This window comes from Capsicum annuum, unplaced genomic scaffold, assembly GCF_002878395.1.
Source record: "Capsicum annuum cultivar UCD-10X-F1 unplaced genomic scaffold, UCD10Xv1.1 ctg997, whole genome shotgun sequence".
Classification (NCBI taxonomy): domain Eukaryota; kingdom Viridiplantae; phylum Streptophyta; class Magnoliopsida; order Solanales; family Solanaceae; genus Capsicum; species Capsicum annuum.
In genome coordinates, this window is record NW_025896065.1 from 1 (window position 1) to 72,089 (window position 72,089).

The 72,089-nt window shown below is 34.5% G+C and overlaps 1 protein-coding gene and 1 pseudogene across 1 annotated transcript; one reads left to right on the top strand and one right to left on the bottom strand.

Annotated features, from left to right (window-relative positions):
* Positions 1 to 10,794: 10,794 nt before the first annotated feature.
* Positions 10,795 to 19,977, top strand: LOC124895793 (annotated as a pseudogene).
* A 21,045-nt stretch (positions 19,978 to 41,022) lies between these two features.
* LOC124895794 lies at positions 41,023 to 41,526 on the bottom strand. The gene is made up of 2 exons (XM_047406216.1): positions 41,348 to 41,526; positions 41,023 to 41,293 (listed from the first exon to the last, which is right to left on the bottom strand). The coding sequence occupies exons 1-2, from the start codon at positions 41,524 to 41,526 to the stop codon at positions 41,023 to 41,025; spliced, it is 450 nt and encodes a 149-aa protein (XP_047262172.1).
* Positions 41,527 to 72,089: the final 30,563 nt, after the last annotated feature.

The following is a 72,089-nucleotide window of genomic DNA, read 5'->3' on the forward strand; positions in this document are numbered from 1 at the left end:
TATTTTATTTTTTTAGCTACGACTCCTTTTTTAAAAAAAAAAAAAAAACTGAACCAATTTAAGCTACATCAAGACTACTTGTTGTCCTATTGTTTTATATTTTACCATGATAGTTTGACTCTTATTAACACATTTATTCTTTATTTTTTCTTTTTTTGTGGTGCAGTTATAGAAATCTTTTACATAAGGTAAAGTTCTTATTAATTTAGGAGTAATAAATCTAAAGATAATAATTAAATGATAAATATTTTAGAAAAATAGTATATGACTATTTTGTGATTTTAGAAGCTTTTATTGAAGGATAAAATTAACAGAAAAATTGTTAGAAATCAGCAATCCATGATATATTAAATTTTATATCATTTAGATGATATAACGTACGTGTAACAAAACCAAAAAAAGAAAATCATTAAAGCATATTGTTTATAATAATAATAATGATATACCAGAGCTCATCATTTATTCACAATTGAAACAATTACATATAATTAAATTTTAGAAGAGAATTCATATAAAAATAGAATGACTAACCATTTTCTCGTGATGGAATGTAACAATTTAAAGAATCTGATAAAAATTATAAATAAGTCAATGTTAAATCATTAATTATTTATGTCATTATTATAAATAAAAAGCATAACAAAAAAATTTCTCAATTAGCAATTATCTATCAAGAATACATGATAACTTATTATTTTCAACATTCAGAACATACTAAAATCATAAAAGAAAAATTTTCAATTACCAGTTGTTTATCAAAGTACAAGATAATTTATTCTTGTAAATATAAAAAACATATTAAAATCTAAAAAAACGTACCTTAAAGAACAAACAAATTTATCTCTTCAATGGACAATACTATCAATATTTCATAAACACACAAAAAGTTTTTTAATTAGCAATTGTCTATCAAGAATACGTTATAATTTATTTATTGTAAACTTCAAGAACATATTAAAATTCTAGAAAACTTACTCCAAATTAATGACCATCAAATTTATCTATTTAATCATAGATACTATCAAGATTTTAAACATCAAGAACATATTAAAATTTTAGAAAATTTACCTCAAATCACAAGTAATTTATCTCTTCAATTATAAGATACATCAAAAATTCAAACAAAAAATGCTTCTCAATGCGCAATTGTCTATCAATAATACATGATAATTTATTTTACATATTTTAAGAACATATTAAATTTTAGAAAACTTTCCTCAAATCACAAGTAAATTTATCTCTTTAATCGAATTTACTGTCAAAATTATAAGTATAAAAACATGTTAAAGCATTAGAAAACTCACCTCACATCACAAGTGAATTTGTCCCTTCGATCATAAGATAAATCGAGATTCCACACACGAAAAAACTTTCAATGAGCAACTATTTATCAAGAATACAAGATAATTTATTTATTATAAATTTCAAAAGTATACTAAAATTTAAAAACTTACCTCAAATCACGTTAAAATTTATATACATTAATAAGAAAAATCTATATCTAAACCCATTTTTTCTCTATATGTGATAACTTTGGAGAAAAATATCGAAAGCTAAATAAAGAAAGATAACTATTATTAATTAATTAATTAATTAAGGAATCCTAATGTTAAAGTGATTCAAAAGCTAAACAAAATTCCCTTAAAATTATGCATTTTAAGGATTTTTTCTTTTTTTTTTTTCTTTTGTTTTTTGGCCAACTTTCAAGTTTTAGTAGATTTAGTTGTTTTTTTTTTTGGGGTTTTTCTTTTTTTTGTTTTTGTTTTTTTTCTTTGGCCAACTTTCAAGTTTAGTAGATTTAGTTTTTTTTTTTTTTCCTTTTATCTAGAATTTTTTTTTTACTTTTTTTTTACTGTACAATCATACATTTTATATGCATGTTTTCCCCTTCTATATTTTAGAACTTCTTTTTCAAGTACACAAGAAATTTTTTTTTTTTTCATATTTTTCTTACCACATATTGTAGGATTCATTTTAAATATTTAAATATAATAATACAATAATTAGAAAAATAAGTGAAAAGATAATTTTATCTACTACAAAATTTTTTAATGAAGGGTAAAAAGTTCAGATCACTTTTTTTAGGGTCTTCACACTTTTAATATATCATATTTTATAGATTATAGATTATAGATATAGATAAGCTATCGGTTCTCTAAAAGATAACGGTGAGGGCATTGAAAATTTAAATTACACATTTCTTCATTTCCTTTATTTTTCTAACATTGCATTAAGCAAATTCAGTAAATTTTATTTTTAAATAAAAATATCAACTTCGACAAAAAAATTTATTATTTTACCTTATTTTATATTTATTTAATTTTGCATTTGTTATTTTTTTCTATATATAATTATATGTATATGTATTAATATTGGAGAAACTTTCAGAAATAGCTTAACTTTCAGCAAATTGGGAGCAGATAGCCTAACTTTTAAGATTATAATTTGTAACCAATGCATCAACAGTATGCAATTGACTGTATTCGATAAAAAATATAAATACAAATATACAATGAGTAATTACATGAATCGACCTTTTTTTCTCTCTTTTTTTCTTTTTCATTTTTCTTACTTTTTTTTCTATTTTATTTTTTTCTTTTCATTTTTTTTCTCTTCTATCTCTAACTTCTATTTCTCTTTTTTTTTTCCTTCTAGTCTTTTTGTCCTTTTCTCCCCCCATCCAAACCCTACACCACCCCTTTTTTCATTTTTTATTTTTTTCTGTTTTTTTCTCTCTCTTTTATCTCTAGCTTTTTTTTTTTTTGTATCTTTTTCTTATTGTTTTTGTTCTATTTTATTATTTTGTGCACTTTAAGAAAATATGGCTACGTCGGATGATAATGAAAGTATCATAATTTGTTATTGTATTTGTATGTGCATCATCATTTATATTTGTGTATGCGTTAATGCAATTTTATTTATATTTTATTGCTCGCAATATATTTGTATTGATTTAGTGATTTATATTTTTATATTTGTTGATATAATTGTATTTGTATTTGTATTTTATAGTTCACACTTATATTTGTATTTTATAGTTCGCACCATCATTTATATTTAATACAATTCACACTTGTATTTTTAAGAATTATTTTGTATTTGTATTTTATAGTTGACTACATATTGTATTTTTTATTTTGTGATTTTATTTTGTTTGTATTTGTATTCTATTTTTATTGATGCACTTGTATTTTTAAATAATTAGTTTGTATTTGTATTTCTAAGTTGATCGCATATTTATTTGTATCTATAATTTCATTTGTTTCATTTTTGTATCTGAATTTATAACTGACTGTATTATTTGTATTTTTAAAAAATCAAAAAATAATTATTACTTTTCTTTCTATGAACACTTGTTCTTATATTCATTTATATAAATTATATTTTATTGATACAAATTGTATAATAGAATGATAAATTAAACAAATACAAATGCTAAATTATGCAACTACAAATGTTACATTTGTATCAAATGGTACATGTTTATACAACTTGAATAATACACATATAAATGATACTTGTTTATACACAAATACAGATGGTAGATTGACATACAAATACACACACTTCTATTTCTCTTCCAAACTTGTTTCCAGAGCTGTTTGCGAAGAGACCACTATTATTCATGGCTTCGACAGTTGGAAAATTCACTGTCATCGATAAAATCACGCAAACTAACTCAAGACCGAGTACAACAAAGGTGAGGGTGATTCTTGATTTAATGGACATATTGCCGAGTAGGTTGAGGCTTCAATTTATGGACAAAAAGACTAGTAAAGTTTAGAGAATTTCAAGAGTTTATCTATGATAACTTACCATCATATTGTAGCCATTGCAAACATCAAGGACACAATGATAGTAAGTGTCGCTTGCTACAAGAAAATGTTGAGATTATTAGAACAAGTTTGAACAAGTGAAACTAGTTAATAGTAGCAGTTAATAGTTTTTTATTGTTTCATTGCCTTAGTTACTGTTACATTGCTTACTTGTACAACCGGTTAGTTAGTTAGTTTGTAACAACTTTTCAGTTAAGAGAGTGATAGTTAGGAAGCTTCTAGATGATTCTAGAGATTTGATACAATTCTATAAATAGTCCCTAAGTCATTTAGAAGTTAGTAATTGTAATTGTTTCTTCTCAGTTCATATCAATGAAATCCTCTACTTTCTTTCCACTTCATTCTCTTCCTTTATCTATTCTATTTTAGTTATGAGATGGTGTATGTATGTTGTTAGTGTAAGTTTTGCCAGAGATGTTGTATTTCAAAGAACTTGTATTTCCATTTGCTACCAAGCAAAGTGATGACAATGCATCAAATTTAGTGCAACTATATGAAGATGGCACCAGTGAGACAGGCTCAGATATGCCTGAAGATCAAGGTATAGAGGAGTTGACTCAAGATAATTCAAAACCTAAACATTTGGCTAAAGTATTACCATAAGTGCAGTCAGACATTTTCATGCCAGCCATCACAAAAACTGGTGGTGCTCAGCCTTCACCTAGAAGAACTCCAAGAATAAATAAGGAACCTATCTAGTTGAAATATTACACTACAGAAGGAAGGAAGAAAGGCACCAGATCCCATTGCTAATTATCTATATTATGGTAATACTTCACTAACATATCAATGCTATGTGAACAAATTTTCTACTTTAGTGTAGCCATAAAAATTAGTGAAGCTATTGCAGATGAGAAATGGTTTCAAGTCATGAAGTTGGAGGTTCAAGCTCTTGAGGAAAATAATACCTGGGAGGCGGTTGACTTATGGACAGAAAAGAATGTCATAGAATCAAAATAGGTATATAAAATCAATTACAAAGAAAATGGTGATATTGAAAGGTTCAAAGCAAGACAAGTAACAAAGAGCTATAGTCAGCAAGAAGGTTTAGACTATCATGACACTTTTTCACCTGTTGCTATGATGGTAACTGTCAGGTGTGTCATTGCTCTAGCAGTTTCAAGAGAATAAAGTTTGTACCAGATGGATGTGTATAATACTTTTTTTCAAGGTGATCTAGATGACGAAATATATATATGCAAATGCCTGAAGGTTTTCAGCAAAAGGGTCAACATAACGTCTGCATGTTACTAAAGGAGCTTAAAAATCCCTCAAGACAATGGAATATTAAACTCACTTAATCTTTGTTGAAGGTTGATTTTACTCTGAGTACATATGACTACTCTCTGCTCACATTGAAGAAGACAGGAGGAATGATGATTATATTGGTATATGCAAATGACTTTCTCATTACTAGAGACAATGAGTCTATGATTATAAAAGCTAAGAAAGCACTGCATTAACAATTCAAGATCAAGGACTTGGGTGAGCTTAAATACTTTCTAAGTATTGAGATATTAAGATCAAAACAAGGGATCATTTTAAATCAGAGAAAGTGCTTGCTTGAATTGATCTCAGAGACTGGTCTTACTGGTGTAAAGCTTGCACTTACACCTGTGGAGTCCAATATTAAACTGGCCTCTGTAGAGTTTGATGAAGCTACATGTATAACCAATGATGTGGTTTTGAAGGATGCCTCTCTTTATCAAATACTTAGTTGGAAAAACTTATGTATGTCACAATTACTAGACCTGATATTAGCTATGCAATACATATTAGGGTTTTTGTCCTAATTTTCTTACCAAATTTAAGTTTTATTTTTCTTAGAAGTAAAATCAAAGTAATACCATAAATACTTTACCTTTTTTTGAAAAAAAATATAAAACTTTTCCATATTTGACAAACCTATTTTTTGGAAGAAAGGTTTTGAAACTCTATAAATAGAAGATCCCTCTTCTCATACTATAACACAATAACATCCACAATGTATTTGTTATGAGTCCTGTTTAGGAGGAGATTTTCTCCAAATAGTATTTTTTTTATGTTTTTTGATATTAGTTTTCAATAGGTAGGTCACTTGACCAAATCCTATCTATAATATGTTTTTTAGTATATTTTTTTTGTCGTCTGAATTATCACCACAATGATTTGTAACTAATAGCTTCTGCAGGACGCCATCTCAATTTCGAACCCAACAAGTGGTATCAGAGCATACGGTTCAAAGATCCAGTAGTGTGGTGAGACAAGATTAAACTAGTTCAAAGCAATTTCAAAATCAAGCTACAACTAGTTTGGTAATAATGACGATTTTGTTTAGCTACATGTGGAGAAGAAGTTTTAAGCATATTTCAACAGTACTGTTGCTGCATCTTTAAAAATAAAAATAAAATATTTATTTTTAACCCATTTTTAACCATAATATTTTAAATCTTATTTTTAACCATGACAAGTAACAGTGATGAAGATTATGCGAAGAACAAAATCATGCATGCGAAGAAGGTGTATCAAATTATGTCAAGAAAATCAAGCCAAAAGAGGTTTTTGTCCAAATTTTCTTACCAAATTTAAGTTTTATTTTTCTTAAAAGAAAAATAAAAATAATACCATATTCACTTTTACTTTTCTTGAAAGGAAAATATAAAACTTTTCCATATTTGGCAAACCTCTTTCTTAGAAGAAAAGTTTTGGAACTCTATAAATAGAAGACCTCTCTTCTCATAACATAACACAATAACATCCACAATGTAGTCGTTATGAGTCTTGTTTAGGAGGAGATTTTCTCCAAATAGTATTTTTTTTTTATATGTTTTTTGATATTAGTTTTCAATATGTAGTTCGCTTGACCAAATCCTATCTATAATATGTTTTTAGTATTTTTTTTTTGTCATCTAAATTATCACCACGATGGTTTGCAACTAATAGCTTCCGCATGACGCCCTCTCGATTTCGAACCCAACAGTTCAGACTTTAAGCCAGTTTATGAAGATGCCTAAAAGATCACATTTTCAGGCTGCACATAATGTGGTTAAATATTTGAAAGGGTCAGTAGGACAAGGCATTTGGATGAAGACTCAAGGCACTACAAATATAACTTGCTGGCGTGACTTTGATTGGGTAGCCTGTCCTAATACTAGAAGGTCTGTCACTGGTTATGTGATACAATTTGGTGGATCATTGGTGTCATGAAAATCTAAGAGTAACATATACTTTATAGGACCTCAGTTGAAGTTGGATATACAAACATGGCTTCAACATTGGCTGATTTAACCTAGTTGGAGGGTTTAATCTCAAATTAAGGTGTTTCTATTCACAAACCTATCACAGTATTGAGTGATAGAAAATCAGTTATTCAACGGGCAGCCATTCCTATATTTCATGAAAGAACAAAACATATAGAGATTGATTGTCACTTCATTAGAGATAAGATCAAGATTGAGTTAGTCAAGACTATGTATGTTCCCACACAACATCAGGTGAAAGAAATATTGACCAAAAGCTTGAGTCATGAGCAGCATTCTCATCTCCTTAGCAAGCTTGGTGTGGTTAACATCTTGCATCCTTCAGCTTGAGGGGAGCGTTGAGATTATTAGAACAAGTGAAAGTAGTTAATAGTAGTTAATAGTGTTTACTGTTTCATTGCCTTAGTTACTGTTGCATTGCTTACTTGTACATCTGGTTAGTTAGTTGGTTTGTAACAACTTGGTAGCTAAGAGAGTGATAGTTAGGAAGCTTCTAGATGATATTAGAGACTTTGTACAATTCTATAAATAGCTCCTAAGTTATTTAAAAGATAGTAGTTGTAACTATTTTTTTCTCGGTTCATATCAATGAACTCCTGTGCTTTCTTTATGCTTCCTTCTCTTCCTTCATCTGTTCTATTTCAGCTATGAGATGATGTATGTACGTTGTTAGTGTAAATTTTGACAGGAAAGAAAGTGAATAGGATTCAAGACGATCCAAAAGCAGTTGATGGAGTCTCGGTTGAAAAAATTCAAGGTGATGCAAGAGATTATTTGAATGCTAGGTAGTAGCTTATAAAAGACAATGATAAGGTGTAACATAAAGCAGTGACTAAAGATTCAATTCCTCAACCTCTTGGTACAAGAAGTGAGCAACTGAATTAGGGTGTCAACTCAAAAATTCATCACAAAGCGGGACAACCTGATAGAGTACAACTGATCATGAATTAACAGCAACTTGATAATTTCCATATAATACTAATAGGAAAAACGAGGTTGTGGATGATGAACATGGAAAAGATGGCCAACAATTTAAAGAGATGGATGCCACAACGGAAGTTGATTTGGGAGTAGTCATACATGATTTTGAGGTTTCCATGTGAGCCAAGGAGTTAAGCAAAGGTAAAGATACGACTAATGATGAGAATTGGACCAATTGTGACATGAAAGCAAGACATGGGCACCGTAGTTAACACCTTGATTCGTGACAATGAGCCGAGCATTGTGACAAAGAAAGGTGTTCGATCAAATTCCTCAAAGGACATTATTTGTCCCAACTCTTGATGCTTTTTCGATTAGAGAGGAACAACATCCTAGTACGAGTAGTCCTATATTTCATGATGAACATTAGGAACTGGCTAACATGTTGCTTGTTTGGTTTTATCCATCCCCATTTTGAAGCCCTTAATGGATACTTTGAACAATTCAAAGTAATATTAAGTGCCAGCACAATCCGTGGAGCCATTTGAAGAGCTACAATATGGCTCTAGACAACAACTAATATCCATACGGAGTGACCAAAATATGGATACAATGGTGGTATCTACTCCAGTGCACTCAACCAGTAACATTAAAGCTAAGAGTGACCAAAGTGGGGGATGAGCGCGAAGAGTTGGGCAGACATGATGGAGAAGGAGCTGCAGCTTACATATCTTACGATACGCGACAAGTTGAGCCCAATAGCTCGTGTTTGTGTCTAGTTGTACCATGATAGTTCCACCACTAGCAGCAGAACAACTTATGGTTCATCAGACAAGTGCTCCAAATAGTGAAATTAGGAATGAAGATCTTCTATAAGATGCAGATTTTTTTGATGAAAGCCATGAGGATGAAAGGTTGGATATCTGATTTGCAAATGATGCTAGGGATGCTGACATCTCTCCTAGGTAACAAAGAAGTGAAAAACACAAAGGTAAAAGCAAAAGTCATGGTAGACATCATATTTAGAATGATAAAGTGTCGGGGGAATTGTCCCAAGCAACTATCAATGATAGTGACAAAGCAAAAGAAACAATGTTCAACTACATCAAGATGGTTCGACAAACGCAAGAAGAATTAACGTATTTTCAAGAACTCTTGAACAAGGTTCAGGAAGGAGATAAGGAGAAGAATCAAATTGATATAGGGCTACAATTTTTTGAATTTGTCACAAGTACAAAGATGAAGGGGCCAAAAAACAAATGGGGACAGTATTTTTGAGCCAAAAAATAAATAGACTACGTTTGCTCCATTTCAAATAATTCAGGAGCCCTTTTCCGTGGAAACAATAGCTTTAAAGTTTTCCTTTTACCCTTAATTAAGTGATATACAACCACATAAATATCTAAAGATTATTTTAGGCCACAAATTTTAAAAATCGTTCTTTTTCCTCAAATAACGTGTCAATTCAAATGGTGTCACATAAATGTTATGGAAGGAGTAAGACGATTAACAACTTTTAGCTAAAAAGCTAAATAAAGCAGACTTAAATTAAGAATAAAGATGCAATTTTTTTCTAAAAGGAGTGTAAGGCCTCATAAAAATTTTGACTCTAGGCCACAAATGCTATCAACTTAAACATGTTAATCAACTTGAGAAAAAATTTCATATAGATTCTATATAAAAAAAATGATTTTTATGGTTGGGTTTGACGTGCAAAATTGTGCTTATAATGATGTGGCATTTGGGACTAACTCAACTTCAAAATTTAGCTCAAGATGGGAGGATTGCCCAAGTCCATATAAGAAGACCACAAGGCCATTCTCCGAACACTATTAAAGTAGGACTCTAACCCATTTTAATAGTGTTGAAAATAAAATAACTATCTCCGGTATGCATTCGTTTTTATCGATTTTGTATTAAAACATCTGTCTAGTTAATATACTTCGTCAGTGCACTAAGTAGCTAACTAGTTTGTGGACAAATCAGTAGAAATTCTTTATTGACATGCTTGCTTTATGTGTTTGTCAATAGCTACCTGTTGTAAGTTAGAAAAATTATCATGGGCAATTTGAAACAACAGTTCGTTTTTTGGGCAGGTTTCATCTGTTGTGCTTAGTGAGGACATTGCCAATCTTCTAGATTTTATAGAGAGGTTAAATGATGGACGTGTGCAAAGTTCAGTTCTTAATATGGATCAAATTGAAGAGCTGACAATTTAGTCTGCATTTTTTCATCAATATTACTATTTGTTTTCGGAAAGTTGTAATGGCCAAATCATGTCTTGCATATCAAAAGAGATTCATGATCTGGTCCAGTCACTTTTTCATCAGAGTGGAGAAGACACACTGGTTAAATTAAAGGATCATGACGTTCCTCGCCTCCTGGAAAATATCAAAAGTTGTATTAGCTCACATAGCTATGCTGAATCAAGTCATGTGACCATGATCGAGGGTCATTTGATTGAACTTTTGGATGCCATCCTCATGTATCTCCACTATCTACCCCAATGTTTTTCTGAGTTGATTTTACCATCAATGACTCAATAGTCAATATGAGCTTCTTCAGAAAGTATTTGGCAATTTAAGAGATTTCCATGGGTTGAAAGTAAATGGTTGCTTTGATTATGAGATAATCGAATATGTCTTACCTCAGATTCAACTTATGACTCAGAAAGTAGTAAAATTTTTTCTACTCTTTTGGATTACCGACTTGATGTATCAGACAAATCAGATGCCTCTTGATTTAATTTGAAGATAGCTACTCTACTTATGGAGGTTATTCCTGTTGAACTGCATGTTATGCACATATGTTCTACGTTCTTGAAAGCTTCAATGTCGGCAGAAGTTGTACGCTTCATCAAGCAACTCTTAGAAGAATCTCTAGACATTCTTAGAGAATCACTGATTCGTATACAACAGCACATCACTAATGATATTACTCCGAGCCCTTCAGCGTACAACTTTCATGTCTTGATAGAGTTCCTATTGATTATTCTTTCTGATGTGCTCCTTCATGAAAAATAGTTTGTTCTCTTAGCACATGTTGGAGCACTTACCAAGGATGTATTCATTCTTGTTCGAAATTTAGAAAAGAACGCACAAAGTGAAGAGAATATGAACGGAACAAGTGGTGCAAGTCTAAACTTGCTGGAAAATATTGAATTTCTGAATGAAGATCTGAAGAGTGTTTTCTTGAAAGCCCCTGCAGAGTCACCTCAGCTCCACTTCCCCTTAAGTGATGGACCACTCTTCATGACTCTTCTACTCAGAAACTTAAATGACTTGCTCAATTCTAATGTTTATTCAGTTGCTTTGATAAAAGAAGAAATCGGTCAGCTGAAAGAAGACCTAGAGCTCATAAATTCGTTCTTTGGGAAAGTTGAGCAAGAATGGAATAGAGATCTTTGGGCTCGTAAATGTGGCATATGCAGTGGAACATGCTATCAACTCAATTATTGTCAGGATAATGGTCTCTTGCAGCTTATCTTCGTATTTCCTGATACCATAGGAAAAATCAAGCTTGTATAAAAAGAGGTACAAGAAAAGATCTCCAAGAACACAAGTACAATTTTTGTGAACTCTCCCAACAAGAAAGTTGAAAACAAGTCATCAATAGTTGGTAAAATAATTATAGGTTTTGAGGAGGAGACTGAGTGGATAATTAGGAAGCTCACCAGCGGACCAATGGAGATAGATGTAATTTCCATAGTCGGCATGCCACGACTTGGAAAAACTACTTTGGCTTACAAAGTATATAATGATAAATCTGTTGTTGATCATTTCGATGTTCGTGCTTGGTGCGCAGTCAACCAGGAAAGTAATGAGAAAAAGTTGTTGCAAAAAATTCTCAATCAAATACATGGTTTGGAAGAAAGTGACAGTGAGTATGAAATAGATGATGACGTTGCTAATAAGCTGTAGAAACGACAGTTTGGAAAGAGGTACCTTATTTTCTTGGATGACTTGTGGGATGCTACAAGGGGTGGGCATGGTACGGTATTTTAAACTTCGGTATGGTAACTTCAGTTTTTGGTATCTAAAAGAACAATACCATTACCATACCAAATTAGTTCAGTATGGTTCGGTATTTTTAAATTTGGTATTTTACGATTTGGACTATGTTATGTCATCTGCTGCTGTGCTGTACTATGTGTTTGTGTGATATCTCGTGACTTGAGCCGGGGGTCTTTCGGAAACAGCCTTTCTACTTCATCAGAGGTAGAGGTATGGACTGCGTACATCTTACCCCCCCAGACCCCACTAAGTGGGAATACACTGGGTTTGTTGTTGTTGTTGTTGTTGTTGGTATTTTACGATTTGGTAATTCGGTAACCATACTTTATTTGATTTCTAATTACATATATTCATATGGAAAAACTACAACTTTAAATTTAAAAAATGTCTCAATCATGTTAGGGTAACAACTATCTTTATTTCTCAATTACACAAAATTAACATTTCAATCACGATTGAATAGCCCGAGATACAAACTCTGAAAAACATTACCTAAACTTAAGCATAGTGCTCCTAAATAATAAGCTTCCCAAAAAATTTATTTCTGAATAAAAGTTACTTCTGTGTTCAATTGACTAATCAATGATATATAAATATATTTAATAATCTTAAATATAATATATATATATATATGGGTTTTATATGTTATTAAAAACTTCGGTGCGGTATACGGTATTTTGGTATTTATTGCATAAATATCAAATACCGTACCAAATACCAAAATAATTTAAAATTCCTACCAAATACCATAACATCAATACCGCGGTATAAATTTTTTTAATTTCGATCTGGTATTCGGTATATACCATACCATGCCCACCCCTAGATGCTGCAACATGGGATGAGCTAACAAGGCCTTTTCCAACTGAATTTCAGAAAGGAAGCAGAGTTATTTTAACAAGTCAGAAAAAGAAAGTGGCTTTGCATGGAATATCCCACAGTGATCCTCTTGATCTTCGATTGGTAAGACTAGAAGAAAGTTGGGAGTTATTAGAGAAAAAGGTATTCGTAGAAGAATGTTGCCCTGATGAACTAAAAGATGTTGGTGAAAAAATATCCCAAAAGTGTGATAGGCTTTCTTTGGTACTTGATTTGATCGGTGGTATTAGAGTTGCCTCGAATTTTTTGACTCTCTGCTGATTATGCCTCAACATGCCTCCATGTTCCAGCTTGAGTCTTGGCACTTGCCCAGTTTTAGGAAATTGAGTAGATCATGATGCAGTTACTGGTCATCAGTTATTTTTTCTAAAAGTGCAGCCTATTTCTCAGGGGCATTTTCTATATATTTTTGGTGATATATATAGTTTTCTTTGTAACTGCTTGAGGCAGTGTCTTTGTTGTACTGAAGATCAAAATCTTCTTTATCCTCATACCTTCATATTTTGAATTCTTGAGGATTTGATTGTACTCTACCTTCTATATAGTGAATAGCTTATCGTTGCCCGTGGTTTTTTCCCAACTTAGGTTTCCACGTTAAATTTATGTGTCATCTATTTTATTTCCAGATTTTTTTCTTGATTTTATATGTGTATTGTTCCTTGATGTAAGTGAGTTTCTAACAAGTAGTATCAGAGCCAGGTTCATTCCCGTTTCGGGCTCCCGGTCCATGCGCCAGTGCCAATTAGGCCTGGGCGTGAGTGGGGGTATTAGAGTGGGTAAAAGTCCCACATTAGTTGGGGAATGGACTAGTGGTTTGCTTATATAAACTTGGGAAATCCTCCCCTTATGAGCTAGCTTTTGAGGTTGAGTTAGGCCCAAGGTGCATTTCTTGACATGCTATCAGAGCCAGGTTCAATGATATCTACTGTAACCAAGTTTGATATCGAGAAATTTGATGGAAAAATTAGCTTTAGTATCTTGAAGGTCTAGATGAAGGCTGTTCTCACACACAACGATTTGAAGAAGGCTTTAGATGGCAAGTCTAAGAAGCCTGATTCTATGAACGACGAACAATGGGAGGAGTTGGATGAAAAGGCACTCTCTGCAATTCAACTTAGTCTTTCCAAAGAGGTTTTGTGGGAGGTTATTCATGAGACTACTGCTGCAAGTCTCTGGTTGAAACTTGAGTCTCTTTATATGACCAAAAGCCTTTCCAATAAGCTCCGTCTCAAAGAGCGTTTATACACGCTTCGTATGTCTGAAGGTTCTTTGATCCAATCTCATCTTGATGCATATTATTCAATTATAATAGATCTGAAAAATTTAGAAGTTAAAATTGAGGATGAAGACAAGGCTGTCTTATTAATTGTCTCTCTGCCATCTACCTATAAACACTTCAAGGAGATTATGTTATATGGAAATCATGAAACTTTATCTTATGAAGATGTTCAATCAAATTTGTTGTCCAAAGAAAAATTTGATCTTGAAGTTCATTTAGAAGATAAAACAGAGGGCTTGTTTATTAGAGGTAGATCATAGAACAAAGGGTGTTATTCCGGCAAGACATTTCATTACTGCAAGAAACCTGGGCATGTTATTTCTGAATGCAAAAAACTGAAGAATAAAAAGAAGAGAGAAGAAAATAACAAAATATTGTAGAAAACTACTGAAGCCGGAGTTGCTGAATATGATTCCGAAGGTGATGTTTTGTTAGCTGTCTCTACTGATAAGAAGAACTCTTCTGAATGGGTTTTTGATACTGGATGTACGTATCATATGTGTCCTCGTAAGGATTGCTTTTCAACATATGAAAAAGCTGAATTAGGTGTTGTCCTAATGGGGAATGATGCCCTTGGGATTGGTAATGTACAAATAAGGACCCATGATGGCGTTATCAGAACCTTGACCAATGTTCGTCATATTCCTGGCTTGAAATACAACCTGATTTCTTTGGGTACTCTTGAATCTCTTGGATGTAAATATTCAGCAGAAGGTGGAATTCTCAAGGTTTCAAAAACTGATCTCGTCTTGATGAAAGGAATAAGACGTGGGACTCTCTATTACTTGCAAGGTTCAATTGTGACAGGATCTGCAGCAATTTCCACATCATTATTTGATGATGATCTCACTCGTTTATGGCATATGCGCTTGGGTCATATGAGTGAGAAAGGTATGTCTCTTCTTATCAAAAGAGGTCTTCTCGATAATTAAGTTACTGGGAAATTGGTTTTCTGTGAACATTGCATATTTGGAAAACAAAAGAGAGTGAGTTTTTCAGCAGTTATACATCACACATATGGTCTTCTTGATTATATTCATTCTGATTTATGGGGGCCTTCAAAGGTTACATCTCTCGGAGGAAAATGCTACATGATGACCCTTATAGATGATTTCTCTCGCAAAGTCTGGGTTTATTTCTTGAGACATAAAAATAAAAATTTTCTTAAGTTCAAGAACTTTAAGGCTCTTGTTGAGAATCAAACTTCAAAGAAGATTAAAAAACTTTGGACTGATAATGGCTTGGAGTTTTGTGAGTCAGATTTTAATAAGTTTTGCACGAGTCATGGTATTGCTAGACACAAAACTCTTATTGGGAAGCCCCAACAAATAGAGTTGTGGAACGTATTAATAGAACTCTTCTTGAAAGATCTCGTTGTATGCTTTCTAATGCGGGACTATGGCATCATCGTGATTTTTGGGCCGAGGCAATTCTACAGCTTGTTATCTTGTCAATCGATCTCCTCACTCATCCATTAACTTCAAAATTCCAGAAGAAGTTTGGTCAGGTAATCCGGTGGATTTCTCTAATTTAAAAGTATTTGGATGCCCTACTTTTGCCCAAGTTAATGATGGAAAGTTAGCTCCTTGGGTTGTGAAATGCTTATTTCTTGGCTATGCTTCTGAGTCTAAAGGGTATCGTTTATGGTGTCCTAATTTTTGAAAAATAATTTTGAGTAGAGACATCACTTTTAATGAAAATAATCTATTGTGGTTTGGAAAAGAGTCTTCTGTATTATCTCCTAGTATAGGTGATCCACAAGATACTAGTGAGAAGGTGGAGTTAGACGTGAGAACTACATCTCAGAAGGTTGACCCTAACTTTTCTACAGACCCACAATGTAGCAATGATATTCATGTTGATGAACAAGATTCTAGTACCACCCATCCCGTTGAGCCACAATTGATGGATGATTCTTCTATTGCTCATAATAGACCAAGGAGAGTTATTAGAAAGCCCAACTGATACAGTGATAATGATGGTCTAATTGCCTATGCACTTACAGTTGCACAAGAGATTTCTGAAGGAGTTAAACCTACTTCATATTCGGAGGCAATCAACAGTTGTAATTCATCCCAGTGCTGATAGTAATGCAAAAATAAATTAAAAGTTTGCATAAGAACGGGACATGGGAGTTATATGAACTTCCTAAAGGCCGTCGTGAATTAAGCTGCAAATGGATTTTCAAATGGAAAAAAGGAATTCCTGGTGTTGAAGATGCTAGATGGAAAACTCATTTAGTTGTTCGAGGCTTTGATCAAAAGGAAGGCATTGATTTTAATGAAATTTTCTCTCCCATTGTTCGTCATTCTTCCATTAGAGTGCTTCTTGCCTTCATCGCATTATTAGACTTGGAATTGGAGCAATTAGATGTTAAAACGACTTTTCTACACGGAGAATTGGAGCGAGAAATTTATATGAAGCAACCTCAGGGCTTTGTTATTCCTAGCAATGAACAATGTGTTTTCCATTTGAAAAGGTCCTTGTATGGACTTAAACAAGCACCTAGGCAGTGGTACAAGCGATTTCATGCTTTTATGGTTAGTCAAGGCTACACACGAAGTCAATATGATAATTGTGTGTATTTTCAAAAGTCTTCAAATGGTTCCTTTATTTACTTGTTATCATATGTGGATGACATGTTGATTGCTTCAAAAGACATGTCTTTGACCAATAAGCTTAAGTCTCAACTAAGTAATGAGTTTGAAATGAAGGACCTTGGTGCAGCAAAGAAGATTTTGGGAATGGAGATTTATAGAGAATGACAAGCTGGAAAGCTATACTTGTCTCTGAAAAAATACGTTCATAAAATCCTTGACAAGGTCAATATGAGTAAGAGCAAGTCTGTCTCAACTCCTCTAGCATCTCACTTTAAGATATCTTCTGAATTCTATCCTAAAACAGAGGAAAAGATTGAAATAATGTCCAATATTCCCTACTCCAGTGTAGTTGGCGGTCTCATGTATGCCATGGTATGTACTAGACCCGATCTTGCATACACAGTGAGTATGGTAAGTCAGTATATGCACAATCCTGGAAAGTATCATTGGGATATGGTGAAGTGAATTTTTCGATACTTGAAAGGTACGATTAATCTTGGCTTGGTCTTTGATAGGAACAAGGTGACATCTAATGATGTTGTTAGGTTTGTTGATTCTGATTATGGTGGTGATATTGATAGGCGCAGATCTCTGTCTGGGTACAAATTCACTTTATGTTCTGGTTCTATTAGTTGGAAAGCATCTTTGCAATCTATTACAGCTTTATCCACTACAGAAGTGGAGTACGTTACAACTACTAAAGGTGTGAAAGAGGCTACATGGTTACGTGGTCTTATTCTTGAGCTTGGTGTTTCACAAGATACTACTGTTGTGTTCTTAGATAGTCAGAGTGTAATATATCTAACAAAAAATGATGCTTATCATTCCAAGACTAAGCATATTATTGTGAAATATCATTATATCAGAGATACAATGACTGCCGGAGAGATTATAGTTAAGAAAGTGTACACTTCGGAGAATCCGGCAAATATTCTTACTAAGCTACTTCCCATTGCTAAGTTCAAACATTTTTTGAATTTAGCTAGTGTTTACAAAACTTGATTGCCCTTCAGGGCTTTTATGGTAATGACGAGAATCTACTAAATGTGAGTCAAGGTGGAGATTGTTAGAGTTGCCTCCAATTTTTTGACTCTCTGCTGATTATGCCTCAATATGCCTCCATGTTCCAGCTTGGTTCTTGGCACTTGCCCAGTTTTAGGAAGTTGAGCAGATCATGATGCAGTTATTGGTCGCCAGTTGTTTTTTCTGAAAGTACAGCCTATTTCTCAGGGGTATTTTCTGTATGTTTTGGTGATATATATAGTTTTCTATGTAACTGCTTGAGGTAGTGTCTTTCTTGTACTGAAGATCAAAATCTTCTTTATCCTCATTCCTTCATATTTTGAATTCTTGAGGATTTGATTGTACTATACCTTCCATATAGTGAATAACTTGTCGTTGCCCATGGTTTTTTCCCAACTTGGGTTTCCACGTTAAATTTATGTATCATCTATTTTATTTCCAGATTTTTTTCTTGATTTTATATGTGTATTGTTCCTTGATGTAAGTGAGTTTCTAACTGGTGGAGTCATTTCAAGGAAGGAAAAGAAAGAATTTTTGTGGCTTGAAGCTCTCAATAATTTGAGTTCCTTTATTTTTAAGGATACAAAGAAAGTGGTAAAGGTTATACAATTAAGTTATGACCATTTGTCAGATTACCTAAAGCCTTGATTTCCTCACCTTGCAAGTTATCCGAAGGACAAATATATGGTAATATCCGAGTTGAAAGACTTACGGAGTGCTCAAGGACTTGTGGAACTAACTGATTTGAAAAGTGCGGAAGAAGTAATGAAGGTTTATGTGGATGAGTTAGTTTCTAGTAGCTTGGTAATAGTGAGAGGTGGTAGCAAAAAGAGATGCCAAATTCATGATCTGGTGCATGACTTCTGTTCGATTAAAGCTAGAGAGGAAAAGGTTTTTGACATCACAAGTTCAAGTGCTTTGTCTTCCTCCTCCTCCTCCTCCTCCTCTTCTTCTTCTTCTTCAGATCCAATGCTACGTGGGATGACCATTCATTATGATGACATCTTCATTCGAATGAAATTCCATTCCTGTTCAATACAGATGAGAAAAATCCTTCTATTAAACACCTTTTCTCTTTGAAGATACACGTGAATCGTGAGTATCTGTATAACAATGTCCTTCAATACAACTTTCACTTAAGACACCTGAGGCTTCTTAAAATGATGGACCTGACGGATGTAAATTTCACAGATTTTTTGATGAATGAAATAGGCATGCTTGCTTATTTGAGGTGCTTAATCATCCGGACAGAGGCAAAAGCTCTCCCTCTATCATTTTCAAACCTACGGAATCTAGAAACTCTGGTAGTGAGGAATGGTGGAACAGACATGGTATTATCGCCTAGTATCTGGTGTCTTGTAAAGCTACAATGTGCGTCCATCTATAATTGTTCTTTCTTTGATTCAGATATTGACGAACCAACAAAGTTAGAGAATCTGACAACAATAGATCTTCTCAACTTTTCCTGTTCGGGAGGCTCAGAGGATATTTTCACAAGGTTTCCCAATCTTCGAACCCTTGGATTCTGCATTAGTAAATCAATGGATTGTTCAGTAGAGCATATTTACTTTCCAAGATTTGATGTTCTTAATAAACTTTAAAAAGTTTCAGCATATTTTGTGTGCAGTGGGTTCGATCTGACAGTAGATGCACTGTCAAGAATTGGGAGATCACTACCCAACCTTCAAAGGCTTGGACTAGTAAGGGCAAGCATCCATGGTGGTGAAGAATGGAACATGGCAGAAGTCACCTTTGAGAATCTCAAATCTCTAAAATTCGATAATATGTCTTTTTCTGAATGGCACGTTGCAGATCAATCCTTTCCCATGCTCTCGAGGAATTACTTAAATACTATTGCACTAAGCTAAAATATATCCAAGAAAGTTTTGGGGATATTGCTTCATTTAAGTTTATTTCAGTGTGGGGAAGCCCTCAACTTATAGAGTTGGTGCTCAAGATTAAGGTGTTGCAGAAACGATGGGAGAAGACAATCTTGAGGTACACTACAAAGGTATGCTATTTTAGAATATGTGATTATATAAAAATTCATTAACTTGTTTCCTACATTAAATTCCCTCTCACAATATGTTTTCCAATATTGCTTTTAACATTTATAATCCTCTTTCTTTTAACATTTATAATCTTCTTTGCAGTGAGAGACAGGTTGACCAGAATATTAATATGTAGAGACCTCATATGATGGATTGATCCTCAAGACATTTATACCTTGTTTCTATCCATTTAGTTAATTCATAACGTTGGGGTTAGTAACTGATGTACCAAGACTTGATTCATTTCAGTTCATGTCCAATACTTAGTATTTTCTTGAATGGACTTTGGAAGTGATCAATTTTAGTAATGGTCTGAAATACTTGTTTTCTTTATTGGAATGGATGAGATCTGATGCATTATATACTGTCGCAGTTGTAATCGTCATCCAGAACAAATCATGAAACTAGCAAGTTTCAATGTCCAACTTGGAATTGGTCAACATTTTCTCTTAATGGTCTTTTTTCATATAATTAACTTTGTATGATCTTTTCCATGATTTTGCTTGTATGATTAGGTAAAATTATAAAGTATAATACTATTACTGGAATAAAAGGAATGATGTTTTTCATTGATTGTAGATTGAGTATAAATAGATTCTATACCGCAATGTGATAAACTAAGAAAAGGTTAATACTTATCTACATATAACCCAAATACAAAAGAGACCTAAAGGGAAGGAACTACTAAATTGAAATTTAAAAATAGAAGTTGATTTTATCCTTTATTACATCCCCGCAAGTTGGTAGTGTCAACAACACCCAACTTGGATAATTGTTGTACAAAAGAGGCTTTTGGAAGTGGTTTTGTGATTATGTCAGCCACTTGATCAACTGAGTGAAGGTGATGTACTTCAATATCTTTATTCTGGACCTGTTCACGAATAAAGTGGAAATTAATGGCAACATGCTTCGTCCTACTATGAAAAATTGGATTGTAACAAATGTTAGTGGTGTTTATATTATCACAAAAAACCTGCGGAACCCTTTTAAGTGAAAGATGAAGTTCACGAAGAACATTTGTGAGCCAGTTGGTTTCTACAACAGCAACAACCACACCTCTATACTCAGCTTCTGTAGAGAATCAAGATATTGAGTATTGTTTCTTTGAGGACCAGGAAATTGGTGTGCAACCTATGAAAATAACATAACCAGATGTAGAGGTGCGATGTTCTAGATCACCAGCCCAATCCAAATTAGAATAAACAACCAAACGAGAATCTGGAGCTTTTGTAATCCTTATACCATATTGGCAGGTATGGCGAAGATCACGAAGTAACCGCTTGACTTCTTTCCAGTGAAATTGACGTGGGATTTGCATAAATTGAGAAACCTTGATAACTGTGAAGGCAACATTAGGACGTGTAAAGGATAAGTAGTGAAACTTCTTTATTACCCATCGATAAGTACCATCAGTTGGAGGATCATTCACTGAAGCTGTCAAAATGGTAGTTGAAGTCATAGCTGTAAGTGCTCCTTTACAGCCTATCATGTCAACATCATCTAAAAGATCCATAATATACTTGTGTTGGGACAAAACAAGACCATCAGCAAAAGAGATAACCTTAACACCCAAAAAATAATGGAGCTGTCCAAGGTCTTTCAAAGAGAAGCGATTGGAAAGACCTTCTATTATATGACGAACCCCATGAATTTGATTTCCAATGATGATTATATCATCTGTATCGCTAAGAGCATAGACAATGAACCCAAGATTATGCAAAATAATAAAGAAGAATCAGATTGAGACTTAGTAAACCCAACAGTTAACAAATAATTTTTGAGCTCAGTGTACCATGCTTGGGGAGCTTTTTTCAAGCCATAAATCACTTTGTTCATCTTGTAGACATGGGTGGAGAGGCTTCGATCTTCAATGCCTGGTGGCTTCCTCATATAAAATTCTTTCTCAATACATCCTTGTAACAAGGAATTATTGACATCGATGGATAGGCCAGTTATATAGCGTCGCAATGGTAAGCACCAAACGAATAGTTACTGGTTTGACTACCGGGCTAAAGGTTGAATGGTAGTCTAATCTTGGATGCTGGGTAAATCCCTTTGCAACAAGCCGAGCTTTGTACCTATCCATGGAACCATCAAATTTATGTTTTATACAAAACAACCACTTGCACTCAACCACATTCATTAAAGGAGAAACTAGAACCAAATCTCGATTCCTAACAAGGGCATCAAATTCAGCTTTCATGGCTTTTCTCCAGTGAGGGTGAGAACATGCTTGTTTATATGTACAAGGAACAAATGGCAAGGAGAGTTGGACACTTACACTAAAGTGCTTGGGTTTGAGATTATTTCATTTAGAGTGTGTGGCCATAGGATGAGTTAAAGTGGTCACCACAGGTGAAGGAATGGGTGGAGTCAAAGTAAGTGTGCTCTGGGAAGGGTTGTAATTAGGTGATTGAGAAGGTAAGCTATAAGGAAGTGGCATCAATGAGGTGTTTGGATGTGGACAATTTTTATATTAATAGGTGATTAATGGTTTGAATGATGGTGGTGGTTGAGTATTATTGGGTAGGGGTGGAATTGCAGGTGGCAACAAAGGAGAATATAAGTTTATACTTGATCCAATGGAGATACCTTTTGATGTGGAAGACATTGAGCTGGGCAGTGGAGACTACACGGGTAGAGCATTTGGGAGTGGATGACAAGAACTGAACTTGATGGTTTATGATTCATAGGTTGAACATCAGAACAAATCTCCCAAGCAATATTATCTCTCTATTTGAGTTTTAAATTGGAAGACATTTGAAAAGGATAGGTATCTTCTAGAAATAGAACATCCTTGATAAGTACAATTTATTTTTAATGAGATCAAGACATTGGTGGTAATAATGTTTATTAGAAAAATCCTAAAATACACAACTGGGATTAGATCTTCGCTCTAATTTATTTTTGTCGTATGGTTTGATCCATGGGTACCATAAATAACCAAAAAATCTAAGGGATTCATACTTTGGAGACTCGTGATATAGAATTTCATATATATTTATTTTGTAAATTTGGAGTTGTTAGACGGTTTATAAGGTAGACTGCTTGGTGACAGACAAAACTCCTAAACATTGGGGGCAAGGAGGCTTGGTACTATAAGGTTTTGGCCGTCTCAATAACATGCCTGTGACGACGTTCAACTGGTGCCATTCTTTGGGTATGTAGGAAGGTGTCACTAAATGTTCAATATCATGAATTTTGAGATATGAGGATAAACCTTGAAACACACCATCACTATCGGTGTAGAGAGACAAAATTTTAGTTTGAAATCGTCACTCAAGTAAGGGATGTAAAGCTTGAAAGACATCAACAACTTCCTTTTTTGATTTTATAGTGAACAACCACATGTATTTTGAGTACTGGTCAACAAATAAGACATAATATCTCTTGATATCAATTGATAAAATAGGAGAAGACCCACATAAATCCCTATAAATAATTTTCAATGATCGTTGACTTTGCAATGAATTTTTAGATAAAGGTAACTTGTGCATTTTATTAGAATAACATGAATTAGAAAATAAATTGGCTCTAGAATGTGAAAGTAGAAGAGAAAACTGATGCAAAATTCTATTTAACTTATGATGACTTGGATGACCTAAATGCCGATGCCACAGGTATAGAGGAATGACAATATTGCATTGTGGTGAATGACGCCCACTGCCTGACGGACACATACAACCTATCTCTATTCTGCCCCCGAAATAGAGGCGCCCCCATACTCAGATCCTTCACAAGATAAGAAAAAAAGGAAAAATTCAATGGAGGTGTGGTTATCACAGGAAAATTTAGAAAAAGAAATACAGTTATTTTTTTTATAGAATAAGAGCATAAGGTATTGAGAAGCTTAAATTGCTTATTTGATTCATTTATGTTAGTGTTACTGATTTAAGATATTGGAATACTGCTACCATCTCCCATTGCTATCTCCTTTGGAACGTGGTAGTTGTGCACATCACTAAAGTTTTGATCATCTGAGTCCATATGATGAGTGGTGCCAGTATCAACAATACAAGGAGCCTCTTGAGTTGAAAGCCAAGGAACATAGTTTGCTGGGGCTTGTAGGTGATTGTGTGATTAGGACATGCAGAGTCACACAACTGGATATTTAGAGTGTTATTATATCATTGTTGTTGGTTATTTTGATGGAAAGAGTGGTAGGTCTTATCAAAAGAATTATACTCATGAGGGTTAATTGTCTCTGGATACCAAATGAAGTAAATACTGTTACTGGAATAAAAGGAACGATGGTTTTCATTGATTGTAGACTGAGTATATATAGATTCTATACAACAAAGAGATTAACTAAGAGGTTAATAATTATCTATATATAACCTAAATATAACAGAGCCCTAAAGGGAAGGAACTACTAGATTTGAAATTTAAAAATATAAGTTGATTTTATCCTTTATTATAAATAACTTGAAATCTCAAGCTCAAATAATTCATTGTATGTTTAGTTTCTGTTTCTCATTTAGCAATAAATAATTGACTAACCACTTTATTATATGACTAATTCTCAATCTCAACTACAACATTATGTAACACCAACCTTGGCTACAGTGGACCGGCCTTTGTACACCAGCAAAGGGTATATAAGACTCTTGAATTTTAAATTGTGTACTGATTATGTACTTTTTTTCTATCTATATTGGTATAATTAAAGTCCTAAAAAGGATGTGTAGTCTTTTTTCTTCTATAATTTCTCCGCCTAAATAGTTATCACCATTTTTGTTTGCACTCCTTTTTAAAAAACATTAACTACATGCTAAATTGACTACATTGCCCTTATTTATTAATTTTTTCTATTTAATACTTCTCTTTTGCACACTATGTTGATATCTCTCCATATTTATGATTAAGAGTGAAGGTGAAAAACAACAAGTAATTATGTCTTGGTTTTGTGAAATGACAAGTATTAAGGAATATCTGTTTTTAGTAAGGTCGACAACTAATTTGGAACAAGGGAGAATTTAGTTTTTTGGAGTCAAGGATATGTATGATTATTTGTGACTTTGTTGGAAGTTTGGTAACAACTATCCAAAGTTCAAAAGTTATTGGTGATTGCTTAACAGGAATTGCAATCAAAACACGCCCGCCATTGATGTTTCTTGTCACAAGATTTATTTGTAATTGTTGTATTTTATTACTCCTTACACACATTTTCATATAATTTTAATCATCCTAACATATCTATAAAATCACATGACTAGAAGTAGTATTTTAGTCAAAAACAAAGGGAACGTAAAGAGCAAAGCTACAAGGACAAAAATATAGGGAAATTGTAGCTGTAAATTGCTACAAAAGAGACTGTAGGGAAGGGGAAAGCTAAAACTTTTGAGTGATTTCTATTTTTATGGATGGTTACAAATGCACAATGTGCCTCCTAATTATACTAGTCCATGGATGATTCTAAATATCCTTCTAGATACATCTACAAGAAAAATCTAGTCATCCTTATTCTCTACTATTCTAAAATATCTAGATAATTCTACCATATATTTATTCAAGATACTACACTAGGATATTTTAGAAGAACCTATTCCAAAAAATATCTAATATCTAGGATTTTCTACAACAAAAATATCTACTAACTAGGAGTTTCTAGACAAATCTTAATTTCCTAAAACTCCTCCTTAAGATCTTTCAATGAAACTCCTGCAACGACATTTGAAACTCAAACTTGTTTATAGGAAGAGCCTTGGTTAGAATATCAGCTTGTTGTTCTTCACTTCTGTAGCTATAAAACCTTTAGGTTGTTCAACTTAAATATCTTCTTCAAGAAATCCATTTAGAAATGCAGATTTGACATCTAAATGGTAGATTTTCCACTTGTATTGTGCTGCAAGAGCAACTAGAAATCTTACTGTTTCATGCTTTCCAAAAGAAGCAAAAGTATCTCCAAAGTCTACTCCAGGCTGCTGGGAATAGCCTTTAACTATGAGTCTGGCTTTATGTTTGAAGATGGAGCTATCTGGATTGAATTTCGTTCTATAGACCCATTTGACACCAAGGATGTTCTTTTGTTCGGGCCTATCAACCAGCTCCCAAGTATTATTTTTATTAATCATGGCAAGCTCCTCCCCTATTTCAGAAATCTAAGCTTTATAATCCACTGCTTCTTTAAAGAAAGATGGTTCGACAAGAGCAAATTGCATTGCTCATAAACTTCAGCTAGCGATCTGGTCTTCAAAACTGGAGAATCAGTTGTCAATTCAAAATTTGAAAAGTGTCTTGCTCCAGTAATAGGACTGGAAGAAATATCACTCATCTACAAATTTTGAGCTGCAACTGAAGTACTCCCATCTTAGTTATTTATAACAATACCTCGATCCCAATCATAATGGCTAGACTAGTCCACCGTAAGATCTCTACTGATAAGCACCTTCTTCAAATAAACATTAAACACTTTGTACCCTTTTGTAGTTATGCTATAGCCCAACAAAATATAGAGTTCTGCCTTGTTATCCAATTTGCCTCTTTTAACATCTGTAACATGTGCATAGCAGACTGAACCAAAAACTTTCAAGTATCTCGCAGACGACTTTATATCCCACCATGCTTCGAATTTCATCATGTATTGAAGTGCTCTAGTTGGTAATATGTTTAGAAAATAGATGACACTATTGATTGCCGTAGCTTAAAAATATTTAGGCATGTTCTTTTCTGCGAACATGCATCTCGCAATCTCTATCACTATTCTATTCTTTGATTCAGAAACCCCATTATATTTTGGAGTGTAGCTAACAGTAAATTGTTGTTGAATACCCATATCTTTACAATATTTTCTGAACTGGTGTGAAGTGACTGGATATACTTTAATTGGCAGCCACTCTCCCTTTCTACCATAGCCTTGAATTCTTTGAAAATAGAGAACACCTGAACTTTGGTACTTAGAAAATAGACCCATGTCATTCGAGTTAGATCATCTATAAAGAGAATAAAATGTTTATTCCCACTCAAAAAAGCCATCCTCATTGATCCACATATATTTGTATGAACCAACTCTAGCTTTTCTTTCACCCTCCAAGACTTCCTTTAGGAAAGGATCATCTATGCAATTTATCAAATTGACATGACTCACAAACATCTCGATACATGTGAATTTTGGGTACATCAAGCACCATACCCTTGGATTGCATATACACCAATGAACTAAGGTTGTAATGAATGAATCTTTTATGCCAAAGCCAAGTATCACTCATTTCAATATTGAAAGAGCAACTTTAAGCAGAATAACATGAAATTGGAAAAGAATTACCAATCATCCTAATTTTATCTACTTCATAACCTTTAGTATCATAAATGACACATTTTTTTATCCTTATAAGTAAGTGAATAATTATTGTGAAGCAACTGAGCAACACTAAACAACTTTTGAGTCAAGCTTGGCACATAAAGAACATTATTTATAATTTTCATACCTTTGTTTGTAGGGAATTTCACCGATCCTCTTCCTTGAGCTTGCAGCAGTGCACTATCTCCAAGCTTCACTTTGGTCCTATCAGACCTTTCCAAGCTAACAAACAGATTTTGCTCAATCACCATATACTATGTGCACGCACTATCGACATACCAATTATATCAATCATCATGTGATGTGTGCGAAGCCATGACTACCTCCTCCTGTGTTTTTTCAACTTGGTAATTTTTTGCAAAAGTTACTCGTTGGAAAGACTGACCACTTTGAGTTTGCTTTTGCCTGAAATACTTCTCAATATGCCCATACTTCTTTTAGTATCTGTATTGAATAAGAGACCTCTTGGACTTCTGCCAACAATTCTACTCCAAGTGGTTTATCTTCTTACCAATGCCACAAGGTAGAATTTTTTCTCTTCTCGACGATATCTCCAGAGTGGTCTAAAGAGACTTTTTGCCTTCTTTTTGTTTCTTGAATTTATGCCTTACTTGACAGGAATCTTCGATTGTCCCTTCGCTTCTCATGGTTACCCGTTGCTCTTGGATTTGCAATTTAGGGATCAACTCAGCTATTGAAAGAGTAGTCAAGTCACAAGACTCTTCAATAGATGAGATTTTTAATTCAAACTTATCCGAAAGGATGACCATGATATTCTCTAAAACCTTCTAATCCAAAAAGTTTTCACCAAGTATCCTTATTTGGTTCACAATATCCATCTGCTTGAAAGAGTATTCTTTCACACTATTCAAATCCTTCATCTTCAAGAGTTCAAACTCCCTCTTCAAAGCTAAGACCTTAACAGACTTAACTCTGTTGCTGCCTTTAAACTCCTCCTTTAGCTTATCCCAGGATTCTTTGGCTATCACATAAGCCATAATCCTTGTAAACATCACTTCCGTATGGCTTGAATGTATGCAAGTGAGAGCGCTTTGAGATCTAGTCACCAACTCATCATACTTTTTGATATCATTGAGAGTTGGGTTGTCTCTCAATGGCTGGACAACAGGTACTCCTCTCTTAAAGATATCCCACAAGTTGAGAACCTTCAAATAAGCCTTCATTTCAATGGCCCAAATATGGTAATTGTCCCCCGAGAAAATTGGAGGACCCATTGTTGGTTGATTTTCTGGTTCCATGTCTTTTTAGTAAATAGATCCAAGAAAAGGATCTAAAAATAAGATGAGCCAATCAACAAAAATAACTTCAGATCCCGTAAGAAATAGGCTCTGATACCATATCAAAATAAAGGGAACGTAAAGAATAAAGCTACAAGGACAAAAATATAGGGAAATTACAACTGTAAATTACTACAAAAGAGACTGTAGGGAAGGGGAAAGTTGAAACTTTTGAGTGATTTCTATTTTTCTGGATGGTTACAAATGCACAATGTGTCTCCTATTTATACTAGTCCATGGATGATTCTAAATATCCTTCTATATATATCTACACGAAAAATCTAGTCATCCTTATCTTCTACTACTCTAGAATATCTAGATAATTCTACAAGATATTTATTCAAGATACTACACTAGGATATTCTAGAGGAATCCACTCCAAAAAATATCTAATATCTAGGAGTTTCTACTACGAAAATATCTACTAACTAGGAGTTTCTAGATAAATCTTAATTTCCTAACACTCTTTCTTATGATTTTTCAATGAAACTCCGTGCAACGACCTTTGAAAGTCAAACATGTTTATGGGAAGAGCCTTGGTTAGAATATAGGCTTGTTGTTCTTCACTTCTGCTACTATAAAAACTTCAGGTTGTTCAAAATAAATATCTTTTTTAAGAAATCTATTTAGAAATGCAGATTTAACGTCTAAATGATAGATTTTTCACTTGTATTGTGCTGCAAGAGCGACTAGAAATCTTACTGTTTCATGCCTCGCGACAAGAGCAAATGCATCTCGAAAGTCTACTACAGGCTGCTGGGAATAACCATAAACTACGAGTCTGGCTTTACGTTTAAAGATAGAGCCATCTAGATTGAACTTTGTTCTATAGACCCATTTGACACCTGTAACACCCCGTGGTTTTCCTGACTCGGTATCACTTCATGGTATGCTTAGAGGGGTGCTCATCTAAAATGTTTTCTAAATATAGAAAGGGACTTAGTCTAATTTTGAGCTCCAAATCTTTGAAGAATTATTTCACGACCTTCCCGACCTTTAATAGTTAACATTTTAGCTAAATCATGATTAGGGAGGTCAATAGGTGTTCCCGAACAGGTTTTAGATTTTTTGGGCTGTGTTTAGACCTTGTTTGGTGTCCCCAAATAGTGGACCAATGCAATCTTAGCACACCGCGTAACCCATCACGTTGGTCAATTTTTGTGTAGGAACTGCCAGGCAAAAGTATTGAGGCTTGGCGCAATTAGGGCGCGGCGTGTTAGGTATAACATCGCCAATCGCGTCGATGCTCAGTTGTTTCAGATTTTTTTAAAATCCGTGTCCAAGGAGGGGCAATTTAGTCATTTTCCCCACCCTTTTTCAGCTTTAACATGGGATTTAATCCCCAAATCACCAAAATACATGATATTTTCTCACAAATCACTCAAGAACACTTTCTATTGTTTCAACCCAAAAGTCCAAGAGAACTCAAAATTTAACTGTCACTTTTCAAAATTTCTTCATGAATCGGAATCCCTAGAACAAGAGCTTTAAGAATCACCCATCAATAGTTCGAATAGCATCCCTAAAGCAAGACTTCATCCAAAAGTCATAATTTAAGGTACATGGGGTTTATGCTAAAACTACATGGGCTTGTTGAATCTCTTGAATATGATTTAAAGATATCAAGCATGAGTTTATAAAGGGGTTTTGGATCCTATGTTATAAGTTAAGCATTAGAATCATTTTTAATGGTAGAATTGTTTTGCCCTTTTGGTCTTTTACCTTAAATTGATTTATACCTATATGTATATGTATGAAATTAAAGATTTTATTAGAGCATTATATTTAAAATCCCTCTCTTTTATTGAATTAGAGTTTATAAACTTATTGGGAATGATTTGAAGTACACGGTTTATGATTTGAAAGTTGTCTTTTCAATATCTAAGTATTTGACATAATTTAGAGATGATGAGAGGGAGTTTTTTCTTATACCTATATGCTTGTTTAAAAGAGAGAATTGCATGTTATTGAGTAAATTGACATGATCACCTTATGTTATTGAAATTTTGACAAAGAGAAAGTTCCTTGCATGTGTTCACATGAATTTAAAGAAATAGTTTTTTGAACTGATTTATTGATATGGTAGTCCCACACTTATGTTTTGAAAAGAGAGATTTTAATATGCTAATAATGGCTAAGAGATGTGACTTGCAAGTCAATGGTAAGGCGATACCATATAAATGTAAACCATAATAGAGCTAGACTTTTTAGAGTTTGATTTCAGATAATACATATTTTAAAGAGTTAAAAATGGGCTTAAAGAGGGTTAGGTGGTTGCCTGAAGAAGTCTTGATTTCATGTAACTCATATCCCAAAATCAAGTTTTGCCGATACGGGTTCATTATTTTCCCCAAGTGGGATTATATGTTGGCCTAGTGCCCTATGGCGTACAGAGAGACAAAGACTCCAGCTCTTGTGGCAAACTTGGGTTGGGGGCTTGGCTGCCGAGTTAAGAGCAGATTCCATATAGCCCATAGAATTTTTGAGTTGTAGGGTATACCATCTAGCACAAAAGTAAAATAAAGAGTTAGTCATAGTGTTTTCAGATGATTGTTCAGAGCTTTTTAAATATGCCGATGTATTTTCTCATCATATGTTATGTTTATGAACTGTTTTCAAATTGCTCTTACTTATGTTAAACAAAAACATTGTTATTTTAGATTTGCTCTGCATACCAGTACAATTGTATTAACCCCTACCTTTCAGGGTCTGAGGCTCAGTCTAGAGGTCTTGCTAAGCCGTAGATTTTCCAGATTGAAGTGAAGTGTGCAGTTGGTAAGCCTCCTTTATTTCGAAAGGCCTATGTCTTTCAGACTTTTGTTATTTATGTTGGTATTGGTCCACTTGGGGCCTTGTCCTAGTTTTCAGACAGCTTTGTTTTATATGTAGTAGAGATTTTGCAGACTGAGTTAGATACTATCTAGATGTTGTTGAATTTTAGTCTTCATTATTATTTTAAACTCAGAGTATGACCATGGTTCTATATTGATTTACGTTCTCCATATCTTTTTTTTGTTGTATGAATATTGTACGTGATTACCAGATAGAGAAGGGCATCCGGGCCTTCATGGTTCAGGATATTCATCAAAGCTAAGGTCCCAGCTCTGGTCGTGACAAACTTGGTATCAGAGGGCAGTTTATAGTCCCAGGGTTTCTAAGAAATCACTTTGGGTAGAGTCTTGCTTATGAGTGTGTAGTGTGACACACTTATAGGCAGGAGGATACTAGGAATTTAGGAATGTTTCCCTTCTTTATGGTTTAGTTCATGCTTTAGAATCTGAACTGTCCTTTAATCAATGATCTCTTGTATTTCAGGAAAGCAGCCATTCCTCCTCGTTGCTCTAATGATTAGAACTCCTAGACTTATGATGTCCGTCCCACTCATGGGATATGGACATGTAACAGGGCTCATACCACTAAATTTACTACTTCTTCAGGAGTATCTCCTGTCTAGACCAACCCACCCAGGGCACCTAGAGACCCCTAATTGGAACTAACCATACCCAACCTCTCGAGAGGGAGATATCAAATGCTAAGTTCAAGCAGTTGATGCACATGCTTGCACAGTTGGTGGCTTCACAGACCCAGTGGTCAGAGAATGTTGGGTATGCACCTAGAGCATCTGAGACTTCACGAGTAAGTTAGTTTATGAGGTTAAACCTGCCTAATTTTATGAGCATAAAGGTGGAGGAGGATCCATAAGAGTTTGTAGATGAGATGGCAAAAATCTTTTGAGTGATGCATGTATATGAGGTAGAAGGGGTTGAATTAACGGATTATCAACTGAAGGAGGTAGCGAATCAGTGGTACAATGAGTGGGAAGATTTAAGGGGTGAGAATACTGAGCCCTATATGTGGGGAAATTTATGGAAGTCTTTCTGGATCGATTCTTTCCTCTGGAGTTGAGAGAGTCCAAAGCTGAAGAATTCATAAACTTGAAACAGGGAAAGATGAGCGTTAAGGAGTACACTTTGAGATTTAATCAACTATCCCTTTATGCTTCGGAGATGGCAGGAAACATGAGGGCCCGTATAGGGAAGTTTGCATTCAGTCTTTCGGAAGATTTAGTGTTAGAAGGCAAAGGGGTGATATTGAACAGGGATATTGACTTCTCCAGGCTGTCTATTCACATGCAACAGGTGGAGGAGTAGAAGAAAAAAGTTGCTGAAGTAAGGGAGAAAGACAGAAAGGCCAAAAGGTCTAGGACAGTAGATTAGACCTATAGTCAACACTAGGATAGCAATTGAGGTAGCAGTTGGCCAAAGAAGAAGAATTGAAATAATGCTCAGTCTGAAGTCAATGCTCCAGTGCCCAGACCTCCAGCTGATTGGTGTTTTTAGAACTTCCAGTCTGTCCAGGGACCGAGAGTATAGGGTACACAGTTCGCAAGGAAGTGTGGCACAACCTGCTAGATCATATCGTCGATGTAACACGTATGGAAGGCACCACCGAGAGAGATGTCAATTTGGCACCATGGTATGTTATTTGTGTGTCCAATAGGTCATATCCAAAGGTAATGCCCAACAGTGAGAGGTAATGTTGGGGGAGCTAAGTCACAAGAAAATTCTTTTGTGCCACCGCCGCCTCAAAAGGGTGCCACTTCAGCTGCTGGGAGCGGTCGCAATCGGTTGTACGCTTTATCCAATCACCAGGAGATAGAGGCCTCACCAGATATAGTCACGAGTATGTTTCAAATCTTCTCCCATAATATGTATGTGTTACTTGATCCTAGGTCTACCCTATCTTATGTGACCCCATATGTGGTAGTCGATTTTGGGTTTGAGCCCAATGTTATTGCAGAACCATTTTCTAGTTCCACTCTTGTAGGTGATTCTGTTGTGGCTAGGAGGGTATATAAAAATTGTGTTATGTTCATTTATATTTGTGATATCGTGGCAGACCTTATAGAGCTTGATATGGTTAATTTTGATGCTATACTGGGAATGGACAGGCTCCATTCGTGTTATGCCATATTAAATTGTAGGACTCAAAAGGTTACCTTCTCTTTTCCAATGAACCAATGATAGAGTGGGAGGGGCATTCTGTAGCTTATAGGGAGAAATTCATATCTTACCTCAGATCCCATAAACTTATTTCCAAGGGTTGCTTGTATCATCTTATTCAGGTTAAAGATTCAAATATCAAAAGTCCTTCTCTTCAGTTAGTCCCCGTGGTTAATGAGTTTTTAGAAGTTTTTCTCGATGATCTCCCAAGAATATCACCTGATAGGGAGATAGAGTTTGTTATTGATTTATTATCGGACACTCATCCCATCTCTATTCCGTCATTAGAATGGCTCTTGTGGAACTAAAAGAGTTGAAAGAACAGCTGACATATCTTCTTGGCTGAGGTTTTATCCGTCCTAGTGTTTCCCCCTGGGGTGTACCTGTGCTCTTTGTACATAAGAAAGATAGTTCTCTCCATATGTGTATAGATTATCTTAAGCTGAATAAGATCACTGTTAAAAATAAATATCCTCTTTCTAGGATTGATGATCTCTTTGACCAACTTCAGGGTGCTAAACGTTTTTCAAAGATAGACCTTCATTTGGGATACCATTACTTGAAGGTTAGAGAGTAAGATATTCCCAAAACAGCTTTCCTAACCTGAGACAGTTACTATGAATTCTTAGTCATGTCCTTCGGGTTAACTAATGCCCCTGCAGCTTTCATGGACCTAATAAATAGGGTATTCCGTCAGTTTCTAGATCTGTTTGTCATAGTTTATATTGATGACATTTTGATTTATTCTAAGAGTGAGGAGGACCATGCTAATCACCTCTGAATTATCCTTCAGACTCTCAAAGATCATAAGTTGTATGCAAAGTTTTTCAAATGTGAATTTTAGCTTAATACTATTGCTTTCTTGAGGTATATTGTATCTAGTGAGTGAATTAAAGTTGATCCCCAAAAGGTTGAGGCAGTGAGAAAATGGCCCAGACCCATGACTCCAATTGACATTTGGAACTTCTTGGGTTTGGCAGGGTACTACAGAAGATTTGTAGAGAGTTTTTCCTCCATAGCTGCTCCACTTACTAAGTTGACACAGAAAAAGGTGAAGTTTGTATGGTCTGACTCCTGTGATAATAGTTTTGAGAAGTTGAAAGACAAGTTGACTACTGCACCTATTTTGACTCTTTCGGATGGTACAGAGAGTTTTGTTGTGTACTGTGATGCATCCTGGGTGGGACTTGGGTGTGTACTTATGTAGCATGGTAGGATGGTAGCTTATGCATCTCTGTAGTTGAAGGTGCACGAGCGAAATTATCCCACACATGACTTGGAGTTAGCAGTTGTGCTGTTTGCACTTCAAATTTTGCAACATTATCTGTACGGGGTATATATTGATATATTTACTGACCATAAAAGTTTATAGTATGTTTTCTCGCAGAAGGAATTAAGCCTCAGGCAGAGGCATTGGTTAGAACTATTGAAAGATTATGACATGAGCCTGCACTATCATCCGAGTAAGAAGAATAAGGTAGCCGATGCCCTCAACAGATTATCTATAGGCAGTTTTTCTCATGTTGAGGAAGGAAAGAGGGAGATGGTGAAAGATATTCATCAGCTTGGAAATCTAGGAGTGTTACTTTTGGATTCCAAAGATAGAGGGTTAGATGTGCATGAGATAGCTAAATCTTTACTATGTGCTGAAGTGAAGGAAAGACAGGCCGAAGATCTCATTTTGATGCAAATTAAGAAAGACGTGTGTCAAAAGAAGGTGATGTATTTTGAAATTGGTGGTGATGGAATTTTGAGATACCAAGGTAGGCTGTGTGTTTTAAATGTGGATGGTCTGCGAGAGAGGATCCTTGACGAAGCTCACACTTTGAGGTATGTTGTTCACCAGGCTTTACTAAAATGTACCATGATCTTAAGGCTATATATTGGTGGAATAATATGAATCATGATGTGGCTGAGTTTATTTCCAAGTTTCTAAATTGCCAACAAGTTAAAGTGGAACATTTGAGACCAGGTGGTACTTCCTAGGAGATAGCCTTGCCTTTATATAAGTTGGAGATGATCAATATGGATTTCATCACGGGACTTCGAAGGTCCCGAAATCAGTATGATTCTATTTGGCTAATTATGGATCGGCTGACCAAGTCCGCTCAATTTTTTCCTGTGAGAACAAACTATTTGGGATATTATTATGCCAAGTTATATATTGAGGAGATAGTCCATTTGCAAGGGCACCCGTATCCATTATATTTGATCGAGGTACGCAATTCTCTTCAAAGTTTTGGAAATCTTTTTAGAGGGGTTTAGGTACTCAATTGAACCTAAGTACTGCATTCCACCCTCAGTCGGATGGACAAGCTGAATGCACCATTCATACCCTTGGGGATATGTTGAGGGCCTGTGTTATTGACTTTAAAGGTAGTTGGTTAGATCACTTACCACTGATAGAGTTTGCCTACAATAATAGCTATCATGCCAGCACTAAGATGGCACCTTTTGAAGAGCTTTATGGGAGAAGATGTAGATCACCAATTGTTTTGTATAAAGTGGGTGAGACACGACTGTTTGGGCCTGATCTTGTTCATCAGGCAATGAAGAAGGTGAAAATCATTAGAGAATGACGTAAGACAGCCCAGAGTCGCCAGAAATCTTACGCCGATGTAAGGGGAAGGGAGTTGGAATTTGAGGTTGGTGATTGGGTGTTTTCAAAAGTCTCTCCTATGAAGGGAGTCATGTGATTCGGGAAGAAATAAAAGCTGAGTCCTTGCTATATAGGACCATATCAATTGTGAGAAGGATAGGTAGAGTTGGTTATAAGTTAGATCTGCCTGTAAGTCTGGGCTCCGTTTATCCAGTATTCCATGTGTCCATATTGAAAAAGTGCATTGGAGACCATTCCCTAGTGTTGCCTGTAGAGGAGATCAAGGTGACAGACTCCTTGTCATACGAAGAAGAGCCTATTGCAATCTTAGATCACCAAGTTAAAAAGTTGAGGATTAAGGAAATAATTTTGATTAAGATACTGTGGAATAATAAAAAAGTTGAGGAAGCTACTTGAGAATCAAAAGATGACATGCGAGCTAGATACCTTAACCTTTTTGAGTCAATGGGTGACGACATAGAAGGTATTATTCTACTACTCTCTATATCCCTCCTTCTTTATTTCCTTATCAAGTTTGAAATCATGCTTGCCTGTATTCTAAGTCATCATTCAGGGACGAATGATCCTAAGAGGGGGATAATGTAACACCCCATGGTTTCCTCGACTCGGTATCACTTTATGGTATGCTTATAGGGGTGCTCATCTAAAAATTTTTCTAAGTGTAGAAAGGGACTTAGTCTCATTTTGAGCTCCAAATCTTTGAAGAATTATTTCATGACCTTCCTAACCTTCAATAGTTAATATTTTAGCTAAATCATGATCCAGGAGGTCAATAGGTGTTCCCGGACGGGTTTCGGATTTTTTGAGCTGCGTTTAGACCTTGTTTGATGTCCTAAAATAGTGGACCAATACGATCTTGGCACGCCGTGTAGCCAATCGTGTTGGTCAATTTTTGTGCAGGAATTGGTAGGAAAAAATACCAAGGCTTGCCATAATAAGGGCACGATGTGTCGGGTATAGCGTCGATGCCATCGACGCGCCACATCGCCAATCGCGTCGATGCTCAGTTGTTTCAGTTTTTTTAAAATTCGCATCCAAGAGGGGGCAATTTAGTCATTTACCCCACCCCTTTTCGTCTTTAACATGGGATTTAATCCTCAAATCACCAAAATACATTATATTTTCTCACAAATCACTCAGGAATACTTTCTAGGGTTTCAACCCAAAAATCCAAGAGAACTCAAAATTTAACTGTCACTTTTCAAAATTTCTTCAAGAATCGGAATCCCCAGACCTAGAGCTTAAAGAATCATCCATCAATAATTCGAATAGCATCCCTAAAGCAAGAGTTCATTCAAAATTCATAATTTCAGGTATGTAGGGCTTATCCTAAAACTACATGGGCTTGTTGGATCTCTTGAATATGATTTAAAGCTATCAAGCTGTAATTTATAAAGAGGTTTTGGATCCTATGTTTTAAGTTATGCATTAGAACCTTTTAAGGGTAGAATTGTTTTGCCCTTGTGGTCTTTTCCCTTAAATTGATTTATACATATTTGTATATGTATGAAATTGAAGATTTGATTGAGAGCATTATTATTGAAATCCCTCTTTTTTGATGAATTAGAGTTTATAAACTTATTGGGAATGATTTGAAGTACATGGTTTATGATTTGAAAGCGTTCTTTTCAAAATCCAAGTATTTGATATAATTTAGAGATGATGAGAGAGAGTTACTTATTATACCTATATACTTTTTTAAAAGAAAGAATTGCATGTTATTGAGTAAATTGACATGACCACCTTATGTTATTGAAATGTTGACAAATAGAAATTTCCTTGCATGTGTTCACATAAATTTAAAGAAAGAGTTCTTTGAACTGATTTATTGATATAGTGGTCCCATACTTATGTTTTGAAAACAGAGATTTTAATATGCTAATAATGGCTCAGAGATGTGACTTGAAAGTCAATGGTATGACGATACCATATAAATGTATGTCATGACAGAGCTAGATTTTTTAGAGTTTGATTTCAGAGAATACACATTTTAAAAGTTAAAAATGGGCTTAAAGAGGGTTAGGTGGTTGCCCAAAGAAGGATTGAGTTCAAGTAACTCGTAGCCCAAAATCATGTTTTGTCGATACGCGTTCATTATTTTCTCCAAGAGGGATTTTACGCTAGTGTTGTTCCCTATGGCGTACAGAGAGAGAAAGAGACTCCAACTCTTGTGGAAAACTTGGGTTGGGGCTAGGCTGCCAAGTGAAGGATAGATTCCACATAGCCCATGGAATTTCAGAGTTGTAGGGCATACCACCTAGCACAGAAGTAAAATAAAGAGTTAGTCACAGAGTTTTCAGATGATTGTTCAGTTCCTTTTAAATATGCCCATGTATTTTCTCATCATATGTTATGTTTATGAATTGTTTTCAAATCTCTTTTACTTATGTTAAGCAAAAACATTGTTATTTTGGTTTTGCTCTGCGCACCAATACAGTTGTATAGACCCTCTACCTTCCAAGGTCCGAGGCACAGTCTAGAGGTCCTGCTAAGCCATAGATTTTCCAGATTGAAGTGAAGTGTGAAGTTGGTGAGCCTTCTTTATTCTGGAAGTCCTATATCTTTCAGACTATTGTTATTTATGTTGGTTTTGGTCCACTGGGAGCCTTGTCCCAGTTTTTAGACAGCTTTGTTTCATATATAGTAGAGATTTCGCAGACTGAGTCAGATACTATCTAGATGTTGTTGAATTTTAGTCTTCATTATTATTTTGAACTCAGAGTATGACCATGGTTCCATATTTATTTACTTTCTCCGTATCTTTTATTATTGTATGAATATTGTACGTGATTACCAAATAGATAAGGGCATTCAGACCTTCATAGTTTGGGATGTTCATCACGGCTAGGGTCCCAGATCGGGTCGTAACAATACCGATGATGTTCTTTTTTTTGGGCCTTTCAACCAGCACCTAAGTATCATTTTTATTAATCATTGGAAGCTCCTCCTCTATTTCATTAATCCAAGCCTTATGACTTGCTGCTCATTCAAAGTAAGATAGTTCGATAAGAGCAAATTGCATTGCTCATAAACTTCAGCTAGTGGTCTGGTCTTCAAAATTGGATAATCAGTTTTCAATTCAACATTTGAAAAGTGTCCTGCTCCATCAATAGGATTGGAAGAAATATCACTCGTCTGGGATTTTGAACTGCAACAAAAGTACTCCTATCTTGGTTCTTTACAACAATATCTCGATCCCAATCATAATGGCTAGACTCGTCCATTGTAAGATATCTACTGATAGGCATCTTCTTCGTACGAATATTATACACCTTTTACCCTTTTATAGTTGTGCTATAGCCCAACAAAATACAAAGTTCCTCCTTGTTATCCAATTTGCCTCTTTTAGCATTTGGAACAAGTGCATAGCAGACTGAACCAAAAACTTTTAAGTGTCTTGCAGACGACTTTATACCCCTCCATGCTTCGAATGGCATCATGTCTTGATGTGCTCTAGTTGGTAATATGTTCAGCAAATAGACGACACTATTGACTGCCGCAGCCCAAAAATATTTAGGCATCTTATTTTCTGCCAACATGCATCTCGCCATCTCCATCACTGTTCTGTTCTTCCTCTCTGAAACGCCGTTCTGTTTTGGAGTGCAGCTAACTGTAAATTATTATTGAATACCCACATCTTTACAATATTTTCTGAACTAGTGCGAAGTATATTCAGTTCCATTATCTGACCTAATATACTTCAACTGGTACACACTCTCCCTTTCTACCATAGCCTTGAATTCTTTGAAAATAGAGAACACCTGAACTTTGTTACTTAGAAAATAGACCCATGTCATTCGAGTTAGATAATCTATGAAGAGAATAAAATATTTATTCCCACTCAAACAAGCCATCCTCATTGGTCTACATATATCTGTATGAATCAACTCTAGCTTTTCCTTCGCCCTCTAAAGACTTCCTTTAGGAAAGGATCGTTTATGCAATTTACCAAATTGACATGACTCACAAACATCTCGACACATGTCAATTTTGGGTACATCAAGCACCATTCCCTTGGATTGCATATACACCAATGAACTAAGATTGTAATGACCAAATCTTTTGTGCCAAAGCCAATTATCACTCATTTCAACATTGAAAGAGCAACTTTCAGTAGAATAACATGAAATTGGAAAAGAATTTCCAATCATGCTAATTTTAGCTACTCCACAACCTTTAGTATAAGAAAAGACACATTTTTTTTTATCCTTAAAAGTAAGTGAATAATTATTATAAAGAAACTGAGCAACACTCAACAAGTTTTGAGTCAGGCTTGGCACATAAAGAACATTGTTTATGGTTTTTATACCTTCTTCCGTAGGGAATTTCGTTGATCCTCTTCCTTGATCTTGCACTAGTGCACCATCTCCAAGCTTCCCTTTGGTCCTATCAGACCTGTTCAGGCTAATAAATAAATTTTCATTAGTCACCATATTCTTTGTGCATGCACTATTGACATACCAATTATATCGATCATCATGTAATCTGTGTGAAGCCATAAATACCTCCTCTTATTTTTTTCAACTTGGTGATCTTCCACAAAATTTACTCATTAGGAAGACTGATCACTTAAAGTTTACTTTTACCTGCAATACTTATCAATGTGCCTATACTTCTTGCAGTATCTGCATTGAATAAGAGACCTCTTGGACTTCTGCCAACAATTCTTCTCCAAGTGGTTTGTCTTCTTACAAATACCACAAGGTGGAAATTTTTCGCTCCTCGACAATTCACCTTGGTATCCACCATATTTCATATCTCCAGAGTGGTCTAAAGAGACTTTTTTTGCCTTTCTTTTGTTGCTTGAATTTATACCTTACTTGAAAGGAATCTTCGATTGTCCCTTTGCTTCTCATGGTTACTTTTTGCTCTTGAATTTGCAATTTAGAGATCAGCTCAGCTATTGAAGAGTAGAGTCACAAGACTCTTCAATAGCTGAGATTTTTGATTCAAACTTATCCTAAAGGCTGACCATGATCTTCTCTACAACCTTCTGATCTGGAAATTTTCCACCAAGTATCCTAATTTGGTTCACAATATCCATTAGCATGGAAGAGTATTCTTTCACACTATCCAAATCCTTCATCTTCAAGAGTTCAAACTCCCTGTTTAAAGCTAAGACCTTAACAGACTTAAATTTGTTGCTGCCTTCAAACTCCTCTTTTAGCTTATCCCAGGATTCTTTGGCTGTCTCACAAGCCATAATCCTTGTAAACATCACTTCCATATGGCTTGAATGTATGCAAGTGAGAGCTCATGGAGATCTAGTCACCAACTCATCATACTTTTTGATATCATTGAGAGTTGGGTGGTCTCTCAATGGCTGGACAACAGGTTCTCCTCTCTCAACAATATCCCACAAGTTGAGAACCTTCAAATAAGCCTTCATTTTAATGGCCCAAAAATGGTAATTCTCTCCTGAGAAAATCGGAGGACCCGTTGTTTGTTGATTTTCTTGTTCCATGTTTTTTCAGCAAACTGATCCAAGAAAAGGAGCTAAAAATAAGATGAGCCAATAAAAAAAATAGCTTCATATCCCATAATAAATAGGCTCTGATACCATGTCAAAAACAAAGGGAACGTAAAGAGTAAAGCTACAAGGAGAAAAATATAGGGAAATTACAGCTGTAAATTGCTACAAAAGAGACTGTATGGAAGGGGAAAGCTGAAACTTTTGAGTGATTTCTATTTTTTGGATGGCTACAAATGCACAATGTGCCTCCTATTTATACTAGTTCATGGTTGATTCTAAATATCCTTCTAGATAAATGTACAATAAAAATCTAGTCATCCTTATTTTCTACTACTCTGGAATATCTAGATAATTATACAAGTTATTTATTCAAGATACTACACTAGGATATTCTAGAAGAACCTATTCCAAAAATTATCTAATACCTAGGAGTTTCTACTACAAAAATATCTACTAACTAGGAGTTTCTAGTTAAATCTTAATTTTCTAACAATTTTAAATAAGCCTCCCGTGATGGACCATCATTTGTATACGATGTTCTCTGCAAAGAAGATCAGATCATCTAAGTTAAAAGTAACATTGGAAAAACATATTCTAAAAGGGTATTTAATGTATGAAAAGTTAATGAATTTGTATGCAATCACGTAAAATAGTATACCGTTGTAGAGTACTTCAAGATTATCTTCTCCCATATTTTCTGTAACATCTTCCTTAATCTTAAGTGCCGACTCTATAAGCCGACGGCTTTCCCACACCAAGATATGCTTTAATGAAGTAATATCCCCAAAACTCTCTAGGATCTCAATAAGCTGAGTACAAAGAAGTATATCTAATTCCTCGAGCACGGAAAAGGATTCATCTGCAGACCTTCCATTTAGAAAAAGACACCTGATACAATTTTAGCAATTTGAGATTCTGGAAGGTTACTTGTTCCATGTTCTGTTCTTTTCCCCCTTGGATGCTTCCTCCATTCTATATTTTGAAGGTTGGGTAATGATTTCACAATTCTTGACAATGAATCGGATGTTAGATCGAATCCTTCCACCATCACTTCTTTCAAACTCGAAGGTAACTAAAAATTAAACTTATGTAACATGTTTGTACCCTCTGCACTTAAAATATAGGGTAACTTGTTCAGGTTTACTAAGGACATTCAATCTTGGAAAATAAATCTTTTGTGATGCTGAACAATCCATCCGGAATTGAAGCGTTAGAAGATTGGGAAACCATTTTAAAATATCCGAACAGGAAAGTTCAAGAAACATTAAAGTTGTCAGATTCTCTAATCTTTTTGGTTTGTCGATATCCGAATCAAAGACGGACCAATTAAAGATGGAAACATGTCATATCTTTGCAAGACTCCAGATACTAGGTGATAATACCATGTTAGATACAATGTTACTCACCTCCAAAGTTTCTAGATTCCATAGGTTTGAAAATGAAGGAGAAAGAGCTTTTGCCTCCGTCCAAATTATTCGGCACCACAAATGAACAAGCATGCCTATTTTATTCAGCAAAGTATATGTCAAAATTATAACCGGCTCCAGCCTTTAAAGAAGCCTCAAGTGTCTTAGGTGACTGTTGTATGGAAGAACACGGTTCATGTGTATCTTCAAAGAAAGGAGGTGTTTAGCAAAAGGATTTTTATTATCTGGATTTAAGAAAAAAGTTTCATCCGAATGATTTTTATCATAATGAATGATCAACCGACGCAGCATCAGATCTGAAAAAGAAGAAGAGGAGGAAGACAAAACACTTGCACTCGTGAAGTCAAACAACTTTTCCTTTCTAGATTTTATCAAACAAAAATTATGTACAAGATCCAGAATTTGGCATCTATGACCTCTCACTATTACCAAGCTACTAGGAATTAACTCATCCACATAAACCTCCACTACTTCTTCCAAAATCTCTTCAAATCAGTTGGTTCCACAAGTCTCTCAAAGACTCCATAAATCTTTTAACTCAGAGATCTAAATATCTTTGTCTTTTGTATAACTTACAAGATATAGAAAGCATAGATTTAGGAGATCTGATAAATGGTCATAACATAATTGTATTACCTTCTCCACTTCCTCTTCATCCTTAAAAATAAAGAAACTCAAATTATTGAGAACTTCAAGCCACAGAGCCTCTCTCTTTTCCTTCCTAGAAATGACTCCACCAATCAGATCAAGCACCAAAGGAAGCCCATCACACTTTTGGAGTAATTTTTCTCCAACATCCTTTAGTTCATCAGAGAAACGTTCTTCTCCGAATACCCTTTTCTATAATAACTCCCAACTTTCATTTGGTCTTAGAAATTGAAGATCAAGAGGATCACTATGGCATTTTCCATGTGCAAGCATTTCCTTTTTTTGACTTTTTAAAATAACTCTGCTTTCTTTCTTAAATTCAGTTGGAAAAGGTCTTGTTAGCTCATCCCACGTTGCAGTATCCCACAAGTCATCCAAGACAATAAGTACCTCTTTCCAAATAGTTGTTTCCATAGCTTATCAGCATTTCCATCATCTATGGCATCCTCACTGACTCTTCCTTTCAAACCAATAATTTGATTGAAAATTTTCTGCAACAATTTTTTATCATTACGTTCCTGGTCAATTGTGCACCAAGCACAGACATCGAAATGACCAACAATTGACTTATCATTATATCCTTTGTAAGCCAAAGTGGTTTCTCCAAGCCCTGGAATGCCGACTATGGAAATGATATCTATCTTAGTTGGTCCACTGGTGATCTTTCTAATTATCCACTCTATCTCCACTTGAAAACCTACAATTATTTTACCACATATTGGGACATGATTGATTGTGTAGATTTCTCACCCTAATTTATGCCTAATTAAATGTATATAATATTCTAGCTGATTTCTAGAGATTTTGATATTGTATATATATCATTGTAACCTTTGGATAATCCATAAGTCTAATATACTACTCCTTATTCATCTCTCGAACCTTTATGGTATCAGAGCCTTTCTAAACTCCAACGAGCCTTATCATCTCTTTTATGTTTTCCTATCAGTTCTATGGCATCCATGGTGAATCCAAATGATTCTATTATTCCTGCTAATAACATCAGGCTTTTGGTACAATTTAACTCCAGTTCCTAACTTCCCCTAAAGCTTACTAGTCCAATGAATTTTGTCATTTGGAAAGCACATGTCGAATCTCTCATGTTCGATCATGATCTCTACTGCATCTCAATGGAACCTTAGCAACACCATCAAAATAATAACCCTCAACAACTAAGAGGTACCCAGTCCTAAGTACAAACTCTGGTTTCACCAAGACCAATTGATTGGTAATGCCTTAATGGCATCTATTGAACCTACAATCACCTCTGCAATCTCCAAAACTTCCACCTCAAAGCAAGCGTGGGACACACTGCATAACCTGTATGCTAACAAATCACATACAAGGAATTTTAGTCTTTAAAACTCTTTGGCAACAATCACAAAAAACTCTCGTAGTATGACAGAGTACTTGCACGAGATAAGGAATGTTGCTAATGAACTTGCAATAGCTGGAACTCCTATTCCCGATGACGAACTTGCTATCAAAATACTTAGCGTTCTAGGTCCTGAGTATGATTCAATTTTAATGGTTATCTAAGTGCAAGATACGCCTATCTCATATGAGGAAATTTACAATAAGCTTCTCAGTGAAGAGCTTCTGCTCAAACATAATGAGCCTAATCAAGCCTTAATTACAGCTGCAGTGGCACAAAAACCATCACCAAATTGACGTCCAACGAATGCACCAGCCACATCACCAAATAGACATCTAACGGCCTCTTGACAAAATCATCTAGTTTGTCTGCTATGTGGTCGTACTGGGCATATTGCCAATGTGTGCCATTCATGCTCCCACAATCACTTAGAAGCCAGAGCAAACTTTATTTCTATACCTTGGGTTGTCGATTAAGGAGCATCGCATCATGTGACTTCTGATTCTCAAAATCTTCAATGTCCGAATGACTACACTGGTACTGACAATATTACCATGGTAATGGTAACAAAATCCCTATAACTCACAGCGGTCATGTTCAAATAAAAGTTTCATCTTTCAAATACTTTGTGTGCACCAGATATTAAACATAACCTTATATCTGTGTTTCAATTTGGCAAAGATAATCTAACCTCCATAGAATTTTTTCCTTTTGATTTTCTTGTAAAGACACCTAAGTACGTGGCACCATTGGCACGAGGCCAGAATAAAGAAGGACTTTATGAGTGGCCTACTGGAGGATCCCAAAGTAATCTGAGCTACCAATCCTATATGGCAGAATCTCAACAATCTTGGCATAGAAAATTAGGACACCCAAATAAAAGAGTGCTTCAAGCACTCTCACAAAAGTTTTCAATTCCAATTTCAAATTCTAAAATGTTTGATCATTGTAATTCTTACTCTTCTAATAAAAGTCATTGGCAACCTTTTTCTAAGTATTCTCAGGTGAGCAAAAAACATTTACAAATTATTTTCAGCGATGTATGGGGACCATCACCTATTTTGTCAATTGACAAAAAATTATATTATGTAATTTTTGTTGATCAATTTACAAAATAAATTTGGCTGTACACACTTAAAAATAAAAATGAGGTCAAAATAGTTTTCTCTAAATTTAAACCACTTGTTGAAAATTATTTTCATACAAAAATACTCTCAGTTTACACTGATGGCGGTGGTGAATTTGAAGGTCTCAAGTCATTTGTTCACACCAATGGGATTGAACACCTTGTACATACACTCCACAATGAGTAGCAATGGCTGAACGTAGGCATCGACACATCATTAAAATAACAAAATCCATTTTACACCAAGCCTCCATGCCTCTAGTACTTTTGTTCTTTGCCTGTCAATAAGCCACATTCTTGATTAACAGACTACCTACCCGCACACTTTATTATGATTCTCCATACCAACGATTATTTGGAGAAATTCAAAATTATCAATCCATTTGTACTTTTGGTTTCCTATGTTATCCATGGCTTAAACCATATGCCAAACATAAACTAGAACCCAAGTCCACCCCTTGTGTTTACTTTGGATATTCTAATACCCATCACAACCATCAGTGTTATGATCCTATTTCACAAAGGATACATATTTCATGAGATGTTATTTTTTTATAAAAATAAATTTCCCTTTTCTGATATATTTTCATCTTTAAAAGATAAAAGAATTTCAAAGTTAGAGTGGGATATCTTATACAAAGAGTCAAGTGACCTTAGTGTCAAGTCTGTGCCTCCAGTGGATTATCAGATTCTCCAGCCAATTAGGTTGCTCCAGAATTGCCAGATACTCCTCCTGCAGGTTCTTCTTCAGGTTCATCTTTGGCAGCATCACCAACTCCTACCGCTAGCTCAGATTGCTCTACACAGCCTATTATGTCCCACCCACCACATATCTACTAATCCAGTATCAACACCGAAATCAACACACCCCGACAACCCCTTTATCAATACTAACTCCTGACCCCTCCCCATCCATTCCATCAAACAACCATCACCAATCCTCTACCATAGCTTTCGCACATACCCAACAACCATCCATTTACTGACCTCTTACTCATTCATAAAATAATATTACAAATCCAAGAAAACATTTGATTATCTTATAGTTGCATTAACTGAACTATTTCCCACCACTTATAACAGAGCTTAAAAAAGTACACACTGGAGAGAAGCGATGAAACTTGAGTTTGAGGCATTGATGAACAACAAGACATGAAAGCTTGTACCACCATCTTCTTCTCAAAATATTATTGATGGTAAATGGGTCTATCTTATCAAAACCAAATCATATGGAAGTGTTGATAGGTATAAAGCTTATCTAGTTGCAAAAGGCTTCACACAACGATTGGGTGTGGATTATCACTCATTTTGTCACTTTCTGTTCAACATAATTGGCATTTGTACCAACTAGATATGAATAACGTATTTCTTCAAGGTCATCTTTAAGAAGATGTTTATATGAGTCAACCTTGTGGGTATGGTCATCCTGATTTTCCTAATTATGTGTGCAAATTAAAGAAAGAAATTTATGGACTTAAGCAGGCCCCTCGAGCTTGGTACTCTAAGTTAAAGCAATTCTTGCTTTAGATTGGCTTTCAAAAGTCCAACTTTGACTCTTCTCTATTTATTTGTCATCAAAATGAAACATTGCTCTACATTTTTGTATATGTTTATGACATAATTATCACTAGATCGAACTCTGAGGTCATTAAGAAAACTATCAAGATTTTTTTAGCCAGAGTCTCTCTCAAAGACCTCGGACATCTTTACTACTTTTTGGGTATTGAAGTTCCCCGTACTAAAGAAGGGATCATTTTCTCTTAGGCCAAGTATGTTTCTGATCTTCTTGCTGCCCATAAAATGTTTGCATGTAAGCCTGTTACAACTCTAATGAGTTCCACTACCTCACTATCCTTACAGGATACTACACCTCTGGCGGATGCCATTTTGTATCTCAAGTACTTGGTAAGCTTCAATATCTGCTATTCACCAGACCAGATATAAGCTTTAAAGTTAACAAATTATCTCAACTAATGCATTCTCCTACACAAACACATTGGTCTTTTGTTAAGAAGATCTTGTGGTACCTCCAATATACAAAAAATCATGGCTTACAGATAAAAAACAAGATACATCCTGGGTTGTTAATGATTCAAATACCGATTAGGCTGGTGACATTAATGACAGGAACTCCACTTTTGGATATATCCTGTACCTTGGTGCAAATCCTATTAGCCAGTCATCCAATAAGTAACACACTGTCGCGTGCTCCTCCATGTGCAGTAGCTTCTGCACTTTTTGAGGTCAATTGGGTTCAAAAACTTCTTGTAGAACTACATGTGTAGCTTCTTGATCCACCTATAATCTATTGTGATACAGTTGGTGATACCTATATTTGTGAAAATCCGGTGGTACATAGTAGGATGAAATACATTGAAGTTGATTTACACTTTATTAGAGATCAAGTGTAGCAAAAACAAGTGCTCGTTTAGTATTTACATACTGTTGATCAGCTTGCGGACACGCTTACAAAGCCTTTGCCTCGACTTTATTTTATCAACATCTGTCTAATTTAAAGGTTATTGATGCCACCTTCAACTTGCAGGGCGTATTGGGACATGATTGATTGTGTAATATATTTTTCAAATTTCTCTTCCTGATTTATGCCTTATTCTAGGGATTTAGATATCTAGTTACCTTAGTTAGTCTTTCCTTTACTTGTATATATATCAGTGTAGCCTTTGGATAATACATGAGTCTAATATACTACCCCTTCTTTATTTCTCAAACCTTTACCAGCTAGGTGAGTTCGCAAAAATCGAGCTTGTGTTCCTAGAGATGTTTTGTTGTACCTCTTTATTTGACAAGCTCTAGTTTTCCTATGGTATCAGGAAGTATGAAGATTAGCTGCAAGAGACCATTATCTATGACAATAATTGAGTTAATATAATGCTCTGCTGCGTATGCCATATCTAGAACACAAGACTAGAGATTTCTATTCAGTTATTTCTCAACTTTGTCGAAGAACGATCTTTGAGATGTACGTCTTCTTTCACCCGAATGATTTCTGTTGGTTTCAAAATTAAGAGGGCATCATGCGAAGGCTTAAAGTTTGCAAATCATGAGATGATAAATCAGACGACAAAGAAAACTGTAATAAAAGCACATATTATTTGATATGATTGGCCAAGAAGCCTACATATTGAAAACTAAATCAAAAAGCTTAAAATTTATTGGGAGAAATCTTTCCCTAAGAAAGACTCAAAAGACTACATTATGGATACTATTGTGTTATGGTATGAGAAGAGAGGGTCTTCTATTTATGGACTTCCAAAACGTTTCCTCTTAGAAAGAGGTTAGCCAAATATGAAAAAATTTTATATTTTCCTTTCAGGAAAAGTAGAAGTAATTATGTTATTACTTTTATTTTTCTTTCAAAAAAAGTAAAACTTAAACTTGGTAAGAAAATCAGGGTAAAAACCCTAACAAATCTCCCCTTTTGGCTTGATTTTCTTGACATAATTTTATCCACCTTATTCGCATGCATGATCTTTGTTGTTTACATAATCTTCATCACTCCTACTTGCCATAGTTAAAAATAAGATTTAAAATACTATGGTTAAAAGTGGATTAAAAATAAATATTTTATTTTTAAAGATGCAGCAACAAGAATATTGAAATATGCTTAAAACTTCTTCTCTACATGTAGTTCGACAAAAAATCTTCATCATCATCACATTGATTGCAAATTTATTAGAACTGCCTTGAACTTGTCTTCAGCCTCATTTCACCAAACTATTGGACCTTTGAACTGTAGGCTCTGATACCACTTGTTGGGTTCGAAATCGAGAGGGCGTCATGCGAAAGCTTAAAGTTTACAAATCATGAGACGATAAATCAGACGACAAAGAAAACTGTAATAAAAACACATATTATTTGATATGATTGGCCAAGAAGCCTACATATTGAAAACTAAATAAAAAAGCTTAAAATCTATTGGGAGAAATCTCTCCCTAAACAAGACTCTTAAAAGACTACATTGTGGATGCTATTATGTTATGGTATGACAAAGGGAGGGTCTTCTTTTTATAGACTTCCAAAACCTTTTCTCTTAGAAAAAGGTTAGCCAAATATGAAAAAATTTTATATTTTCCTTTCAGGAAAAGTAAAAGTAATTATGGTATTACTTTTATTTTTCTTTCAAGAAAAGTAAAACTTAAACTTGGTAAGAAAATTAGGGAAGAAACCGTAACAATTTCTTCTTTTATCAAAGCAACTGAATAAGCATTCGAATTGATCAAGTCAGTTACGTTTCTGAGAAGAAGAGTCATGAAGAGCTGTCCATCACTCATGGGAAAGCAGAGGTGAGATGAGTTTGCAGGGACTTTCAAGAAAATATTCCTGAGATCTTCCTTCAGGATTTCAATTTTTTCAAGCAAGTTTAGACTCACACTACTTATTTCATTCATACTCTCTTTATTTCTTGAGTTCTCTTCTAAGTTGCTTACAAGAATGAATACCTCCTTGGTAAGTGCTTCAACACCAAGAAAACAAACAACTTGTCAGGACGAATAACGTCTAGGGGCACATCATCAACAATAATCAATAGGAACTCTATCATCACATGAGTGTTGCCTGCTGAAGTGCTATGAGTAATAGCATTAACCATGTGCAGCTGTAGATGAATCAGAGATTTTGTAAGAATTCTTGGAGAGGATTCTATGAGCTGCATCAGGAAGCGTTCAACTTCTACTGACATTGAAGCTGTCAAAATTGTAAAACATATGTGCATAGCTTCCATTTCAACAGCAATAACCTCCATAAGAAGATTAGCTAGCTTGGAATTAGCTCGACAGACATCTGACTTGTCTTATCCATCAAGTTAATAATCCATCTTGTATTTAAAAAAACGTGACAAGCTTTCAAGTCTATCATCAAATCCATCATCATCAAGTTGATGAGACTAAAAGACAAAACAATAGTGTCCTACTCTCTCATCCATAAGCTGAAACAAAGGTACGACATATTCAATTGTCTTACTATGTTCAATGCAACCATTTATTATCAGATTGTGTAAATCTCTTAAATGTCCAAATACATTCTAAAGAAGCTCATAGTGTATCCTTGACGGTAAAATCAACTCAGTACGAACCTTGGGTAGATATTGGAGATTCGAAAGGAGCGCATCCAAAAGTTCAACCAACTGATCCTCAGTCATAGTGGCACATGATTCAGAATGATGATCTGGGATGATATAACGTTTGATATTTTTAAATAGGCAAGCAATGACATGATCCTTTAATTTAACCAACATATCCTCTCCACTCAGATGAAAAGTGACTGAACCAAATCATGAACTTCATATGATACGGAAGACATTTCAACATCAGAACCATTTGAAATGTAATAACAAAGCTGTAAACATGCCGACAAAAATTTCAGCTCCAATTTCAGCCTTTCAATTCGGTCTGTGTGATCTTCTTCAGTCTTTAACCTCTCTATGAATTCAAGAAGATTGAAAATGTCCTTGCGAAGCACAACACATGATACCTGCTAAAAGACCAAATGTATATCAAAATTTTCAATATCACATATTCGCCATGACAAATTATACTTTAATTTAATACTCAACTAACGTGAATGTAATGGGCCTTCTTCAATATAGCCTACTGCATAAGCTAAATGTGAGTCCTGTGCTTACAGTTTATATCAAAATGAAAGTGCTAGATTTCTTAGGAGGCAGAGAGACTATTTCAAATAGACCCTTGAAGTTTCAAAAAAAACATACTAGTAACTATAGGTTAAGTGTTTCAACGTCATTTTCAGTTTGGTGTGCTACTGGTCTCCTAAACTACTTAGCATGTTTTTTAATTCTTTAATTGCTTAATCCTCTAAGTGGATGTTTAGCTCTCTGACGTCCTAAGCTATTTAAGACTATTGATGATATTTTCCATTCTATTAGGCAGTTGTTCCATCAATATTTGGGGAAGAATATGTCTGATACATTATCAATCGACTACCTTCAGCACTCTAAAAGAGAAGTCATCCTATGAACTATTGTTGAATCCAATATCTTTACTAAATCACATGAGAACTTTTTGATTCTAGGTATGCTATTCTGCGAGAATGATCATGTTATCAATCATAGCCTAGATTTTGTCAAGATAGTCAGATATTATACTAATGTCAAAGTATTTATCAGAGACTACATCAATTATTAGACATGGTGTCAGATATACATAGACAAATATTGTTAGTAAAAGGCATGATCTCAGCATCTGCTCTTGGCCTTTTATGTGTAGCTTTCTGTTTATATTCTAGGTGTAATCTATCATTTTGAGCATGTCAACTTGAGCCTCTACAAAGATAGCAGGAGGCTCTGAAACACTACATCATTAATATGGTTTCAGAGCCTCATGCTATCTTTGTAGAGGCTCAAGTTGCCTTTTTCGATAAATATTTTGATAGATTTCTAGGTAACTATTTCGGCATCTTCCTTTACTAGCAGTACTTTCTACAAGTTCTCCTGACCATCTCAAACTTTTATTTCGAGTTTGTGAGGGTCAACTTTCCAATTTTATTACTTTGTTTGGAGCAGATTATAATGATTACTTGTAGTATCAAGCACCTACACTACAATCACCTTTATCTGGCACCCCACAAACTGGTAATTCTTTTATTGTCTAACTAGGACTTCACCCACCTGCCCATGGCTATTGAATTCTAGTGCATCTGACCATATCTCTGGTAATCAAAATATTTTCTCAAATCTTATTCATTCCACAAACCTCTCCGCAGCTATCCTTGCCAATGGATCACAAATTACAGTAAAAGGAATAGGGGACGTGTAACTTCTTTTGTCTATCTCATTAAACTCAGTTATATTGGCTCCTGAATGTCTATTTAATTTGATTTCTGTATGCAAATAAACAAAACACCTCAAATGTGGTGTCACTTTTTTTGATGACTCTATTGTTGTATAGGACCGGAGAATAGGGAAGATGATTGGAACAAGATATGAGTCACAGAGATTGTATCACATGTCAAAATACCACCACTAGTAGCCTTCATTTCTGCTTCCTCAATTGATCTTCTCCATAGCCGTTATGGTCACCCAAGTCTCACAAAGCCTTAGAAAATTTCCTATTCTTTCCACTTTGTCTTCTTTTGAATGTGAGGCTTGTCAACTTGGGAAACGTTGTCACACATTGTTTCCCAAAAGAGTCAATAACAGGGCCACGTATATGTGATATTTTTCACTCAGATATATGGGGTCCTAGTCGTATCATTTCAAGTTTAGGATCTCAGTATTTTGTTACCTTTATTGATGAATTTCCCCGTTGTACATGGATGTATTAAATAAAAATCATTCTGAAGTATTCATAATTTTTCAAAAATTCTGTGTTGAGATAAACAGTCAATTTGGTGTTTCAATAAAGGTATTACACAATGATAATGCCAAGAAGTACTTATCTTCTCCCTTTGCTAGTTTTATGCTATCTTGAGGAATCACTCATCAGACTTCTTGTTTGTATACTCCTCAACAAAATGAAGTTATCAAACGTTAAATAGGCATCTCATCGAAACTACTCATACCATAGACATCTCGTTGAAACTGCTCATATTTTACTTATACACCATCATGTTCCCCTTTATTTTTTTTGGGGAGTGGGGATTGCTGTTCTCACAGCTTGTTATTTGATCTATAGAATGCTCTCCACTGACAACAACAAAGTCCTCACTCAGTTCTCTTTCTTGGTCAAAATCTTTATATCTACCTTTGAGAGTATATCGATGTATTTGCTTTGTGCATGATCAAAGTGATAGAAATGACAAACTCTAACCAAAATCAATTAAGTATGTCTTCCTAGGATACACTCGTCACCAAAAAGGTTACAAATGCTATGATCCAAAATACAACTATGGTGACACATTCTCTCCAATTTCCAAAATTCCTTCAATCAGATTGATTATCTCCTTTGCATCAATGTTTCATTGGCCGTTTCATCAACTAGATATTAAGAATGCCTTTTTGCATGGCGAACTTACAGAGGAAGTTTATATGGAGCAACATCTAGGATATGTTGCTCAGGGGAGTCAGACTCAGTTTGCTATTTCAAGCGTTCTATATATGACCTCAAGCAAACTCTAAGAGCATGGGTTGGCAGATTTAGTCCTATTGTTTAACAATTTAGGATGTCTTGAAGTAAAGTAGATCACTCTTTTTTTTTATCAACATGATGGTCCAAAAAAGAACATTTATCTAGTAATTTATGTTGATGATATTTCATAACTAGAAATGATCCAGAAGGAATATCTCATATAAAGCAACATTTGTTCAGTCACTTTCAATCCAAAGATTTGGGGAAGTTAAAGTATTTTTGAGAATTGAGGTAGCACAATCCAAGACAAGTATTGCTATCTCACAAATAAAATATGCTTTGGACATATTAGAAGCGACATGCATGTTAAATTGCAAACTTATTTACACTCCTATGGATCCAAATGTCAAATTTGTCCCTGGATAGGGGAGCCACTGAAAAATCCTGGCAGATGTAGAAGACTGGTCGATAAATTGATTATCTCACTATCACATGATAGGATATTTCATTTTTAGTAAGCATGGTTAGTCAATTTCTCCAAGCTCCATGTAAAGATCATTAGGATGTAGTAATTACCATCTTAAAATACATAAAAGCTCTGGGACAAGGATTTTTCGATAAAGACAAAGGCCACACAAACATAGTTGGATATTCTGATCTAGGGCAGAAGCTAAATAATGAGCTATGGCCCTTGCTACATGTGAGCTTACTTGGCTGAAACAATTTCTTCAAGAGTTAAAATGTGTTGGATTCAAATAGATGAAGCTTATATGTGATTATCAGGCTGCCCTACATATTACCTCAAATCTAGTTTTCCACGAAAGAACAAAACATATAGAGATAAATTGTCATTTTATTATGCGGAAGATTTAGTCCGGATGCATTGCCACCAGCTTCGTTGGTACAAATGACCAATTGGCAGATATTTTTATGAAATTCCTTAGAGCAACTCAGATTGGATACATTTGCGACAAGCTCGGAGCATATGACATGTATGCTTCATCTTGAGGGGGAGTGTCAAGATAGTCAGATAGTATACCAATGTCAAGATATTTGTCAGAGACTATATCAATTATTAGATATTGTGGCAGATATAAATAGTCAAATATTGTAAGTAAAATGCATGATCTTAAGGATCTTCTCTTGACCTTTTGTGTCTAGCTTTGTCCATATATTCTAGGTGTAATCTATCATTTTGAGCATGAGGGTAAATACAGCTACATCAGTAATAGGTTCAAATACTGAGAAACCTCAAGGATATTAGCAAAGGAGAAACAAGGCTTGGACGAGCTCTCCACATTAACTAAAAATTAGAGCTTATGGAGTTCAAGAAGGGAAAAGGAACACATAATATTTCCAACCAATTGTGATCTCAAATAGATGGAATAACAACATTTACATACTCAAACTGGACAAATACTTTACACTGATAATGAGTCAAAAGAAGAGAGCGAGATGCAAGAGAAGGTTTTTGAGGAAGATGACGTATATGCTGCGATTCAATCATGCCTGGCCCCAATGGATTGTGATAATGGAACCATCAATTATTGCTAATGCTACGACTGACTCTAGCCATCAATTTTTTCTGTAGAATGAAAGGAACAGTAGATATTTCGATGGTATTTCAACTCCAAACTCTTCCCTCAAAACAAAGTGTCTGTTTAGCTGAGTTATGTTGACACCTGTAATTAGCACTGACCATTTCTTTTTCACTTTGCACATTGTATACTATTGTCTTGTAACTTTATTGGTAATTGCTAGCAGATTTCTTTTGTAAGTTGCATCATCTTGATGCTTTTCTTTAAGAAACACAATACTTCATCGAAACAAAGAGGAATGGTGATGAATTCACTCCCATTGATGTGCCTACAATCGTTTTTTCTTACATTACAAAAAAATTGACGTGTCTACGGTTTCCTACACTATTCATAAACACTGGAGGGATATATATTATATGACATTCACTCCCAGAATACTGGTTCCTATCTATATAATTAAGATTACTTAGCTTCCACCACCGTCAACCATCTTCACCATTGATCAAACCACCTTTTACATCCATAATCAACTTTTGTTGGGTTATTAAGAGGCGTGAATAGAAAATGAAAATGTGGTATTTTTTTTGGAAAGACACCAAGAGAAAGGATGCAATTTGAATAGGCACCTTTTTCATATTTAATGGTTATGACCTTTCCAATTGGTTGTGACTTTTCGTAAGAGTTGCACCTTTTCCGAAGAGTTACACCCTTATGAAGGGGTGCACCTTTCTAAACCAGTGCTTCTTTTCATGAAGCAACACCTCGATGGCTATAAATACCTGAATTTTTCCTCAAGGTAAAGATAATTTTTTAGAGTTGAAAACATTCTTCTTCTTCTTACGAACTCTTTTGTAATCATCAAGCTGTTGAGTGTGTTCAAAGTTTCTAAAAGTTTGAGGTACCGGTACTTTCAGAAAGTGAACCATTTTATCCTGGGAGAAAGCATTCCGTAATCTCCTACACTTGAGGGGAATAAATTCCTTAATTACACACCGTCAAGTTTGTGGACTTGGTTCTTAAATTTTTGCTTCATCTTCATTTCTTAAAGTCGATAAACACTTAATTTTGATAGTTCATTTGATTATCCATTTGGACTTGTATTTGAAGTTGTTGTAACTTCATTGTAGTTCTTGAAAATCGTTATTGAACTTAGTATTAAAGTTTGGGTAGAAACATACAGATTTTTGTACGAGGAACAACAGTTTCCATAGTACATCTGCCGTCGCTGCACAACTACTATCTGACATCACTTATTTTAGTCTCCTCCATAGAACCACAACCACGTAGCCACTATCTTTCAGCCAACATAGTTTAGGCTTGAAAATGGGTCATTTTGACCTTAACGACATATTAAAGACCACAAGTTTCAAAAGTCCTTTAACGAAAAATTAACCGAATCAGTACAACAACATATCTAGTGTAATTCAACCGGTAGAATATGTGATGCACAACAAAAAATAACTCAACAAAATAGCAAGATAAACCAAACAAATATTCATCCAAGTCCCGAGTATTAGTAAAATATATAAATATTGAAGGACATACCGATAATTTCTATGTTTCTCCTTCATTTACTTTTCCTCTTTCCATGTCGTGATTCTCGAGATCTTATGTATAAAAAATGTCAATCTTAATCACAGATAGCAACTATTAAGTAATTTGTAAGGAAGAAAGTATAACATCCAGATTGTTCAACATAATCATACCTTAAAGTTGCGAAAATGAACCAAGGATAAAGTTTGTCTCAAGAAAGTAAGCGCAGGAATTAGAAAGAAAGAATAAGCCGTTTAAAGTAATTAAATTGGATAATTTCAAACTTGAAAGGTCACCCAATAGAACAAGAAGAATAAATAGTAATTCATCTTCTTAATTTAAGTCTTTTTAATATTCTATTTGTTTCATTTATGTGAAACTTTTAGCTTTACAAGATTAAAATTTCTTAATCTTGATTGTGTGCTTGAACATAGAATTTGGGAAAAAACCCAAATATATCCTTGAGCAATTCAAAATGGGTCAACTTTTCCTTTCATTACGGTTTTTTTTGCTCAAAAATGTCTCCGTAAGATGACTTCGTGAAGTCTTTGTAATCAATTGTGATAAATAATATTTTATAATCCACTTCTTTTGAGATCTCACCTAGTATATTTGCTCTTTTTTTTTTTTTTTTTTGGGTGCTAATTAACTGCCCCTATATTATCTTATACTCCACTTGTTTTGAGATAAATCAAACATTTGTCCTTCGTTATTGCTCAAAAGCTCATGTACATAGAAAGAGGATGTTCAGAAGCTCATGTACAAGTTAGTGTCACTTCAAAGGCTTTTCAGTTAAAAGGCTTCTATCCATAACAAAGGCTCAATTACAAGTTAGTGTCACTTCAAAGGCATTCTATCCATAACAAACCAACCCAGTCTACATCCATCTACGAAGCCTTTAATGAACTGAAAACACTAGTCTGACTAGGCCGCGGCAAGGCCCCCGGCCAGACCATAAAACTGAATGAAACTAACATTAGATAGAATGCCTTTCGAAGTAAGGGAGGCTTACCAACTCTGGGTATCTTGGATATGATCTACTGGTTGACGGGACCACGGGACTATGTCTTGGAACCTAAAATATAGGGGATCAATACTCGAAAGTACTGGTATGTAGTACAATCCAAAAATATCACATACTTCAAGTAAAATAAGTGAGAGCAATGTGGAAACCATTTACCATAAATATATTTAAAAACACATGGGCATAATATGAAGAGTTCAAAGCTATGCATGTAAACTCGTAGACACCATTCTCTGTTTTAGTTTCGAGCTAGATGGCACACCCTACATTACTATAATCCCATAGGCTATATGAGATCCTCCCTTAACTCGGCAACCAAGCCCCCAATCCAAGTTTTTCGTAAGGATTGGAGTGCGTAATAAGATGAAGCATGCCTCCTTACTGACATACTAGGCCATGAAAGAGTGTGCCTCCTTACTGACTCACTATATTATGAAGAAATATGACACACTATATTATGAAGAAATATGCCGTCTTACTGACATATCATTTCATAAAATCCGCATTAGCAAAATACGATTTCCGGTTATGAGTTACTTGAACTCGTGCTTTCTTCGGGTAACCATCTGACTCACTTAAGCCCATTTTTAGTTCTTTAAAATCATAATCATACTGCATGCTTAAAACAAACCTTCTGTCATATCGAGGGAAATTCGTAATTATGTATTGTCATACCTAGACTTGCAAGCCATATCTTATCATAAATTATCATAGCCCTCATCATTACAGAACACATTAATGACCACCAAAAGATTTAAGCAACACACGAAAGTTCTTATTCCAGGAACATAGAAAACTTAAGCAAAAGCACTGTATTTTCAAGATTTTAATGTAAGGTAGCCAACTCTTTCATAATTCGCATGCAATTCTTTCATTTAACAAGAAAAGTACATATGTAACAAGAAAATATTCTCTCAATTAAATCATGACCATGTCAAGTCCATAATTGATAGTAAAACATTTAACCCATTCTTTAGATCATGCAATTGAACAACCCGTAAGACATTAAATCAAATTAATATCATGGTGAAAGTAGTATTTTTGTAATTCATGCTCTTAATTCAATTCTCCAAGCCCACAAAACATATACACATGAATATCATTTAAGTTTATGGAAAACTTCATGAAAATAAATATACTTTTCTCGAAATGGGTTCGTGATTCATGCTATTCAAAAATTTTCCAAAACTCTATGCATAAAAAAAATTTCGTGTCCTTAAAACTTGTTAAACACAATAAAATACGCCTATGAGGTTTAGTATAGTCCCACGTACCTTTGAATCGACAAAAACGTTGAGAAGATTGACCCTTGAAGCTTAAAATTCCCAACCCTAAGTTGTTCCTCTTCTTATGCTTAAGGAAGGTATCTTAGGGATTTTTGTGTGTTAAGACGTGTTTAAGGACCTTAATTTCATCCATATAGGATTAGAAACGTTTGGGAAGGGTGAAAAGACCTTAATGCCCTTAAATTTAATCAAAACGGAGCAATTTTGGCATTGTGCTTATGCTGGGTAGCGCTCAGCCAAAGCATACCTGAGGGTGTGCACAGCACAGCACACCCTATCCAGTGGCTATTGGCGTTTTCCATGCAACACATGACTTTAGCACAAGGTCTAACATGCGTGACACACAGTAATTTTTAAGGCCTATAAGCACCCCAACTCAACCCATAACATCTAAACATGGTCTACAATCAAAATGGAGGGTTTTAAGTCTCCTTTTGAATGTGTCACTCAACCCTTAAAACATGGGGTATTACAACGTAGCTCCAATTTAAGTGATAGATATTTATTTTGGCACCAAATATTTTTTAAAAAAAGAATATTCGTAACTTTATAGTCTCAACAAGTTGTAAATATTAATTTGTAAAACTAGTGTGTGTCAAATTAGCGGATTGGATGAGTTAGTAAATTTGTAGATCATCAATCCATAGAAAGTTACATTGGTTGAACATGGGTAAAAAGGGCAAGGGGTTGATGCAAAGTTCCAGCTCAGAGAAGGAGCCAAAATTTGAAGCTTATTAGTTCTGAATTTTTTTGTTTTTACCTAAATGAGTGCTACAATAATTATTTATAAGATTCAATAGTTTTAAGGACAAATACGTAGTCTAAACCAAAACTACTAGATCGATCCGAACCCACAGACAACACCCTAACTCCTACCCTTTTTCTGCTTATGATTAGCTCATCCATACTCATTAACTATTAACCTAACACTCATATTTATCATATAAAATTTATTAAATATTTATATATTATTAAGTTTAAACAACATAAATTCCCTAGTTAATGAAAATAATAACACAAAATCTCTTCTTGTTTTCTCTCTCCCATTTTTTGTAAACATACTCATACATTCGTCCAAATATTATACATTGGTTGAATGTATGATGTACCAGCTCATCCTATATTTAAGGTAAATCTTTAATTATTTTATAGTTCCTTAATTAAAGGTAGTAATTAGCTAACATTAACTCGTTTATGGATAGAAAAAGTAACTGATATTTGAATTTCAAAAATTTTGTTATACATAATTTTTTTTTCTTTTTTGTGTGAATCACGATCTGGAAAGCCAAAAAACAACCACTTTCTTCTACATCCGTTCTTCAATACTACTAAAATCTTTTTCTACATATGTTCTTCAATACTACTAAAATTAATATGAATATCCCCGTATTGTTGTGACATTCAGGAATTTGGGAATTAAAAATTAGTTATCAGTTATACAAAAGTGACGCAATAGTTATTTCGGAAAGTATAACTTTCTTGAAATTGGTTTCTACGATAACAATGGAATTGGATATAGATGAAGTACGTAAAAAAATGGAAGTTAAATATGTGGTTGAATGAAATTCTTCTCCAATTGCCATTAGGAACGACAATAGAGTGAGGGTTTACGTTGAATTGAAGAAACTATTTTCTGGTTTGGTTAATTTTTCGCTTTGTATTTCAACTTTCGACAAATCCAAATACCAAAGTGAAATGATCCCCCCAAAAAAGGTATGATATAAAAGTGTCAATTTTATTTGCTAATCATATAATCTATAGTAATATGGTCTTAGAGGTTTTGAAGAAGTTTATGTTCTAAAGTTGGGTTTTGTGTTGCTGAAGCTCATAAAGTTACAAATGTATAATGTGTTATTACACATTCATGCCAATGTATAATGAAACTATGTTAGTCCAAGAAATGTATGGTAATATGGTATTAGATATTTTGAAATAGTTTGTATTTTATAGTTGGATTTTGTGTAGTTGAATCATTAAATTAAAAATGTATAATATTTGATTATACATTCGAACAAATGTATAATGAAAACTAGGGCAGTGCCAGGAATTGTATTTTGTCCAAATATTTTTATTTTTAATACTTTTTTTTTAATACATTGAGTCAGTGTAAAAAAATTGATGCAACTATGTACTGAATTATCGTAACAAAGACTGCAAGTGGCTCTTGAAGGCGTCTTCTATGAATGAATCAAAAATGTTTGTGATAAAAAAGATTTGAGTTGGAGCATACTTGCAGTCTTAGCGACAGAGTGCTGAATATTTTGGTTGCGATAAAAAATTTTGTAAGTGAATTTACAGCTCCAAAATTAATCAATCACAAGAGAATACATACTCCCGCGTACATTATTGAAGAGATGAAGATTGTTTACGAAGTCGATACTAACTAGTTTATTTTTAGTATATGTTTATGTCCAAAAAAACAAAAGAAAGGACACGAGTATTTTTCTTACCTTAAATTGTAGAATTCATTTGATAATGAACAAGTTATATTAGGATTACAATACGAGAATTAAATAATGATGAGATTATTTTGCAGGTATATTACAATACTACAATTTACTCTTTATGTCATGGGAATTCAAAATTGATACATGAAAAAAAAATTCAATTGAAATTCCTCACTAATAGTAGGTTAAACTACATTAATTATTTTAAGTTATCTTTACATTATGGGTGTATTCAGTAGCCAGAAAATTCATAAAATGTTTTTTAATTTTTCATGTTTGATTGGTTAAAAATTTTGAAAAATATTTTCTATAGAAAACAAGTTTCTTAAAAATATGTAGGGAATTCAAGTTCCACGAGTTCCAGAAAATATCTTTTTTTACAATACCAAACTACTAATTGGATTTTTTCTCAATATATCAAATTGTGGTTTGTCGATTTCCTTTGAACATCCCTAGTTCACAGTCATATAACCTAAGTAGTTCAAACTTGGATTTATGGGTATCTGCTACGAGTGTGTGTCTTTGTATTCTTCATCACATAAATTTTTGAATTCAAGCAAATAAATATGATTGTACATCAAGTTGAATTCAAGTTGTATAAAAGGGGCATGAAAAAGAAACGAGGGAACTCCGATCCTTTAATTTCTGAGTATGGTTTTTTAGGAAACAAACATCAAGAAATGTACTACTATGTATGTAATGTTTGAAGGTTTGTAAGGTTAAAAATTTCCTTATAATATATATTAAAATATCGGTTTTAACGAATGACGAAATTCGTAACTAAACTCTATCTTTGTTGAAAACATACTTTGAGACTAATGTTGCCTTTTCTTATAATGTAATTTGAATATATTTTCTTGTTAGTTGCAGTATTTTATTCACTATATTCTTCTCCCTTTGTACTTGAAATTGTTGACTTGAGTTGCGGGCCTCTCGAAAACATCCTCTCTACCTACACGAGGTAGTGGTAAGGTCTGCATACACTTTACCTGCCATATTTCACACTACACTTTACCCTCCTTATTCCTTATGAAATTTCATTGGAAATGTTGTTGTATGTAGTAATTTGAATATAACAATTAGATTGCATTATTTTATGTTTGGAAAGTACTTGTTGAAGCATCCTATTCTTTATGTATTAGGCTATTTGCAATGGGTTGGAAATGGGTTGCTACTTGTGAATTACACCGTTCAAAAGACAATTTTCTACAAGTAGAAACCTTGTCACTGATACAATTAATAATACAACAATATATCTATTGTAATTTCATACGAGGAGTGCACCAATCAAAAATGAAGACAAAACTTAAACTTCTAGTACAATACACCATAGGTGTACCTGTTATAGTTTACTGCAACACAAATTTAACTATCAAGAAACTGAAAGAGTATGAATTCAATAACACGAGCTCTCAACATATCCTCATGACGCACTCCGACTTACCATTGGTGTGTTGCTCCTTAGGACATGTTATATACATTTATGATGGCAACTTATACATTTAAAAATAAATTGAAGTAATGTATAATAAAATTAGAACCTAAATAAACAATAGTTACACATGTATGATGGTAACTTATACATCTAACAAATTATATCAGACCCTAAATAAACAACGGTTACACCTGGATAAGGGTTACTTATACATCCAAAAATTTAAATCAGAACTTTAATTAAAAAACATTTAAACATGTACGAGGATCACTTATACATGTAACAATTTATATTAGACACTAAATAAACAATAAATACACACGTATGAGAGTAACTTATACATCTCAAAATTAGAATCAAACACTAATTAAACAACAGATATACATGTATGAGGGTAACTTATATATTTAAAAAATAAACTGCAATAATGTATAATGTCATAATACTAATTTTCACATTAAAATATGTATGACCTATATGCTTGTCCTAATGTATAATGTTAGCTTATACAATATTAATACTTTATAACTGTTTAGATTTTCATAACTTTCAATGTATAACATATTGAAATATATTTTAGAATACCTACATTATACAATAGTAGGACAAAATAACTTATGAATAAAGTATTATTATACATATGCCAACTTATACAACAACATAAATCAATACTTTCGGAAGACGCGGTCGACAAGAATTATCAAACTTCTTTTTAGTTGCTGCTTTTGAACCTAACTTCTTCAATCTAGAAGTGACAACTTCCTTCAATTTCTTCACTGTAACGGGCTCGTTTCGGTGCTTTGAATGATTCTCTGTGAAATTTGGATGCTCTTCATCAAATTTACCAGGAACAGATCCAATGAGAATATCTTTTTCTTTTGCATCTAACTAAGTAATTCCTAAACTAAAGCTAGGAGGATAATCCATTATCAATTTGCACTATATTGATTTAACAATAGTGTTAAATTGAACTAAAAAACAAAAAAATCAAAGATATATGAAAAAAACAAAAAAATCAATTGAAAAAAATGAAAACCAACTTGTATTATAGGAAAAAAAATGAAAAAATCGAACTACTAAACTTGAATATGATGGCACAATACGGAAATTTCATAAAAAATCAACATGCAACCAAAAAAAATGAAAAAAACCCTGAATTGGTAAAGTTGAAATTTTTTTTCAAAAAATTAGCGAAGTAAATCATAAAAATTAATTAAATCTTGAACACTTACAAGTTGGTAACCTCTAATTAGAGGTTACTTGTATTTTGCCGTGGTTTAAGGGATTTTAAAATGAATGAAAGTACGGGTGCCGTAATGGGAGCAGTTGGGAGCAAAAATCAAAAACCAATAACGTGGTTTTAGATGTATAATATTTAAGAGAGAGAAAATATAAAAAGGAGATTTATGTAATTTATTTGGAGTTTGTGTAATTACTTTGCCAAATTGGTATTTAATGTAATAAGGTAACTTTACCTTGTGTATATATGTAAATTTTAGTATTATTAATTGATAATTCAGTAATTTAAGAAAAGTTAGTGTTCCGAATTCATAACCATCAAATTATATATCTAAACTTGTCATGACCCGATCCGAAATCCTAACCGTGATGGGCATCCCGTACCATGAAGGTTTGAGCGCCCCTTTTTATCCGATAATCATGCACAACGTTCATATAATGTAAAGAAAATGCGAAAAAGATAATAAAAATAGAAACGTGGTCAATCTCTTAATTCAACTGAACAATACGAAATTAAGTTCATAAGATTCAAAACACATGACACTAGTTTGCAAAATCTCTACTAACAATAACATATGTCTATAAACTGGGACAAGGCCCCCGATCGGACCATAAACCAAGTCTAAATGAACACAACACAAGAAATAAGGCCTTCCAAAATAAGGGAGGCTCACCAACTGCAAACGTCTGATAAACTGGTCAGCTATTTAGCAGGACCTCGGGACTGTGCCTTAGATCTTGAAATATAGTGGGTCAATACAAATGTACTAGTACGTAGAGAAATAAAAAATAACGTACTTTTATCCAATATAACTGAGACCAATTCAAAAAACATTTTACATACGATATAGAAAAATACTTGCGCATATTTAAAAGAATTTGAGACAATTCTGTGAAACCAAGACTCACTCTTTGCTTTACTTCTGAGCTAGGTGGTACACCCTAAAATTCTACAATCCCACAGGCCATATGGAATCCGCCCTTGACTTGGTGGCCAAGCTCCCAACCTAAGTTTGCCACAAGGGTTGGAGTATCTGCTCATCTACTCCGCCACAGGACCGTCTCTAGCGTACAATTTACTTTTTGGGTAACATAATAACCCATATTAGTAAAAAATTATTTTCCCTACACGAAGTTTGTGAATGAGTGATTTTCTGATAATGAGCATGGAATATCCGTCTTTCTACTAAACAGGATGAATTGAACTTATAATCTATTAGATGCTTTTTATGAATGTCAACTAAGTATCGTAATTAAATTGCTCCTGGTTATTCAATCATTTGATAACCAAATTCATTCTTTGATAAATGATCACTATGAGTCAGACTCAATAGAATTTGATCAATCATATTTTCTATTGTTAAGGTGGAAAACTGAAACACAATTTTCGGCAATGAGTTTTTTGGGCTCATGTCTTCTTCGGGTAACCACCTGATTCTCTTTAAGCCCATTTTTAACTCTTTCTAAACATGTATCATTCTCACTTTCAATATCTAAAAATCTAAAGTAAAATCTGCATTCTATTCTGTTCTGTATTATCATTGCATTATCTCTTTTGGTACTGTCATACCAAGACTTGCAAGTCATATATCTACGCTATAAAATATCATCTTAAAATCTCTTCATTCAAAACATAATGTTTGGACCACCAAATCATTCAAACAGTATAAGAGAATTTGTATACCAAAATCCATGAAAACTTATGCAAAGATTCTCTCTTTCAATTCTTAAACATGTGGAGGTCAATTACTTTGTAGCAAACCATTCACATCTTTAAATCATTAATTTTCATTTATGTCACCAGGAAACACCCTCTCTTTGGTTCATAATGAAAAATCAAGTTTTAAATAATAATAGACATTTGTATCATGCTTCTCAATATGCAATTGAAAAATTTATAACAAATGAAATGAAGATGCTTCATAACAAGAGAAGGAGTATAAATATTCATACTCTCAATTCAAATTTCAAAACATCAAATCCATACATATATAGCTGAGTAACAATCAATTTCAAGGGGAAGGCCTCAAGACCAAAACATTATCATCAATAGGGTTCACAATGCATAATTGTCTATCTAAATTCAAAACCTTTTTGTAAATACATGATTTCTCAACGTTCAAATATTTTTTAAAAATTATTTCACCATGGCCATGTATTTTAGGAGAACCCCACGTACTTTATATTGTTTAGCTTGAAGTTTGGAACCCTAATATTGACCCTTTCTTGAAATCTTAAACTTAGAGAAAACCCTAATTTTCTCTTGTTCTTAAGAGTTGATAGGATTTAAGATGTTTTAAAACTTAAAAAGGATTGATTATAACATATTTTTGATGATTTAAATCGTGAAGGAGAGATTGAGTGAGGAAAAATACAAAACTACCCCTAGGGAAACCAACAAAATCATTGAACGTCTTTAGTTGATGACCAAGGTTGATGGCCCATCACTTATGATATGGGTACGATCATGATCGGGGTCCAATGTGTCAAGACTCGAGCTCGGGGGGCTTCCCATCCAAGGAACAAGCTTTGAAGTGTAGAGAACAAGTCCCACCAGCTCCAAAACTATTCACTGTTCATCCGCGTTCACTGTTCATCCGCCCTTTGCAAGGGATTTTTAGTCATTTGTAATAATTTAAACTAGGTATAAATAGAACCTCATTTGGTTATTTTTTGGAGATTTTTTGAGAATATATTTTGTAGCCTCTTTGAGAGTCTTTAGCAAGGTGGAATCCTTGTGTTGATCATTTGCTTAGAAACTGAGATTGCTTGGGAATTCCAATTTCCTTGAGGTCACATAAGAGATAGGTATAGGTTGTGTGTGATATTAAAGGTCCAAAAGTGGAATAAGCTTTTAGGTTGTTAATATTATACCATCCCTTTGTCTATCTATCTATCTATCTATCTATCTTTACTTTCTTATAATCGTTTGTCTATATCTAGTGTAATCCGTTTGTGTTCTTGGCTTGTAACCGTGTTTTGTTGTTGTTGAATATTTTTCATCAAGTTTTTATGCTGTTTTAGTGTGTTTTACTCTTGATATCACTTCCCTTCTTGTTCTTCTTGCGAATCTGAGAGAGGTCATCAAAAGGGTCCATAGTTCTTGAACTAGTGGATTGATTTTGGTTTTTGTGTTGTTGTGTTCTTGGGGATTTTGGTATCTAAGAAAGGATGGTTGTGTTACTAAACTACCAATCTTGGGTTCTCTTGGATGAAAATTAAAAAAAAAAATAGCTGAAAACTGAAAATAAATTCCAGAAAAGTGCAAATCTGTCCATTTTGTGTTCTTGGCCGAAAATTGTGTTGTTGTTAGCTTGGACAAGATTTGTTTGTTTTGTGTCTATAACTTGTAGTCTTTTGTTTGTTAGAGTGTTTATAGTGTTGTTTTCTTTCTCATCTATACTAAAAAGTGTCCAAATCTAAGATTGAACTTGAACTTGTTGAAGTTGTTGATATGAACAAGGTGTGGCCGAGTTGGATATTGTTGTCACCTAAACATTGGCCGATTTGATGGTTTTGTTGTAATGGAGTTGGAGACTGAAATTGTTGTTTCTCTTGGAGTTTTTTTTTGTGCTCTTAAGGTTCTTCACCCTTTCATCATCCTGTTAATCCTTAAAGTGCAAACTTGATCTAAAACGATGAACGACAAGCTTGTAGTAGTTGTTAGTGAAAGACTTGTCCCTATCACTTCAAAAACTTTTCATCTACTTTTCCTTGATTTAAGGACCTTGCTTCAAGGAGAAAGTTGAAAGAAGTCAAGTTTTGCTTTTGAAATTTGAAAAAAAAGGCTCCAAGACCACGTTTCCCTCCATCAACCAAATCCACCAATTCCAAATTGTATATTGATCAAGACTTGAAATTGGGAAATAAAATTATGATAAAACTAGAGGCCAATAGTGGGATGCCACGTCACTAAAGTACTGTTCATGCAACATTTTTGAGTTCAAATTTTAGATTTCTTAGTTTTATTTTATTGTTTCCTAACTTTGTTTGTTTGCTCGATAGTAATTGACAACCTAGTAATACCCTACTAGCTTGTAAGTTAGTTTTGTGTACTTTCTTTGTGTTAACGTTGTTTGTTGTGTGTTTTTATCGTTTTTGAGTCATAGTATCTTTTTTGGTTCAAGTTCGTACATTACTTATTTGAGTCGTTTCAAACAAGAATCTACTCCGACCTTGAGCCACAATTAGCACCAAGTAACCTCATTGGAGTATAAGCGAGTTAGAAACACTTGTATGGCCAATAGAGTGAAAAATCCAAAGTGTGAAAGTGAGGGATTGTGGACTATTTTGAGACGCATTGTGGACTATTTTGTGATGAATTGTGGACTGATATTTGCTAATCTTTAATGTGTTTGTTGTTTTCGTGTTGTTTGCTTAGTAGCTCTTGATGGTTACAATGGTGAATGAAGCTAAAATGCCTAGTTTGGTTAAATTCATCATGGAAAGGCTTGATCCCATAGATAGGTGAATAATGGATAGAATGAAAGGAAGATTGGAAGGGACGAAAGGCTCTCTGTGCAAGAAGTTGAATAACTTGATGGAGCATCCAAGCCTTCCTAATCAAATTCCCATAAGTCGCCATGCTCTACATGCGCTACAAGGTAATCAAACTAACTTTTGCACTCTAGTGAATGAGGATTATAGCCAACTAAGTGTGAATGATAGTTTGTCTTTAAGTGTGCCTTCATTTTGTGATGATAATGTACAACTTGAGATTGTGGATACACTAGTTGATTCACCTAGTGCTGAAGACATTATGGAAAATGGTAGTACATTGTCTTATGGAAGTCATGAAGACCAACTTGTGTGTGAAAATGATGATGTTGAACATGTTGGCCGAATGACTAAGGATGACCCTCTAGTTGTTTTTGTTATTGACCATGATAGTATAGAGGGGACATTTGATCATTATTGTAGTAGTATTAGGGTAAGGAAGTGTATTCTCAACCCGTGCCCATGGACACTCTACCCATTTTATTCTGGTGATCATTTGAAGTGTGGTGATGAGGATGTATTTTGGAATGACTTGAATGTGCATGGAATGTATGGCTTTTCTTCTCTCGGCTTTCAATTCTAATTTTTGTTCCAAGAAGAGTCTATGTTTTCCACGTGATAAGTGACACTTGTTCCTTGTTTCTTGTCGCACTTATGTGGATAAAATAGTTGATTCTCCCTTGGTAGGGTATTTAGGTAAGAGGGATATTTGGGTATATGTGAAGTTTGAGATACCTTGGAAAGATGCTATGATTGATTACACTAATCCTAAACCTCATACCTTGAGGAACTTTTGTTTGCTTGTCCTTCCTATTGCTTTGCAAGGTTTGGATTCGAGGATGAATCCTTTCTAAGGAGGGGAGAATGATATGGGTACGATCATGATCGGGGTCCAATGCATTAATACTTGAGCTCAGGGGATGCCCATCAAAGGAACAAGCTTTGAAGTGTAGAGAACAAGTCGCACAAGCTCCAAAACTGTTCACTGTTCATCCGCCCTTTGCAAGGATTTTTTAGTCATTTGTAATAAGTTAACCTAGGTATAAATAGAACCTCATTACGTCATTTTTTTGGGATTTTTGGATAATATATTTTGTAGCCTCTTTGAGAGTCTTTAGCAATGTGGAATCCTTGGAAAGGTCGAATCCTTATGTTGATTATTTGCTTAGAAATGGAGATTACTTGGGAATTCTGGTTCCCTTGAGGTCACGTAAGATATAGGTTTAAGTTGTGTATGATATTAAAGGTCCAAAAGTGGAATAAGATTTTGGGTTGTTAATACTATACCATCCTTTGTCTATCTATCTATCTTTACTTTCTTGTAATCGTTTGTCTATATCTAGTGTAATCCGTTTGTGTTCTTGTCTTGTAACCGTGTGTTGTTATTGCATCTTGTTCATAAAGTGTTATTTCTGTTTTAGTGTGTTTTACTCTTGATATCACTCCCCTTCTTATTCTTCTTGCGAATCCGAGAGAGGTCATCAAAAGGGTCCATAGTTCTTGAACTAGTGGACTGATTTTGGTGTTTGTGTTGTTGTGTTCTTGGGGAATTCGGTATCAACTTAGGTGATGGTTCGTCACCTAAATCATCACTTTCAAGCTGGAATTTACCCCTTACTTTCCTAGTCTAATGACTATAGCTGATGGCTCGTCACTTAGTTGACGGCTCGTTAGCTTTAGTCATTACCTAAGTGATGGCTTATCAGCATAGTTGCCACTTAGTTGACAGACAGATACTTTGAAGTAAAATGAGCATAACTCTCTACTCTAATATCTGATTAAGGTGAAACCAGTTGAGTTGAAAACAAAACTCAATGATATTTTTTTGGTATATAGTAGGAGATGCAACTTATTATTTACAGGTATTAGTGGTCGTTCAAATTTGACCCAAGCTGAAGCATTCACTAAAACTTAATCGATAGAAAAGTTCTGTACTCGTATTTAAGTTAGGAGATATTTGTGACTTAAATTCATGTTCAAAGGTATTAACACATTATATGATTGATAACCACACATATATTAACAAGGATCATTTGGTTCGGGTCTATACGCGTAGGAACGACGGTTTAAATTCTAGCCAAAAGGTGCGAGGTGTTACATTATCTCCCCCTTGGGATCATTCATGACAAAATGATGGGTAGGGACTTGTTGAAGCTATAAAAGTATGGAATAAGGAACATAACCTTGCATTGAACATTTTTCCTTGATAAAATATGCAAAGGCATCAAAAGAGCTTCATGATAAGTAAAATGCGTAAGCACGAAGCATGAGGCAATGAAATTTTAAATAGGGATGTTTTTGCACATGAGTTCTATGAATCATTATCATCACAACATGAGACATGAGTTAATTTGGTGATAATAGGCCTGATTTCCATTGGTACTAATCATGAAATAAATTTCTTGGGAGATAAGAAATAGAAGCATTATCTACCTTACAAGATACAACGAATAGACTTAAAATTAGTGACACTACTCGTCTATGCCCCAAACAATAAACGACATACTTCATCATTTCCAACTTACGATTCCTCCATCACACATCTAACCACAAGAGTTTGAATCTCACTGCATAGTACTTCTATGTTGAAGCCTAACTCGGAGTTAAAAGGAGCTAACTTAAGATATAGGACCCTGTACTTTACATCCCACTAAGAAAATTACATCACCTTGTCACTACCATCAAACACACTTGAGTTTCAAATCAAAGAGCACCAACCACATAACATATTGGTTTGCGTTTTCATCAATCATAACATTCAAGTCTATCATTAATACACCCACTTCATGGGCCTCTCCACTACGACCAAAAAATTCAATCACTCACAAAGATTTTCACCACATATCTCCTTCCTAACTATTCCACGTAACGAAAGTCCATCTCCTTGTTTCCCCTTTCATTTATGACCATAGTTCAAGAAATCACATCAAAATTTTC

Coding starts and splice junctions, on each gene's coding strand:
- LOC124895794 (XM_047406216.1), bottom strand. CDS start 41,526: ATGGAACAAGAAAATCAACAAACAACGGGTCCTCCGATTTTCTCAGGA. Junction 41,294..41,347: donor ACTCTCAATGATATCAAAAA/GTATGATGAGTT, acceptor CATACATTCAAG/CCATATGGAAGTGATGTTTA.